We start from the raw sequence: 72,089 nt of genomic DNA on the forward strand, positions 1-72,089 counted from the left end.
CGAATGTCCCGCCCTAAACATCTTCACTTCCTCCCACTGCCTCTGCAAACTACCAGAAGCCACGCCTCTACTTTTCTGCATGCACATCAGGGAACATAACAAAGTCACATCGGGTCGCATTGATATGGGTTTATGGGTCAGGTTACCTGTTTTCTGTTGTGACGCGCGGCCTTGTTTCCGTGCACAGTTCCGCATTTACTTTGATTGACAGTCTCAAAAACAGGAAGTTGAAGCCTATTGGCTGGGCGCACTCGGCGATCATTTCCATTTGTATAGAGGTCTGTAGGACGAAGGAGGGACTTATATACATTAACGTATATGAATGACCACCGGAAGTAGACCATAGGAAAAGGCTAGTTCCTCAGAAACTCCGGATTTCTGCTTTAACTGAAGCAACAGTGTTTATGAGTATTATGTATAAATGTAAGTTAAACAAAGTAACTGCTCCTAAGGAAAGAATGCTTGGCGTCATCTTACCTGCAAAAACTTTGTTTGGGGTTGCACACGTTGGCATTTAACATTTTAACAATAAAAACAAACCCAACCTGGCAAATACTTACAGTCTACCTACAACACACATCCTTGGTTTGTTGTTCTTTTTTTTGCAATCAATAATACATAATAATAAAACAAAAACATATTAATAATAACACAAATGTGGTGAAAAGCACTACAGAAACGAGCTCCTAACAGACTGTACTATATCACATTTGGCTGAAAATAGCTCGATTTGGCATTGCTCAGGTTAGAAATTTGAAGGTGTTCTTTGAATGTGCACATCTTTTCTTTAGTGGAACAAACATGCTTGATGTCATCAGAACAACTCGTACAACTACCCTTTTTTTTTTTTTTTTTACTTAGCTCAAAGCACGGCTGATAGAGAGAGACAGACAAAGACAAAAACAACAACTGTGAACAGCCTAAAATAATGAGTGGGACACCTGTGTGCTAAAAGAAGGGTGAGCTGATCATTTAATCACATAATCATGTGCACAGACACAGCAGAGAGTTGGGTGTTAGAGGTAACACAGGGGAACCTTGAACCGTCGACAGAGACGAGATAGAATCTAAAATGAACTACGACCCAACAGAAACCAACACTAACTTAAAACTCTACTGTCATACCATGTCGAGACCAGAAAACCTCTAAGCAAAACCTGACTGAATTGAAAACGATAACCAAGAATCAAACCAAACCTTCCAACATCATTGTTATAGGGTTGTATATACTGTATATATGATTGATTAAAAACAAAGACTTTTTATGATTGTTGTTAATTATGTAAATATTTCCTTTTGTTTGATATAAAGGATTTCCAAAATTTCATATTTTGAACTTTAAAAAAAAAAAGAAAAATAATTATATTTTATGTGTAAAAAATAACCTAATATTAATCTTTGTTTATTAATCACTTTGATTCGCTTGAGGTTGGATTTGACTTCATTGTTTGGTTTTGGAGGGTTTTTGTGTATTCTGTTAAAAAACAGTTTTGACTTTTAAAGGAACAAATTAAATGGTCGAAGAAATCGCAAAGGAAACAAGAGCAAACAGTGTCAAATGTTATCCTATCCCTATTAATAATCATACAGTTGGTCCAAATGTATGGGTACCTGTTCGATTAAATTGTGCAATCTGGATAGAAACTGGGTTGGGTCATATTTCATAAAGATAGGTTAAAAACTAACGTATGAATTACTGAAATTTTGTCAATAATGAGAGATATGCAGATCCCCTCCAAATCATAATGGAATCTTCAATGGCCGAAAGTCACATTTGGTTAAATTAATACTATTTTAAAAGTAAAAGTAATTACTTTTGACATAATCCTATAACAGACAAACAAACAAATAAATGCTGGTGTAAATATTACCTCCTTGGGGGAAGTAATAAGAAAAACTACCTGCACAACGTGACAAAATCTTTCTGCTCTGTTGCTGTGTGAAGGAGACACATGCACACACACCCACACCCACAGTTTCTCTATATTGTACCAACAGACAAATGTACACAGGAGAAGAATTTGTACCTGTCTATGTGGTTTGTTACCACTCGGGAGATAAAACTTTACATGTTGCACCCAATTAGCAGACTGGTGACCGTACACTGCTCCCTGTGCTCATCCTCTCTTTTTTGAAGAGGGTCTATGTATGTGAAGACTCGTGAGAATGTGAGAATTGAGGCTAGAGAAGGAGAGGGAGGGAGAGGGAGCGATGGACTGTGTGAGATAGTGTGTGTTATAAAGGGAAAGTGGGTACAGAGAGAGCAAGGGAGTGAAAGAGAGAATTGAAATGGCTTAGGCATTCCTTTTGAGTGGAGAGACAGGTCCTATTAACATTTAACAGCATTTGCGCAACTTGGTGCCGAGGTTATGATGCAAATGAGGAGGAATTAAAAGTAGCCAGACTTTTGTCATTGATGGATTGCAGTCTGGCGCTGCTCACACGTCCCACTGTCCATCAGAAGCGATTACTGTGTAATTAAACCTTATTTCTGGACTCTCCACTGCATAATTACTTTGTGGATGTAACCATCCTCTAAAAACTACAAAATAAATGCTTAGACGTTTAGTCGAGCGTTCACATTCAGAGGCTGGTATCAGATATAGCCATCAGAATCAGCAAAAGGACTGTCACTTTTAATAAGTGGCGAAAAGAAATCAAATGAAACAGTATGCTTATTACGGAAAAATTAGGCTTTCAAGAGTCCTTTCTGCTATTTGCATAATTTATCCCCCACCTCACCCTCCTCGCCCACCCCACATGCACACACTGCAAGCTTTAGGCACTTTCCCCTACGTTTAAATAGATTGCACATTTAAGGCTACTTAAGGAAAATTATCACTTTGCATATTTTAATTGTTATGAAGGAAATGATTTGAGAGAGGTCTGTGGCTCATCCTCTTGAGCCAGGCGCTCACGAAGCTGTCTGATTCGGCTGCTCGGCGCTGCAGCTTCACAGATAACCTTCGAGTTCACACACATCCACTGCAGTTTCATCAGAATGCAAATGAAGCACAGAACACTGGGACAAGTTGATCTTTGATATTTACAAAATAGCCACTAATAACTTAAGAGTAATTTGTTTGACTCAACTTTATTTTGCTCTTATCAGACTAGATTTTTTCCCCTCCAGTCAAATGGATTTTTTTTTTTTTTAAATGCAGAGGAGAGAAACAAAGGGCCAGATTTCTTAAAGGATTTCAGAGCAAGCCGAATATGTACTGTATATACGTCTCTATACATGTTTATCTGTCCGTCTTTCCCTCACAGGAGACACGCTGCTGTTATACAAGCATGAGAAAGGCCATGAGGCGCTAAAAGAGAAGGATGAAAAACGTACATATAAAAAAATAAGAAAAAAAAAACTCATGAAACATTCAATACCTTAAAAAGAAATAAACATCTAGAACTGAATGGAAAAAAGCTAATGGTGAATCAGTAATTCTATTGCAACATTTTACAATATATTTCCATTAATCAAAACTAAAAAATAAAAGAGCAAAATCTGTGCTTTTAGTGTCAAGGTTTTATTTAGAATTAGATTAGATTGTTGGGCATTATTAGCCTTGATTTCTAAATTATTTTCTGTTCGGATTTCAGGTGTTTTAGTATAGTTTTGTTTGTAATTAATGCATTTTAAATGTAATTACTTGTTTCGGTGGGTTTATAGGTTTAGGTCCTTTTTACCTCCACAAAGAAGGTTATATTTTTACCAGTGTTTATTACTTTCGAAAACGGCTTTACAGGTATATTGGTCATCATGAATCCATGTATCATTCGTTCATTTGTTTTTCATTATGTAACAAAAACATGAAAAACGAAACAAACACTCATTTGATATTTGTTTCCAAAACCAAAATGAAAAAACGGAAAACGCCTTGTTTTTCAAATTCAAGCTCTTTTGCTTTGGTACAGAAAACGAAAAACGGAAAACGAACACCTCTGTTTGTTTTCTCCATTAAGTACGTGACCCGGAAGTGAAGCGTTCCACATTCTGAGATATCTTTAGCTCCACAATACTTAGGAGTCTCTAAATCCTCCGAAATGTCCGTGAGGAGGTTCTGTGCCCAACACCAGCTAAAGCGAAAAGGACACGTTTCGGATGCACAGTTGGTAGCAGCGATCTTGTCATGCCGAACTGCCGTTAGCATAGCCGTTAGCGTCGGATGAGAGTACACTTCTGGGTCACGTAATTAGGCAAATCGGTAAAGGAGAAAATTAATAAAGGTGCTCGTTTTCCGTTTTCTGTACCAAAGCTTGAATTTGAAAAACAAGGCATTTTCCGTTTTTTTATTTTGGTTTTGGAAACAAATATCAAATATTGAATGTTTTTTTCCTGTTAATTGTTTTTTTTTTCGGCACAGATGAATTTTGGTGAATGTCTGCCAGCAGGTGGCACTAAAACCAAGGTCAACGCGTTTTGGCTTTTAACTCCCACACCGTATGTCGCACATTCAAAAACCTCATATCCACAGATTCCCTGAATAGCACTGAATCACCTGGGCTGGGCCACGCCTATTTCTGCCTATAATTGTGTGGTGCAAAATCAGCGTGAATTGGCACTTAGAGTCTTCAGTTTGACTTGATCTAAAATTAAGTAAAGAATGTTGTTCCGTCAAAATATACGCAAATTATTAAAGAGTAAAGTTTTTTAGCTAGCTATAAAAACACAAACTGGTGCATATCTCTGTCAAAATAAATGTTAACGACACCAAATCTGAGATCCTTGGTTGGCATGTGGCTCTGAGGGTATGAGACAAATTTGAATAATGTTGGCCACTAGGGGGCACTCAATTATGGGAAATGTACTGTATATCTCTTGAATGGCAAGACCGATTTTTTTTTTTTATCAAATTTGTTGGGTATGAACCTGGGTTGCTCTTGAGGCCATATCTCGAAGTTAATCATGATTGGTCAAAGTGGGCGTGGCTTATTACAACATAAACAACAAACATTTATTTCAGCTCAAATATTATGTTGAGGGCTGTAAAATTTACAGGGTATATATAGCAGAGCACACAGACCACCCATACCAAAAAGTGCACCACTTGGTTGCGCTATAATAACACATTTCGGCCTGTAACTTTCACGTTTTAAATCGCATCTTCATAAACTTCATATCCACGTGTTCACTGCAAATGGCACCTTGGCCTGTGTCCTGACGCTCGCCCCAAGCCCGTCATCCTTTGTGTCTTTGTGACGTACTATCATGGGCTCCGCAAAACCTGGGGGCCTGAGTCGCGCATATACGCGATCGTTAACAATGACAAATTTTGTCAGTGATGGAAACCACTAAGAACAAAATTGGGCATTTTTGAAAGTCTGCGCTGCACGAGCGCTTCCATTTATTTGTTTGTTGGTCTGTTAGCAGGATCATTTTAAAAGCATTTTAAAATTTTAACCAATCCAATCCTTTCTACTTTATTTATATTGCACATTTAAACAACAAAACGTTTCCAAAGTGCTGCACATGAGATCATAAAACAGTAAAACCAAAGCAATACAAATGAGCTTCACCACTAAATGAGTATAAAACAATGAATAGAAATAAAAACACATTAAAAACCAATAAAATAAATAAAATGACACAGGGGACCACACAACTTACGTGGTGCTAAAAGCCAGAGAATGAAAGTGGTTCTTAAGACGAGATTTAAAACACTCCACGGTGGGGGTTGTTCGGATGTGGAGGGGCAGAGCTTTCTACAGCTTAGGGCCGGCAATGGAGAACGCTTGTTCCCCTTTTTGGACTCTGTTCGAGGTATCTTCAAAGGGGACAGCTTTTCTTACAAACTGTTTAAGATAGTTAGTAATTTCATATTCTGATGTGATAATATTTTCTCATGTATACATCTAAGTTCTTAGATTTTGGACATTTAGCGAAAGGTTGTGAGTTATAATGACAACCAATCTGGCAGGGGATGTTGATGACTGTTGCTTCTTGTTAGCCTTGATATGTGTTAGGATTTTTCTGCAGGGCTTTCATATGTTCGTATAGTTCCTCTTTCTACCAATAACTTCTTCAGTCCACCCTTCATTGGTTACTTACAAGGTGTTGGTCATTTTCTCATCATCTTTTTCGTACATTTTTAAATGTTTAGAACTTTAGTCACTAATATTGTGGCTGACACACTTATACCTGTCCAGGGTTGCAGAGGTCTGCCCATCTCTGGCTCTTAATGGGTGCTAGGTTGGGGTACACCAGTCAATGAATAAAAAAAAAAAGCAACAAGAGGTCAGGAAAAAACAAAAACAACTTTATTCAGTATTTTAATAACCATTTGTACCTTTAAATTAAACTACATTGAAACTGACAGTACTGTAATTATGGCAATACATACACATATATAAACATGTATGTGTGCATTTTTGTATGTATGCTGTATAACATTAGCAAATGTACAATACGTACAGCTATGTGCAAGTTTTTTTCCCCTCCTGTACATGAATATGAAAGTAAAAATTCAAGATTCTATCATGTCATTGTTGTTCCCTATACTTGCATTTTATTTTGCAAGTGCACATATTTACATGTTAACATGCGCACCACAACAATGCACAAAAGATTAAAGCAATTTTTTTTTTTTTTTTAGGAAAAGAATCGGCATTAGAGACCATACAAATAACATTCACAAGTTTGATAAAAACATGGTATAGTAAATAAATTGGTTTTCAATATGTGCAGGTTTACATGATACTTGTCCTCAAGGTGCTATATTTCTTTAGTGACATGTACTTGACAGTGTAACAACAGTCTTTTTGAGGTAGACTGCTCAGATCCAACTCAGGGCAAGCTCATGGGTTCAATAGTTCTTTTGTTTTTGTTTCTTTTTTTTTTGTTTTATTCCACAAATGTGTGACATTCAAAAGGACAGGACATGAGTACTACATGTACAATATGCAGCAATGAGGTAGCAATGGTTATAAAGAAACAACAGTTATTAAACAAGGATGGTCTCAATATTTCAAGCAGTTCAACAACGTTTCAGTTACATAAATACTTAAAAGATTCAGAAAAAATCGGATTCTGCACAGGTGTCTGTAGGCCCTTTATTCACATTACCCTTTATCAATGACCATATTAAAGAACAATAACAGCAATAACAATAGCGTGAGAAATAACTGCATCAAATATATGTACAAGCTGGCAAAAAGGTTGTTAAAATGAAGAAAGATGTAAGTTTTTATGTGCCCACTGGGACATTGTGCTTGATTGTGCTGTATGGGAAAGTCTTTTGCTTTGTTGACGTATCAGAATACAGCCTGCAGTCAATTTAAATTTAAGACATTTCAAAAAAACCATCTCCGCTCTTTGTGAACAGTTAATTTTCTGGCTCTATATTAAAACATGTGCATGTCAGTTCAAGACCCACAGTGGCATGATTTGTTTGTAAGAAACGTGTTGGAAATGTGAAACTGACTGTGTCTGGGTGTAGTTTTGGACATGCTTGGTGTTGTTTTACCACTTGTATAAATGGAAAAAGAAAAAAAAAGAATCTTATCTTCATTTAAAATGGACAGCTTTTACTGTCTGCCTTTCAAAATCCTCCAGGTATTTGTTTAAAAGGATCTTTTCACTACAAGGACAAACTAACAGCATTCTGGTTTTATTCCAAGTAAAAAAAAAAGACACTTCATTGATTCCACAGAATTAAAACAAGAAAACCTTTTTCAACCAAATCGCACCTCTTTCATATTGAACATGAAATCCATATTTAAAGTTGCACATAAATACAGCTTCCATGGTGAATCGAAGGGCAAGAAAAACAAAGCAAGTTCACACTGCTTAAAAATAAAAACATACAAAAACAAAAACCTCAATGTGCAAGAAAACCAAGCCCGGATAACGCATGCTGTGTATTTTTTTTTATGAGCTTCAATAAAGTAACTGTCAATGTCAGGGATTTTCTTCATAATCCAAAGGCCTTTGTTGTTTTATATATGATAATTAAACCAATAGGTATATCAGAACAATAATTATGAATACTACACATTAGTTGAAATGTCCCTTTGCAAATACAATGCAATCTTAACTAATCTTTAGTAACAATCAAAGTGGTTTTAAGAATAATTTCTACACAGCATTCATGTGCAATTTGGCTAAATTTGATTTAGTGTTTTTTTCTCTTCTTCTTAATTCATGTAATATGTAGAAATGTATGGTCCTAGTTAAATTATGAATAAGGAATAGTGAAGTAGTATGAATAGTGACTCCAGATTTCATTTTATTCATTTTCTGGGCTAATTTAAGTGCCTTTTACTGTTTTGTGAAACTGAATTTGTCACACAACTTCCAAACTGTGAAACTACCGGTATCAAATATATTACTGTTGCCAAAAGTAGCTACTTTTTGTTCAGATACTTTACTAACATTCTCAAAAAGAGATACATTAATAAACATATTTCAGATGCTCTGCAGCTACTAATCTTTAGAGTAAAACACATTTTGTCATTTTTGCCTTTCTACTGTGACAAAAAAGTACTCAGGTTTAGTCCTATACAGTCATCATTGTTAATGGCTAATGTGTAGAAGACTTGGGGCTTGAGTTTTGAATTCCATAGTTATGATGCCAAATAAAGATTTAGACGGCACACACACCTGTTGCCTGAGCAGATGACAACAGGTGCAAAAGTGGTGTAGACAGTCTCATTTAAGTCTGGGTTTTGCAATAATGTGAGAGTGCAAGCTCTCATGTGGGAGAGCCGAGTAGCTGCAAGCGCAAAATGAAATGTTGGAGGTGTTAGTGGAATGCGAATAAACATAATCTTGAATTACAGCAAACAAATCTGACGATAACCATGAGAAACACAATGAGGGAGGCGGACTGTGAGAAAGTCAATGCTGTGGGGAAAACTAAAGGGAACAGTTGATGTCAAGAAGGAACAAAAGAAAAAATGTTTAATTATTTTGAATTCATTCATTCCAAAAATGTTGACTCAAGCAGTAAAGATTATGATCTCTCTCGCCTTTCATTTTCCCTTCATGTCTGTCCTTGCAGCTAATGCCTGCAGCCATCTGTAGGTAAAGCTGTGACAGTTGTGACCTGCCTGTCAAATGTGCTAATTGCAATATTCATTACCCAGGGTTAGAAGATGTAACGGTATTTTATTGTTTTTGCATTCAAACCTTTAGTATATCATGCCCTTATTCAACTAAAATGACTTCTATTCACATTAATGAACTTTTATTAGCCTCCATCAACCAGGGGGGATTGAATAATAGCTAGTAGATCAAATATATTGCAATATATTTTTGAACAATTACTGACAGCAACTTAGGGTCATTCTAAACTTAGACCTTCTGCTACTTGTTCTATGGATATGACAACCACTGCCTGCAGGGAATCAACTTTTGGAAGCTGAACAGAGCGTTTTTAAAAACAGAATGTGCATCGGCTTCAGAAATTCTAATATTACAGATTTGGAGTGATAATGTGTGGCTGAAAGACCCACCAATGACTGCTGATAAAACAAACCTGTCCAAAGGCAAAAGAATAGTGGATCCTAAACATGATATGCTGTTGGAATCTACATGACATGCATTATGTGATGGGATTGTCTTGGGAATTACAAAACTGTAAAGCTGTTTTTTTTTTTTGTGTGTGTTTTTTTTTTCGAGTAACCAAATGCCATGTTGTATCGCTTTTGTCCATAAGCAGCTGCTGTCTTTGCGAATTGTCTTTGAAAGATAAGAAACAAACTGAGGTAGAAAAGAACTTAGGCTATACATAATCCTTAGGTTTCATTAATGATAAAACAGCAGCTGGATGTTACAAAATAGCCTGGGGGTAGCAGTTTCCCAACCTCAAGATGTTTGTCTGCAGCTTTTGAATTTTACTCACACCTGCACCACTACAAGCTGAATAATGAATAATGTACTGGGTGTAAATGAAGGGAAAAAAAAAAACACGACATAAAAATGGCTCCAATTTCCCCAAAAAATGATCTCTGATTAAAATTAGTTTTCATTGTTAACAATTGCAAAAGAAAATAGTGTAAAACAAACTACCACTTTGCATTGTAACATTATGCAACACTGCCCCCATATATTCATTTTAGGAATAATTTTACATTTTGCTGTTAAGGTATCCCACAGCCTTGATTTTTGTTTGTTTTTTAAAGATGAAAATTTGATTGCAAACAATAATAAAAAACAATAAGAAATGATTGAATACAGAATTACCAATTTAGCAATATTTGAATAGCAACTACAAAGCAAGTGGTTTTTCAAATTGAGTCACATTAGTGATTTAAGGTTGAAAACTCAAGCAAACAATTACATTTACAAGATTTCAATGCCTTGAAAAAAAACTTCAGTTGAAATGGAGCTCGAGTGAAGTAATGTAAACAAATCGAATTTAAGTTTGAATTACTCACAACTGTTCACAAAGAGCACAAAACACACAGCGCTGAGGAACACTGTTATCAAAGACAAAAAAAAGCAAGTAGATTTTTTTTTCACCTCATAAAGCTTTTTTTTTTTTTAAAGCACATGTCACTAAAAAGTAGAGATTAAACCTTAACAGCCCCACCTGAGGCACTTGATAGCAACTAAATCTCAAGATCAGCAGAACCTTATAATATCCATATGTATATATTTTTATATAATTTTTAATGTATATTTACATTTCAATGATGAGTGAGCACATGGCTTTAACTACATAAAGCACAACATGTGTTTTTACAAATGTATGAAACCCAGACTGTCTTCTATCTATGCCACCACTGTCCGACTGAAGGCCATTGAACCCATTGAACATTTAATTGAGAAAAGAAAGTGGACATGTCTTCTTTACGGACTACAACCAAACATTTTATTCCACTCAGTATACATATCGAGTTCTTTTTGTGATATGCTTGGCTGGAATTTACAAAACACATTGTCAAAGTCTTGGTAGGAGACTGGTCTCATTTGACTTGGGTGGATGCTTGAAAGATCAGGACCAGGCATGCCATGAAGAGGACCTACCACAGCTTCTTGACATAGTTGGACCACATCCAGCCCTGAAAACCCCTCTGTCCTCTGAACCAGTAGTGACATTTCTTTGTCACTAAGACAGTAGTTGTGCTGTGAGAGCCGTTGGCTGATTATCTGATGCCGCGCTGTCCCGTCAGGCAAGGGGATGAGCAGTCTTTTGGTAAAGTACCTACGCAGGGACTCTGGAATCTCTTCAGGCTTACTGGTGGAGCAGACCACGAGAACGTGGTCCTCAGCAGAGGTAAGAATACTGTCAAGTTGTATGAGGAGTTCGGATTTAAGGTGATTCACTGGGCTCTTATCACTGAGCTGAACTGACAGAAGGAGATCTACCTCACCGATAAAGACTACAGATGGCTGGCGACAGCGGGCCACGAGGAATGAAGCCTGGATAATTTTTTCTCCCTCTCCCAACCACTTGGTTACCAGTGCTGAACCACTTAATCGTAAAAATGCAGCTCCTAGTTGGCTTGCCATACAGCGAGCCAGCAGAGTTCTGCCGGTACCCTGAGGTCCAAATAAAAGTAGGCTTCGAGGTAATGTGGCAAGTCCGCTAAACATGTCAGGTCTTAAAATGGGCCAAAGTACCTCCTCTTTAATGGCTGCTTTGGCCATATCCAGACCTGCAATGTCACTCCAGTCCAGTGTAGAACCCTGTTGAAGGATTTCTGTCGTCACCATCTCCACCAGGTTTGAGTCACTGTTTTTCAGTTGTTCTTCAGCAGCATGAATAGACGAGGCTGTCGCACCTATGTCGGGGCCGGTTAGGGAGTGAGAGAGATGCTGTCTGTGCTCTTCAGTCTGTTCACCAATAAGGGGAGATCCAAACTTGTTGAACGGTTCATCAGTTCTGAGATCGCCAGCCGAGCTTTTGGAGGATCCATAGGATGGAGGGGTTAGCGCTCTGCCAGAGTGCAAGTTAAATTTCCTCTGCTGATCAGAAGATAGTGACGGTTTGGTTGGCTTGAAAGCTAAAGATGATGCCTCTGGATTTCTTTCAAAGCCATTGCCCCTATTTGAGTCAGAAACACTGTCTGTTGTTCTGTACATGGGACTCTGTGAAGAGTGCTGATGGTTGTAGTTGAAATTAGCATAAGTTGAGTCCATTTCTCCATGACTGCTCAAGTAGAAAGCTTTCCGTTTTAATGAGTTGGACGTGCTGCCATTCAAAGGTGTTGGTGCAATTGGTGTATGATTGTGGGACTGGTAGGTGTAGCCAGGCAGTGTGGACGGAGGGATGGGTGTGGGAGCTGCAATACCGGATGGTAGATAAGCAGAGGGAGGAGGTGCTCCCCCAGTGCTATAACCAGGACCAACAGCAGTCTGTGTTGCATACCCTGTTGAAGGATAATTGTAGTTGGGAAGGTTTGGGGACCCAGGATTGTAGCTCGGCACTAAAGTTGGGGGTGGGGGTGGCTGTAATAGCCCAGCACTGTGCAAAGGAGACGGATGTGGGGAGGGGAGAGCTGGGGTGCTCTGGCCACTGTAGCTGGAATGCAAATATGAACCGTTGTAACTGGCACTATATTCCTGAGAGGGGAGGCCCGAGAGGACAGTCGTAGCTGTGTGACTCCCACAGTTACTGCTGGAAAAGTTAGGTTCAGACAAGCTGCTGCCTACCTCTGGGGAGCTGCCTATGCTCGCAGACACATCTGTAGGGGGTAGAGCAGCTGCCATTCCAGCTTTGCTCACAGATATAACATCTGGAGCACAGTTCATTGGGTAAATCCCCTCCTGCCAGGACTCATTCTCTGACTTGCGTCCATTCATGAGTCCAGTTGTGCTATCGGTGTAGGAGCACAGGAGGGCTCTTTCATTTGGGCATTCAAGGATCCCAGAATATTTCTCTGCATATTTCTTAAGCAGATTGGAGGCTGTAAGTGCTGAGATGTCATCGTTGGCCCACGCATACTGGTATGTTCGCTGTAAATGCCCCCGGTAGACCTCGACTTTGTGTGCTGGGGAACGGGTAGTGGATGAGATGTCAAAGTGCTGTTCAGCCCATTGTGTGTGCTCTGGGGTCCACTGCATCTTTAGACCTACATTTTTACATAGAGAAGAAATATGTCTAGATTAGTAACAAATCATGAGTCCTACTCATTCACAACAGATTTTCAAACATATTTTATCAATAAAAAAACATTGACGGCAAGTTTGTATTTGTTTTTCCAAACGTTTAGATGTTTTTTCTTTTTTATTAAAACCCAACAATTTAGGTTATTATTGACATTTGGAAGAAAATTATATGATATTAGTTCAGTATTTCCTTATTAATGTTTGCAATCCTTTTATTTTTCATAGTCCTACAATACTGACAGCAGAAACTAAAAAATAAAAAAACACATAAGGGCTAATGTGATGAGGTGGGCGTAAAAACCTGGTTAGCATGGTATAAACACAGACTTGAGTGACACAGACATTGCAGGTCAGTCCATAATCCAACTCTCATCTGAAGCATTCTGTGACAGTTTCAAATCTGCTTGAAGGAGAGCGGCAAAGCAATCTTTCTTGGCAGCGCTCTGTCGCTTTCATCACACAAACCCCTCAGCCCAGCGTGAATTACATCCACATCAAGTCTGCCTACTGCTTCCTTGTCTTCAGAGTGAAGAAGAGAGAAAAAAAAGATGTTTAACTTGTCTTTTTTTCTTCTCTACAGCTTCTCTCTGTATACGGATGTAGCTCCAAGGGTTTGAATGACAGAAATAATCCAGATAAACCCTGCAGTCAATCTGCAAATAAAAGTTTATACTGATGATCCATCTTTCAGCCCTGGATTATCAGCAAATGTACTACTGTATACCCCCAAAGAAGGTAGACAATTTAAGATTACAGTTTCTAAAAATCCTAGATAATATACCGAGTCCTACACATCTTTAATCAAAGCTAATCTGACTGAAATGACCAACGGCTACAAGACGATATGAAAAGAAAAATCATACAAACTGTTCCCATCTGTTCGAATGTTTGTATTTTTCCATACACAGCTTTATTTTACACTTCAATAGGTTAAGTCCATATCACAGGATTTAAGAAATATCTACTGTCGAGAGGCGGATTACAAAATGCTGTGTTTGTCTGCCCACTCCCTTCTGACGCCCTCCTAGTCATTTGCCCACCCGCCACACCAGACAGCTAATTAGCAAGCTGATGCTCCTCTAATTGTGTTAATTTACAAGGTTTCAGTCAAAGATATTCATGCTTTGGCTCACATGGCTGTCAGGCATCCAAGATAATGATTATAAAAGGAGAAAAAAAAAACGTCCAAAAAAAAAAAGAAGCCTATGAGGATCATAATGTGGCTAAACCTAAATGCTCAAGCCCACAATGAACACTGTAGATAAATGAATAAAAAAATTAACTGAGATTTGTTACAAAAACTTACATTTGGACATTTTTTTTTTCTGCATTGTTACAGTTACGCAAAAATATAGAATTATATGATATTTGTCTGTCTTTGCGAATCTCCTATGATTAAAATAACGGTCTTTAATGTCATAAGTGCGGGCTTTCAAAGGGATGAACTACATTTTAATTTCACAACATACATACAGAGGAAGCAAAAAAAAAAAAAAGACCACCACTACACTTTCCAAATTACTGCTAAAAACAACCCATCTTTGGGAAATAGCAAAACAAGTTCAGGGCTGTTTGCTTGTTATCTCTGCAATAACTGACATACTTTGTGAGGTTTGGTACAAGCCTTTTGTAAACATTTTGCCCACCAAGAATTTGCACATAATAAACTACGTATTTCATTTTCTAAGAAATTCTAAACTTGTTCTGTAGAAAAGGAACAAATATTTTAAACTGAATCGTTAAATATGCATTGACTTCTCTACTTTTATAAACCTGCTTTAGATTAAGTTAAAAAATAAAAAAACGTGATTGAATCAAGAGATGCGTAAGGGATGGAGACGCACTTGACAGGTCAACAGTTAACCTCAGAAATAACAGTGTGAGATATCGGACGTTGAGTATATCTTTAAAAGACTGTGATTATTTACAAACCATACAATAATCTGACTTTAAATAGTCTTATAAGACAATAGTTACTCACAACAGAAGACTTTAATTCTTGTGTACACACCAGTAGATTGAGACGCACAGTTTAATATAAACAGACTGGCTCTCTGTCTGACAGGAATGCATTTGTACACTTAAACACACATGCATTCTTGCACAGGGAGTGGATTATCACCTACTCTTTATACAAAAGAAAATCAATATAACAAGAATAGGTTTTGTCCTCTTCTGAAAAAGAGCTCCCTTGTAGTGGATTTTCTTAAAGAGCCTGAGGCTCCAGCACAAATTCCAGTGACAAACAAATGAGGCCTTTGTGTTACTTAAAACCTAATGTTTGTCACTTTGGTGCCACTGTTTTACCATCGAGGCTGATCGTCTAAAGGGCTAACCCCGTAAATTTTTTAATTAGATAAAAATCATAGTGTATGCCTCATAGATCAATGAATCAAAAATAATTTACTTGAAAAGGAAGGAAAAAGGTCAAAATTGCCGCTTGAAAGTTTCTTTTCATCTTCACTATGTTTGTTGAAATTTTTGCGCATTGCATTGTGGGATATGGAGATGGCTGCATAGAAGTGTTTTTACTTCATTCTGATATCACGGGGAATACTGGAAACACACTAGAACAAAGATGAGGAAAAAACAATCACAGTAAGAATTACGTAAAAACACTTATGTATCTGTGTACGGGACTCCACAACCCACAATGCAAAGCGCTAAAATGTCAACAAATGGAGTTTTTATGATGGAGATGAAAACAAACTTTCAAGCGGCAATTTTTACTTTTTATTCCTTTCTTTTAGAGTAAATGATTGATTTTTTAATGATAATCTTTTGTTAAATTGTTGTATTTGCGGTGTATGTGTCAGATGTCTACAACATGTGTAGAAAAACACATTGATTTACAAAAAGACAAAGAAGCCTGAATGGATTTGACATTGGCTTGACTTGATACTGTTGTATGGCGGTGTTTAATTTCTGGTCCAGCGATGATCATCGATGGTACACAGATGCTGACCTTTTGAGGAACTATTAATCCGGTAGCCTAGGCCATTTTTAAGCAAACAAGAGTAAGCTTCCACTATGTCCATCCAATTTCCTAGCTCGTAAATTGGACCACTGCTTGCACAATTCTCTATTCATTACTGTGCTGCTGAAAGGAAGCACAGAGGTGGCAAAGTGGTTTTGCTTTCCTTTTTCTGTGCATGTGCACACATCCATGTGTGCGCGGGAGAGCGAGAGGAAGAAAGAGATAGAGATGGAGAGCAAGAGGGTGAGTGACTGAGAAAGAAAGCAGAAATGCCTTCCAGGAGGGTTTTGCAGTATAAAGAGTTGGACTGTACAGCCTCTTTTTGGTTTCGTGGCGGGGAGGGAAAGGGGTGGACTTCGTTGGAGGGGGATGTGAAAGCTGTTGTAATTGAAACGCACCCTATTAAGACTCATTACCATTTTTACCAATTTGCGCCACCAAAGATGCTTATTAGGTAACTGTGTTTAATAAGCTGCTCTTTAGAAAACTAACTGTAATGAGCTCTTTAAAGTCTGACTTGAGCATGATTACGCACTGGAAGTGTTTTGCAGGCTCAAGCCGACTGATACGTTTAGACATGCACAATGTCATAATTAAGCAGCACCAACTCTGCACTTCCCACCACACAATAGTCCCAGCTGAGGCAGGAGACACACTGAAAAGTATTTATAATTACTGATCATTACAACCCTGGGATTTTACATCGCCGGACGTAAACATAATTACAAGACCTTTAGCTTTTATTCTGCGCGCACAAAGCCCTTCACTTGACAAGCGTGCAAATATTGCAGACGTACAGTAATTAGGCTTATAAATAAAAACAAGCTCATATTCATATTGTAATTCGCTGGTGATATTCTAAGTAGGGGTGGGCCAAAACATTGAAGTACGTTGTAAAATGGTAATTGGTCTGGTTACAGACACTCATTCATCTCACATATCAAGTTAAGACTATTCAGACTCCATTCAGAGCTCCATGTGGTACTAAATCCAATCTTTGGATGGCAGGGTGCCATTTAACCCCACATTAAGATAAGATATGTCCGCTTCAGTCACCGTCTTTTCCAGCGCTACTGCTGCCCATACATTTCGCTGTCTTACCACACAGGGCTACAAATTACTACAAGTCTCAACACTGTCAGAGAACATTGATCCCACAGGATAGTGTTAAATAGCAGTAGTAACAGGTGGAAAAAGACAGTACGAGCACATGCCTATTGTATATTGACCTGCCAGGAGAGCAAACTACGCTCATGTCCACAGACTTCTTTTGTGATCACAATAGTTATATAAGAGTAAGGTAGAATTTAATTCTTGTAAAGTAAGTCCAAAATAATTTCAAGAATTAATCCCTAAACCTGTAAATGTATTTATTTTTTATTTTATTTTATTTTTTTAATGAAAAACCCATTTAATTGCGCTAACATATGCATAGCACGTAAACGCTGAGTTGTCAGGTGTCAGTGAACCACATAAGACATTGTTAAACTACCTCACTCCTCAATACACCATAGCTTGGAAGTTTTTTTCATGAAACATACTGATTGATTTTTTAAAGAACATAAGAACTTAACAGAATCAAAATCTGTTGTAGAAGCAAAATTTTAGCTTTTTTGAAAAATGTAATTTGACCCTTTGTTAAAAATACCACTTGTGTTTAATATTGGTGCTTGAATTACACTTAGTAAACATTTACTTGTTCTTGCAAGTTTAAAAAAAATAAAAACAATTGTATTTCATACCATTTTGTTCTTGTAAAGGTGAAATTTGTAATTGATATTGCGATATATCGTGATGTATATCGTGTTGTTTAGGGAATATATTGTATTGTGACGTCAGATTCACGGCAATGCACACCCCGAGTCGAGGCTGGAAATTTAAAAAAAAAATACTTTGATTATGGGCGGGGCTCCGGGATCGGTTAAGACACGCCCTGTTTATACAATAAAGTCCAACAACCTACTCAATACAAAATATGATATTAATAACTGGGTTTAAACCCATAGAGGACAGTCACTCTTAGATTTTTAATACACCAATTTAAACACTTTGACTAAAATGTTAAGACTTGGACAAGAGTCAATCAACAACAATACTTCATAAAAATGTAGTTTTGGGGTTTAATTATTCTTGAGGAAAATTGATAATATGTAATCAAAATGTGATCAAAAAGGAAAACTAAAGACTTAAGAGAAGAACAATCAACCTTCCATATCTACAACATATCATATTTATATTTTACTCATCTCACCATGTTAAACTGCCTTTTTGTTTAAAGCAAAAAATGCAGGAGTGTGATTTTGTGATTTCTACTTGTAGTTTTGATTGAAGCAAGCCAAACACATGAACCTGTCTGTCAGCACAAGTGCGAAACATCCCACAATTTGAATCCAGTTTCAAGTGTACAGCTAAATGACAATGAGAATATATGATTGACAGAAACATTTCTGAGGAAAACGGATGGATTTTATGATACGACACAACCATTGAGAATTGGATGTTTTATAATCAATATCAAATATTAAATATGATGATGTATTTATGAATTTCAAACATAATCTCTGAACTTTCCAAATACAATACTATTTTTTTAAGAGTCTAGACAAGCTGTAGTTACAGAACAGATAAAAATCTAGTGGGTTTATCACAAACGCACGAATGAAAAAATTGTCTTTTGCAAATTGCATCAACAACCAAAACAGATGTGATCAACAGTTGTGTATCCCAGTACGACCCTTCTAGTTAATAATGAGAATAAATGAAGTCATTATTGCTGGGCTTATAACACTAAAGGCATCCAAACATGTAAAGGGCTGTTCAGAATCTGCCTTTCCCTCAGTTAACTGGGTTAGACTTCAGAAACCAACTGGATTGAACCAGATTCGCGATTGTAGACGATGGATGGGTTGATGAATTACATTTATTTTCTTAAAAATTCTAAGTTCATGAACGGTATTTCACCCCTACCCCAAAAGAGCTTTAGTGTCAAGAACAACTGATGGTTATAAAATCAAATCAAGCTCTGTTTTAACTTATTTAGTTTTAAAAATGAATTAAAGTTACTATTGCAACAACACATCATCAGTCGGGTAAAACTAACCTGTCTCATGATGGTCTAAACCCAGCTCACGTTCCCTATCTTACTATTACACAGTAAGATGAGGTTTTGGCTAAACTAAACATTCAATACAAACTAAAGGAAGAACAAAAACCAGTGCTTTAGTTTACAGTGATTCATTCCTATTTTATATTCGCATTAAAATTCAAATTAATTTAAATAATGTGCTTTCTGCTGCCTTGAGTATTCACAAGCCTCGTGGGGCTTTTGTGGCGAGATATCGACATTGTACGCTTTCGAGGATTATGTACTCAGTTTTCACAATAACAATAAATACTGAGATTGGAATATTTTCTTGTTGTCTTTTCTCTCTCTCTCTCTCTCTCTCGCTCTCTATGATGCTCATTAAATCATGACTCTTCAAGCCAAATAGCCCCTGAGGCTACATCCTCCATTCCCCATTGCTAAGTGTTGCTAAATCTACACGGATGCTAAACTATCAGCCCCCTTTAACACACAAGTAGAAGTTGTCCACGGAATGAAGCGAACACAATTATGTGAGACAGCGTCCGTAGTGTTCTGTAGTGCATAATACTGATGAATACTCAAAAGGCTTGTTAGTTAAAAGAACACGGCCATTGAACTCGAGCACTGGCTGAAACTTGTTTAAGCATCAAGCACAAACACACGCGCACGCACACACACACACACACACACACACACACACAGAAGGAAGGAGCAGTGATTTTTGTAAGACTCTGTGAACTTGGCTACTTTGCCTCTCCAGAGATCACTTACACACTTCAAAAGAGAAGAGAGGCCGATTGTGACCTTGCTACATGAAGGCTCATTGACCAAAAGCTACTTGCTAACATCTTCATTCCCTGAAGTCCTGTTGCCCAAAGGAGGACTCCAATAAAAGTGCTACACGAAGGGAGGAGAAACAATTACACCTACATTCATAGTATTATTAATTTATTTATAGAAACATTTTTGATAAGGGACACATGTGCAATATGAGCACAATTTCTTTTCAGTTGATGCTTGTTTTACGTGCTCTTTTTCTTTTTTCTTTTTTACTTATTATGCTTTTATTACAACCTAAAGATAAAAGTGTATTCTGAAGTTAATTTACAAATCATGACATCCAAATTAAAAAAAAAAAAAAAATATATATATATATATATATATATATATATATATATATATATATATATATATATATATATGTTTTGTTAATTTGTGTTTTTTTTAAAGAGGACATATTATAACCATTTTCACCTTTTTAAACAGTTCCCTGTAGTCTGAGTCACATCTGTTCTGGGGTTTGATGAATCAAGCAAAAGGGGAGGTTTAAGACCTGGTATAAAACAGCTCATTCAAAGCGCTCCGTTTTCCCCCTCCCCCCTCCCCCTCTCTTCCGCCGGGTGTCCCGAAACGAGTTATGAGGTTATGGAAACAGTCGGGGCTGAAGTGATTGGCACACACTAACAAGTATTTCCTAACTACGGAGGAGACATTGCCATTGAAAATGAAATCCATCCACTTCCTTCTTGTGTCTTCCGCAGTTGGAATTCAAAGCAAAGCCTGATTCAACTTGTGACATCACAAACTCAGAAAATTTGAAACGGAGCACTTTTCTCTGTGTTGTAAGACTTACACAGACAACAAACAAAGGAATGGATGGATTTATTTCACATTTTGTGTGCCGGTGGACACTCAAGTTACCCCATATGTGTTCAAAAACACTGCAAAAGTGGATTTTTCAGAACATTTTTCCTTTAAAGGATAAAGACAGTTGGACAATGACTGTTGTTTGTGCGGGTTTTTTTTTTCCAGAAGACTGTCGAAATAAATTCACAATTCAAATTATAAGACAAGAATAAATGCAGTTTGAAAAATAACCATGCTTACTTGACTAAATATACATACTTACTTACTCTGGGTATAACCTTTTCAACCTTTCAAATAGGAATAGATATATATTTAAAAAAAAAAAAAAATGTAATTAAATGAATAACTAATAATAATAATAACTAACACCACGTGCCGCTCTGCAAACAGAATGCAAAAGAGAGACTGATATTTCATGCCAATTTAAAATTAAAACCAAATCATGTCATCATGACAACAAATGTATTTGTATATTCATACACAAGGCCAATCAATGTGCTTTACATGATTAAAAAGTGCAACAGAAAACAGTAGAGCAGTAAAAACATAAAATCAATAATAATATGATTTAAAATCTCCCTCTCAGTCATATGCGGTAGAGAAAAAGAGTGCCTTAAACTTTCACTTAAAAATGTTCACATTGGATGCTGTGATACATTGTAGGAGGAGTAGGCCTACAGTATGTTGTTTAGCTAAAATAAAAATTGTATTGATGGAATAAGATTAAGTTCACAATTTTTTATCTAATAAGAAATGTACTATTGACTTATTTAGGAAAATGGAAGATGAACTCATGGCTTTACCAAAATGATAGACAAAGCTTTACTAAAGATTTTTAGATCTACAGAAGTAAAGTGACCTTATTTATTTTTGGCCTAGATCATAATTTGACTGTTTTTCATAATGAAGACAACATAAAAAAAAGATATTAAAAGTTAATTTTGTTCATCGACACATAAAAGGCCACGGACATGTTTACTGCACAATAAACTGATTAAAAGTTGGGATTGAACTCTGATTGAAAGTAGCCAAGTGTAGAGAGAAAGGATGTTTGCCTGTAACCGCTGTCAGCTTTCCACCCAAACACATTGAAGCATTTTGTGGTATCGACAGAAAGCCTCAAAGAAGGTCACTTCTCCAACACAGGCCAGACAAAAGGTGAAATGAGACAACTGAAGCAATCTTAGGTCAATATGAAATAGAAATCTCTCAGCTATACTGTAATAAAGTTACTGAAGTGAAGTAGTGAAGCCATAAAAGGGAACTTTTACAAGGAGAGCTGTCTTGGAGATTGGTTCGCCCACTGGCAAACAGTGGTTCCTAAGTGCTGAGGTGACATGCAGAGCACAGCATGGAACTGGACTACAGCTTTTGCTTTTAGGTGGAGGTTTGGTTTGGATGGAATTTTATGCTTTATTTTAAAATAGACATCATTGTTTTGACTTTTGTCAATCACTCTTACAATTTCCACCTAGAAAGCCGTGTCACTTGACCCTTTAAACAATTGTACTCGACCCATGAAAAACTTGCCCTTAAATGTTTAAAGGTTTTGTCACTGGTAACATAAATAAATTCCACAATCAACGTTTAAAGACAAATAATTAAGTTATAATCAAATCTTCTATTTCAAAATGCATGTAGAGGTTTTATAAAAGTGATCATTTATAGTACAAGATCAAAAGTAAGAAGAATTAAGAACAAAGGCTAAACTAACAAAAAAAAAAATGCTTTATTTTAAACACAAAAATAATTGAATTAAGTTCTTTTTTGGTTGGACATTTGAGGAAAAAAATAAACAAATAGCGTATCAGCATTTTATTCTACAACAGTGGTGGTCAGTTAAATACATATATAATATACAGTATATATATATTACAACATATATAATATAGATATAGATGATAGACACCTGAGAACTTTAGGTTATTTACGTAACCCTGGTTCTATGAGTAATATGACTGAGATGTCTCACTGTGGGATGCACCCTCTATCTGCAGCCCCTCAGAAGCATTTTTTCTGTCCGCCAGGGACACTTCCACCTCCTATAAAAGGAGGAAGCGGGCAGACATGCTCCATTTAAAATAAGCACCTCTTCTCACTCGTTCGAGCAAGAACGGTTGTCTGGTGACACATCTCGCTCATATTACTCATAGAACCGGGGTTATGTAAACAACCTAAAGTTCTATTTTGTAATATTTGTTACGCACAGGGCGGGAGAGATCCAACTCGCCACCGCACAGATGTCCTGGAGAGACACTTCCCTGAACAAAGCCCAGGAGGGGGTGAGACCCCGAGTTGAGAGTGTGCGTAGACCTTAAGGCGGCCGCAGACCCTGACTCGTACAAGCCAAAGCAATAACCTTCACAATCCAGTGTGATAAGCTCCCCTTACGGGGATTAGGCCAGGAGACAAACAGCTGATTGCTCCTCCTGAGGCTCCTTGTCATGTCCATATAAGTGCGCACTGCACAAACTGGACACAACACATGAGGCCACTGCTCATCTGCTGAGGCAGAAAAGGCCAAAAGGTCAATGGGAGAACATGAGCTCACCACCTTCGGCACAAAGGCCGGGTTGGGCTTCAAAATGATCCTTGCATAGCCTGGGAAGAGCTGAGCGCATGACGGGTGCACCGAGAGCGCATGGATGTCGCTGACCCGTTTAGCTGACGCCAGAGCCAGTAACAAAACAGCCTTGAGATAAAATCATAAAGAGATTTGGTGGAGGAGGCTTGAGCACTCTGTATGGTGGAAATCACACTCTTGCACACACTTGGGACAGCAGGTCCCTGCGCAGCGGGAGCTACCAGGGACGAGCACACAGTGACTGGTAAATATCTGCCAGCCAGTGCATGGCAGGCCAATGTGGTGCCACCAGGATCAGTGCATGGCCGTACATGAAGACATAATGTGAATTAAACAGATTTGCCCGGTTGAAACAGCACGAGGCACGCCCTGAACGTCTTCACCCGCTTCGCCAAAAGGCGTGTGGTGAAAGGCACTGAGCGCAAGGACAGCCCCAGGAAGATAATCTCCTGTGTAGGGGACAACCTGCTCTTTTCTGCGTTTATCATGAACCCTAGATTGCATAAGTGATGTAGCAGAACACGCATGTGCGCTCAGGTCCTCGACTCCGATTGTGCCAAAAGCAGCCAATCGTCCAGATACGTGGCCAGGCGAATGCCCCGCCTCCTCAGCGGGGCTACCGCATCCTCCGTACATCGCACAAACACCCTCGGACTCAGAGATAGGCCAAAAGGGGAACACACGGTATTTGTAACATACCCCCCGGAAAGCAAATCTGAGGTACTTCCAGTGGGGAGGATATAGTGCAACGTAGAAATACGCGTCCTTTAGGTCGACAGATGTGAACCTGTCACGCCAGAGACAGTAGGGATGCGTGCGTGAGCATCCTGAACATGTATTTCCTGAGACACCTGTTTAGAGCCCGTAGATCCAGGATAAGACAAATACCGTACCCCCCTCATTTGGGGACCAGAAAATACCTGGAGAAGAACCCGCTCTGAGACTGTGCGGGAGGGGAGACCGAGACCACGACCGCTCCTCTGTAACAGAAGCCGAACTTCCCGTTGAATATGTCCATCTCTCCTGACTATCAGAGGACCGCGCCGTGGTAGTGGAGAGGATGGGGCAGCTGCAGCTGATGCTGGGTGTTTACTGGGCCAGCCGGGCGGGCCGAGCTGCTTTTGGGGAAGACAGAGGTGGAGAGCCTCATCATTCCTCTTTTTCGCCTCACATCACCGCTGCATGGAAGACAGTGCAAAGCCAAAGATCCCCTCCGGGACAAAGGGCGCATCCAGGATGTCGCTTTTCTTTGTGTCCGACAGCTTAGCGAGGTCAAGCCAACGTGCTCGCTTCTGAATAACCATGTTGCACATCACTTTTTCCATGGCTTGCACTGAGCAGTGCTGTGTATGGAGACACACGTCAGCAACGGTCTATCTCCTCCATCGTCATTGGGTCCTGAGACTGAGTGAAATCCTCACACAGCTCCGCTTGGTAAGCTGTGAGGAGGTAGAAGACATTCAGCGCTCTGATCGAGAGTGCAGCCGCAGCGTAGGTTCTGCCAGACAGGTTCGATTGGAGACGTTCCGCTCTGGTTGGCAACATGGGTCGCAACGAATAGCTCTACTGGCGGCAGTCGGAGTGTCAGCGGGGATTTTACGCTGAAAGGATGGTCCTGCAAAGGACGCGCTACTTCCACCAACAGTTCAGGGAAGATGGGGAGAATTTGTCTTGGCGCGCCCTTGGAAGTGGGGAGCTTCTTTCCTTCGTAGCAGGACCTGGTGGCTTCCGTCACAAAGGTGGGCCACAGGATGGCCAGCCGTGCCACAGTGCATTTGCATACATCAATCGTATCCAGGCTTTGGCTCGAGACGGAAGCTGGCCTCTGGAAGCTCGGATACCGGGGTATGGAGCTTGGAAGTTCACTGGCATGAGCGCCCGGGAGGAGGACCAACGTGCCGAGGAGCCTGGAGGCGTCGAGGGTAGGGCAGGGCCTGAGACTACAACTGGTGTGCTGATGTCTGGGAGCTCCGGACCTTGGTGTGGTGCAGACCGTGGAGCGGAGCAGTCACCGGAGTGAGAGAGCCGCAGGAAGGCCAACGTGCGCCGGAGCGTCAACATTGCGAGAGAGCCGTCAGCCGGAGCTGGGGCTCTGAGGTTCAATACCTTGGCACAGTGATGAACATGGCAGCACTTAACCGAGCAGAGCTCGCTTCTTTCTCAACCTGGTATGGTCCAAAGCAAGGCGTTAGTCCTATCAGCGTCCCTCGACTGGAAACCTAAGATCCGCCTGTGGACAGTTAAGCTGATAAAGCTAAAAACGCGACACATGCTGAGAGAGAGAAGAGGTGTTTGAAAGGAGCGTGCCTTTCCCGTTCCTCCTTTTATAGGAGGTGGGAGTGTCCCTGGCGGACGGACACATTTCACCAGCCAATCAAGATTGGCAGACTGAGAAAAATGCTTCTGAGGGGTTGCAGATAGAGGGTGCATCCCATAGTGAGACATCTCACGAAATATTATGAAATAGAACAAACTGGTGCCATGAGATAATTTTCTTATTATGACTGAGTGGACGTGTAATATGTATAATTTGTTTTTCCCATATTCAGATACTGTACAAGAAAGTGTTTGAAAAATTGCTAAGAAACAGTGAATTAATCAGTCCTTTGGATGTATTTAATGCAAAGGCATCTACTGTGATACATTTTAAAGCCTACTAATGATCACAGTAATTTAATGCAAACCACAGAGGCCCAGAATTTTGTGCTTTAAATGACTTGATAAATTTAGCAACAACAAGGTGGGACAGCAAAAATACACAAATGTCTGCAATATTATTAGAAAAACCTGAAGAAAAATTTAAATAATAATATAACTTCTTCTAAATGTAAAGGATGTTGATGAAGTAGGTTACAGTCACTCTGCTCTTTATTGTGCAGTGTTGCTCATATATTTATATATTTTATGGTATTACAATGTAATCCATTGATCAAATTAAATTTTTGCAGATATTTAGATATGCAAAAAATAAAGTTATTTGATAACATTGAGAAATCGAAAAACATTGAAAAAATATTACACTTTTAGTTTTTAGATTTTCTTCAAGCAATACATTTTTGCAAAACATATAATTAACACCAATTTTTTAAACTACTACAAATACATATAGAGTGCATCCACTTATATAACACCGAAGCAGGGCTTCGTCTCAAGTCACACGAGATTAGAGGAAAGGACGTACAATGAATTCCACAGTTTTCCTTAATAGATTATGAAATGAGGGGAACAATAAAGGTCAATGGATGTCACAAAAGCAATTGTGAAAAATAAACGAGATAATTAATAGAAACTGCGCGGTAGACATTTGAAGTGTCTCTGCGTCCCTTTTGTTCATCTTCCAAAATCCATTCACAGATGTTTTTTAATTTTTAATTTTAAAAGATAGAATATGAAAATGTTAAATATTTACCTTTTTTTTGTCGCATTTCTCTAGGTTGTTTCGAGCAACGCCTATTCTATATGGCGATGCATCTGTGCGTTCAGAGTGCAACCAATTAAAGCTAATTAATTAGACACAATTCTATTAAGAAAGAAATCCCATTCATCAATATACACAGCCTGGGGTCACCTATTGCTTGAATGTGAATTGGCTCTGTGCTCCACATGGGCTGGAGAATAGCACAATAGCACTAGTGGGGCTTGCATTAAAGAGTTTGGCAAGGAGATATTCGATAGACCATGAACTCATCAGAGCTGATAGATTTTAGTTCCCAGGATGGAGGAAAGCCCGAGCCCTGTTTAAACACACTTTTTATTCAAATGGTCTCCATCTTAAATGCTTTAAAATGTTTGAACTCAAACCACAGAAATGTTCCTGTTACCATGAATACAACTTTGTACCTGATTATGAAATAAAAAAAAGCACATTCTGTTAATACTTAAGGCACTAAAAAGGAGTTATTCCTTAGATGTTTTGAGTTTTCTCAAAGCAAGAAATGAAGGAAATCTTGTTGCATAAAAGAAAATTAACCTTGTCCTTTATCTTTGCTGAAAAAGTAAAAAAAAAAAGAAGAAAAAAAAGAAGAGAAACAACTTCTCAAGCACACATAAAAAAATGATCTGCCAAAGTTTGATTTATTTTACAGTACAGGGAGTTGCTTCAATTGTATTTGTGGCGACAAAAAAAACTTTGTGTTAATATTAACAAAAATTCTTGTGAACAAACATCCGGACAAAATCACATATTAAATCATACGCCTCCTAAAGTCATAATGTTAAAACAATACGCAAACATTCTCATGGCAGAGCAGAGGTGACAGTAACGGATTACATGTGCTCACGTCACGTGACGGAATTGCTTTTATAGGTACTTTTCTGCGTATATTTCTAAATCAGTAATTTAACTTGTACTTAAGTATGTTTTAAAAGAAGTAAAGTAATTAGTTACATTTCTACACCCTACCGTCACTGAGTAAATTATTCTTTTTTGTTTTAAAATGATCAACGGACTTTGTTAAACTACAAAAAATTAAACGACCAGACAACAATCAAAACAGCAATGAATGGAGTTTATTTTCTCAGTTTTAGAGTTCATAAATGTATCTATACTTAGAGCCTGGGAATTAAAAAATAAAATAAATAAATAAATTGAATTCATTGGTGTTATTTATTTATTTGGTTTACATTTTGACAAACCTTTTATTTTATACAGATGCCTTTGTGGAAAACAAATTAAGTTCCAGTGCAAGATTTGGTCTCTTCTTTTTGAAGTTTATACATGAGATGTTTACTGTATGCAAGGGAACCATGGCAAGATTTATTACCAAAAATAAACGTGGGGTGAAAGTAACTAGTAACTTTTACTTTGAGCTACTTTTTACTTGTACTTGAGTATTTTATGACTTACTTGTACTCCTACTTGAGTCAAATTTCAATTAAGTACCAGTACTTTTACTTGAGTATGATATATCAGTACTTTTTACACCTGTGGCAAAGCTATATTTCACTGCTGTTTATTTATGCTTAGCTCTTCTACATGTAGTTTCTGTGGATAGTGTTTAATGAATGTGCCTCAGGGTAAAGTCCCTTGATAAATTTTGAACCAGCAGTTAACCAAAAAAAAAAAAAAAAAGTATACTGGTCCTCTTTGTAGCAGGCGATTTTCAAGCAGCCTTGCTCATTTGGGTATGCATGAAATAACAACGTCCTACTGGGAGCGATCTGATTTTCAAACACTTGGGGTCAACTACAGCAGCAGATTCCACATGTGTAGCCCGAGGCCAACGAGGTCTGGAATCTACCTCCCTCCTGGCCCAATGACGTTGCATGTTCTATTTCCAGACCGAGGGTTGAAGTGAGGCTGCAGGGAGTGTAACACTGACCCACATGACCTGTGGCCTAGAAACGCTGCTTGAAGCTCTGTACACTTAAAAAAAAAAAAAAAAAAGAAACATGCTCTTTTGCTCCTTCAAAAGCAAACAAAACCTTTGCGTGTTGCATGTGTCTTTTCATGCCAAATGATTTGCATCCTTTTTTTATTCATATCTTTGACTTGTTGTCACTGTATTCCTCACTGCGGAGGAGGCTGATGTTCGCTCTCTAAAGTCTCAAGCGGGAAGAAAGAAAGGAAGCCAAGGAGGCAAATCTGCTTTACTTTCAGGCTCTGTGTCTACAGGCCACATGTCTCCAGTCATCTGTCACTAGTTTACATACATACTATGACACATTCTCTCTCTGTGGGAGCCCGTTGTCACCACTTGGCCGCCAGCAGAGGCTGACTGGGTGCTAGATGGGTCTCCCCCAGGTGCCTCTAGGGAGCCACATTAGGCCTAACTGACAGACTGACAGAAAGACCCACAGATGCACACATGCAGTCCATCCCTTTGCCAAAGCGCTCTGTCCTACGGTGCACCAGCTCACATGCTCCCAAGGCATGGCACATTTTGCATAAAACTGGGACTTTAAAAACTATATATATATTTTTTTTCAAGACACAAATTTATTTTTCACCCCTCTAGCCTCTCCATGCAACATGGAAGTTTTGAAATGAATAATGGAAACAACAGTGCTGAGGACTCGTGGGATCCATTTAAAGATGTGGGATAGGCGATGCAGTCAGGGTTTGGACTGCAGAAACAACACGCTCTAAATAAATGAATCTATTGTTCTGAAATGCGTAAAAAGGCTGATGTGTGAGCCCCGAGGCTTCATAACGCCAACAATGATGCAATACTAACAAAAATCACACACTGTGTATAAAACTTTAGTAAAAAAACAACATTGTACTTTTATTTACTTAATTCATTCATCTTATTATTGTAGCAAGGTCTGCTGGTGCCTAAACCAGCTTAAACAGAGTATGCCATGGAAAGAACACGATAGTTTAGGGGTCACCAACCTTTCTGAAACTGTGAGGTACTTCAAAACTACAGAATAATCCAAAGGGCTACCAGTTTGATATACACATCCTAAATTGTTTGGTTTCACTTTAATTAGAGAGAAAGATAATGAAGGATGACGAGCATGAAAAGTACAAATGCCAGTACTTAAGTTTCAACATGCAACACTTTATCTTAATTTATGAAAATGTTTCATTTTTTAAATGTCACTTCTGAAACACGTCATTGGAAATCATCATGTTCCTATTTTACAAACTACTAACTCAGTGGTTCTCAAACTTCTTTGGTTCAAGTAGCCCTCTCTCTTATTTCTGAATCCAAGTACCCCCTTTATTAAAAAAAACAACAACTATAGAACATAATTATGGAAGGAATGAGTGACAATACACACACTTTAAAGAAACGTATTTAGTAAATAAGGTGAATAAAACAGTATCTATTGCCTACTGAATAGATTTATTTCTATTGTTTATTTTAATCATTTCCAGTCATCTTCCGCTTTGATTGGGACCAAAATTGACCTTTGCATTTTCAGTTCATGTTCTAATAAAGATCATTTTTACCATCATTATTATGAATATCATTTTAAATAAAACAAACATTATTAAAACTCATATTTTTAATGCTTTCATTTGTTAATTTTCCTCTCTCTCTCTTTCTCTCTCTCTCTCAAGTACCACCTGTAGTGTCATTGCGTACCCGTAGGAATACAAGTACCCTCATTTGAGAAACATTGACTAATCATAAAAAAATTAACATGTCTGCACAACAATTAGATTTTACAAAAACCTATTTTTTGTTTTTTTCTTTTAAAACATATCACTGTCCAAACACCAAATCTTCAGCATCTTTAAAAAAACACAATGATGGGTAATTTAATACAGGAACTTATAACGTGCAGTATTACCTCTACTAAAGCACTGACTTCCATCTGCCATCTGTATTTTTGAATGTTTGAAGCAAGTAAATCAGATTTTAGACTGAGCTCATTGCTGACTATATTACTCTTACTAGAACAAGCCTGAAGGCCCTTTAAGAGGTCTATGCGGGATACCTGCTGCCCGCCGGCACCGCGTTGGTGACCCATGCTATATAATCACTCACTTTCACTTTCTCTTAGCCTTTTAGCTAAATTTGAGACAATGCAACAGCTGAAAAAAAAATCCACACACTTCTAAATACCACACATGACAAAATGCACTAAAATCCAACAGAACATAAGGTTTTGTTTGGTGCATGTCACATCAAGCACAGCAAAGCGCTCAGTTTTCCTCTTCGAATGTGGGAGTTTAAACTGTGTTTATCTTTTCTCTGCAAAAGCCTTCATTCGATATTTCCACCTTCCCCTCCCCAGATACTGACAGTTGAAGCAGGCAAGCAAGCGTGGAGCAGTCCACTGTTACAGCTATTTTAGATGGTGCAACGTCAACACGACTCCCTGAGGTGATTTCCTGATAATGAACACAAAAGAAGTGTCAACCCTCATAAAGCTCATCGCCCATCGTTCGCAGTCATTTTTCTCCCTGTTATAAATTAATCTAATACCAGGGTGGACTGAGCGTGACTGTCAAAGAGGCCACATGCTAGGCAACAAGACCTCTAGTGACTATTCATTTACACTCTTAAAAGTGTTTTATAAAATCCACTTATACACATGTCGATAGAGTAAAAATCTGTGTCGCCTTCGTTTTTTGGTTATTCCGTTTTACAACCCAATCAAAATAAGAAATGAACGGTGTGGCTATTTTGTTTAAAACAGAAATACAGAAACAAAATATTTGGATATTTATGGGGAAATTAGAGCAAGAACAAAAGCCCGCTGCACCATGGTTCCCTCCACAGGTCCTATAGACGCACAATAGGACTGTTTAGGATTTATTTCATCAGTTTTCTGGTCCTGCTCATGTTTTCATACAGTCTGTGGATGTTTCAGCTCGTAAAATGCTGCTCGTGTTTGTTTTGTTATGCGGTGTTACGATTCAAATAGTATTCAAATAAACAGGTGACTGACTATCGACTGTGAGGCTGGTGTGAGGAACAATAGATATTAGAACTTATACTACATTTTGACACTTTTGCAGAAACAATTACACAGCTTTCTTTAAGGTAGTAAAATTATTTATTTTGCACGTTATAATATCGCTAGCCACTGACGGCAGCCGTCAACACAGACGGAAGTTGACCACAAGAAACGAGGAGCACCAGTAGATTCATTACACCTCCTCTGGTTTCTTTAATCACATATCATGTGTGTGCTTTTCGTAACGTCAATTTGTTGTTTTGATTCATTTGTGTATTAATAAAGTTTCAATTCACCAGTTCATCAGTAATGTGACGAGAGTCCGAGAGTAAAAGTCCGCCCCCGTCTGTGGGTCCCCTCTGTGTGGTGAGATTAAAACATGAAGCTCTGGTCCTAGTTTTAAAACAGAAAACCACTGCAGCTGGTCCAGTTTTTGATTTTTCTGTATTTCTGTTTTGGTTTTAAGTCAGTAAAACAAAATAACAACACTGTTTATTTGTTATTTTGATTCGGTTTGAAAACGGAATAACCAAAGAAGGAAGGGTACACAGATTAATAAATAAACTGATTGTTTATTTGTTTTTCCTGCGTGTGCATTCGTCCTACTTTATCTGACACCCGATCCTTTCCTGTAGCCCCTAGAACCTCCATGGCAGCGTGAAGTCACCCCTCTCTCCAACCCCTCATCTTCATCTTCCCTCCTCTCCCTTTCATCATTCCGACCCCCGGCCCATCCCTTCTCCTCCTGAAACCCCGGGCACTGAAGGATCCCTCTGCTAGCAGCTGGCACAGTGCCAAGCTGCCAGCCCTGGCGTCTCCATAAAGGATGAATGAAATCGCTGAGAACTTTTTTCACCAGCTCGTCTCGTATCGCGTCAGATCGTCGCTTTAGCTAATTGTCTGAAAATATCAATTTGAGGCAATTACCGCGCCGTCTGATGAATGGGATGATGGAAAACATTTAAAAGATCAAGTTTTAGATTAAAATGAAACCAATGTATGCCTGTGAATATAAATTTCACAGTTAATTTGAGCATGTATTGCAAGACATGAATCATAACGGCATCATCTTTGCTGCAACAGTAGCGTGAAATGCCTTTTTTTTTTACTTGCAGTCGTTTAGAACACGTTTTCCCAAATGGGGGTACGTATACCCCTAGGGGTATGCGATGGCACTACAGGGGGTAGAAAATTAACAAATATAAAAAATAAAGTGTCAATTTGGTCCCACAACAGGCGTGATATGACTGGAAATGATAAAAAAAACTATAGAAATACATCTATTCAGGAGCCACTAAATCTATGTTTTTCAACCTTGGGGTCGGGACCTAATGTGGGGTCGTCTGAAATTTCTGATTTATTTTTTTTTAATTTTATTTTTTTATTAAAACAATACACAATCTTAAACAACTGTATTCATATACTTTCACTTTGTGAAATATAAATGTAGTTGAACTAAAATGCAGTTAAAAAAAAATTGTTATAATTTGAGCTCAAACATGTTCAAAAACTCATTTTTTTTCCGAGTCATTATTGATATCAAAATGGGTTCACAATTCAAAAAAAGGTTGGGAACCATTGCACAAAACACTCTTTCCACTTATTTACAAAATGGGATTCTTTAAAATGTGTGTTATCACTCGTTCATTCCATCATTATGCTCTATAGTTGTAGTGGGACCACTGGTGAACCACTGGTGTAGAATAAATACCATCATCTGTTGCAGGATAACTAACTTCTTTCAATCAAAAAGTCCAATGAATCAACTGAAACTTATCTTAATATAAAGAAGAGATGTCCAACATGTGCCATGTAAGGTAAGCTACAATAAAGCAGATAGATGAGGTGAAATGCATAAGTCCTTAAAGACTGTCAGGTTGCATGGAGCATTCAGAAAAGTCTGAAGTGTGGCCTCGATCACCAGATTCACAAGGCTCTGGTTTATTAGAACATAGGAGGAATTTTAAATACAGCAAAAAACATTCAATTGCTTTTATCATCTTGTGAAAGGCTCGCTGCTCTCTCACGATAGAAATACAAAACAAAAAAAAGAAAAAAAAAAAAAGAAGAAGAAAAAACCTTCTCAACAGCGCGCCAAAGAAAACGCAGAAAAAGAAAACGCCTTGAAAAAAAGACGGGAACAAACACTATGTCTTCACCAAGGTTGTTCAATGATAAGCAACACAACTCAGATGCACGACAGCTCCGAGTGCCAGCTGTTAAAAAAAAAAAAAAAAAAAAAAAAAGTAAGATTTTGTCATCATGAATACTAAAGAAGGGTATTCACTGGCTGAGCAATTGATTTGGCCAAAGACGTAAATAAAGACGTGGAAGCCATAAAAACACTATGTGGATATTTAGATGTAAAGCTGTCATTCAGACCTTTAAATTAAATATACAAAAAATACTAGGGACATGTTAACGAGAAGAAAGAATTTAGATTATCTGTTTTTCAGCATATTCCAAGAAAAACGTAAAGCCTATGCGTCCATGCTGAAGTGCGAACGTAAATCCCTTTCCTAGTGTGTGTCTGGTCAGATGGTCAATAATTTTGAATATCTAATTAAGATGTAAACAGTGTAATGAGGACATCGGTGATTTAGGAAAACGTCTCTGTGGCTGCCGCTGGGGGAATGATAATTACAGACGTAGATCTATGAATGCACACAAATCTCCTACAAAGTCCAGATTAAAACGCAACGCTTACTGAACCTAGTTTAGTACACCTGGGAATTGTCTATTCTAGCCAATCCCCCACAGGCTTTGAGCTGCCCCCGTCTATACTTACGGAGTGCAGAAGCACCTCGTGTGAAGGAGAAGAAAACAAAAGCCCCAATTTCAACGTGTTGGAGAAGGAGTAAAAGACAACAACTACAGCACTTTGTGAAAATAAAATGCGTACCTATAATGACCTTAATACACCAGAGATGCAACATACCTTATGAAAGCATCGCTGCTATAATCAGTCATGGAGGTTTTGACTGTGTTTTATGGTACAGGTCTAGTTAATATTCTATAGAAGAAGAAAAAACAACAACAGCAACCACCTATGGACCAAAACTCACAGTGACGTAGGGCTGCACAATCGGATTTTAATCGTGATCACGATTTTGGTTGTGACGGTTACACAGATCTGATCGTCTGCAATATTTACATTTAAAATATGGGCTCTGCACGCTGTAATAATAATAATAATGTATTTATTTAATAATGTAAATTTTAAATTATTTAAATTATTTTTAGTAGAATTCTTATTTAAAGCTTTATTTTGCACTGTAAACTGTACAAGTTGTTTGTTTAAACATGATAAATAATAGTGATTATAATCGTGAATACAATATTGATCAAAATAATCGGAATTATAATTTTGGCCATAATCGTGCAGCCCCACAGTGACGCAAAATCTTAACATATTTATTACTTCATAAAAATGATACATAAAATATTAAATTCTCAACTGCAACTTTAAATCTATATGTAATTTGTTGTTTTAAAAGAAGATCCTCAACTATAGGACACGCATTGAAGGCCCATACATTTTATAAAACGTCTATGCTATACGCCAAAAAAAAACCCACAAGCCTGAGCAGACAGTCACTGTGTCTAAATGAGATGGTAGTAGTAGGAGGAAGAGGAAGAGGAGGAGGGAAGAGGAAGGGAGGATGTCAAGGATTCATGGTCCTTCATCTTTGCAGTAGAGCAAACACGTCCCTCAGTATAGCAACAGACAGCTGCCTCCACCCTCTAATGCAGTCCAACTTAAATCACTGCTCGAATTGTCAGTGCAGAGTGAAACAGAGATAACATAGCAAGCTGCCATGAGGGAAACGACAGAGGTGTGGATACAAGAGAGAGAGAGAGAGAGAGAGAGAGAGAGAGAGAGACGAGCAGAAAAGAGACAAAGAGAGAAAAGGGAGGAGGGTGGTGGGGGTACGCTGAAAGATTGGAGGGTCTTTTTTTTTTTTTTTTGTCCCCTTTCCTTGAGACTGGCTCCATCGGGGACTCCCCCCATGCTTTTTATATGAAAGGCTTTACTTAGCGTATTTGCGTAAGGAAGACAATCCTGCACTGATCTTGTGCAATAAAGTCAAGGTGGTTTGGATGTAGTTACTGACAAATAGATCTATCTGTAACAATCAACGTCTCATTTATTTACAATGGCCCTGCAGAAATCCCAAGGGCTGTTGTTTGCACAGTCAGGAGCTGCTTTTAATGGTCATCATTAGTGAGTGTGTGTAAAGTGACACTACTGTCCAATAGCACTTCCATGTAGGTGATGATTTCAATCATTCTGTCATGTTGTGTGATTGATTGTATTGCTACGCCCTTTGCCTTACGAGGAGAATATTCATAGGATTAAATTGATAACTACAAACACAAAGCTTAACAAATATCCTTGTTTGGCTTTTTTCAAGCATCCAATAGTCTAAAGCAGGGGTGTCAAACTCATTTTAATTCAGGGGCCAAATACAGAGCTGCTTGATTTTAAATGGGCCACAGATTTTATGCAGGAAAACAAGTAATTTCAACAGTTTTGTGCCCTAGTTTGCACTTCTACGTGTACATAAAATACTAAATATGTACGAAACTGACAATAACCAAGCAACAAGTGATAAATATCAGCCCTAAATTTCATAGATTTTGAGATCAATTTATATTTAAGGGAAATATGTGATAATTTGAGGAAAATTGAAGGATTTTGTTTCTTCTGCAGTTTAACATTAAAAATGACTGCAATCATGCAATATAAGCACTGGAAAAACTGTGAACCCCTGCAAATATTGGTGAGTTTCATTTACACAATGAATCAGGTTTTCTCTGTCATTTTTTACTTTCTCCAATGGGCCAAATTGGATTCTCCAAAGGGCCCCCGGGCCCCGAGTTTGACACATGCAGTCTGAAGTTTAAAAACGACCTTATCAAAGAATTACACTTAGATTTGTGTTCTTCTAAAACTGCAAAGAAAGATTAAAATATGTCAACAAAAAAAAAAAAATGCTACTGGGACATTGCATTGCCATAAAAGGATAAATCGCTATGTTTGCGAGAAGAAGAAAAAATCTTGCATTGCACCCTATCACACATAATCTGATTATTTACAGTCACTCTGAAGTGTGAACATGTGTGACATGCAGCAAAGAGGGTGATGAAACCAAGAGGGTCAGCATCTGTTGTCAAATACGGGGCTACAATTCATGTCAAGCAGGAGCTTAGAATGTTATCATTTTGGAGGGGGGGGGGGGAGACTATCAGAAGAAAAAAAAGAGCTGTCAACGTGGTTACACACACACACACACACACACACACACACACACACACACACACACACACACACACACACACACACACACACACACACACACACACCAAGGTGTTCCGAGGTTAAGTAAGGATCTGCAAGAATCGCCAAACACACTGCAGGAGCTAAGACATGGAATCCTGCTAAACCTTATACACGGGTTGAATTTAAAAGTCTGTTTGAGATGATTTCTATTTATTTATCCACACACACACACACACACACGCACACACACACATGCACGCACAAAACGAATGAACTTATAAACAACGTTGGAGAATTGAGTAATACATGTATTATATTGATTTTCCTTTAGCAGTTATTTGACCATGAATAGGGATCAACGCAACAACAAGAAATAGCAGAAAATATAAATGTAAAAGGTATTTTGCTACCTTGAAATATGTGGTATAAAAGATTTAAAAAAATAACACTTGTTTAATCAAAAGCTTAAAGTTATTCATCCACAGTTCTGCCATCAGGTTCTTAACTTATCAAAACAACACACTTGCATGGACAAGCATGAATATGAAAAGCACAAGTGCATAAAACAAAAAAAAACAAGTTTAATATCCACTTTGCAAAACACATTACAACCAAACACTCAGACCTAATGTGAGAGATTAGTAATGTACATTTTTTTTTCTCTCCCAGTGAGTGAAGGATGGTGTAATGCTGTTATTTTTCAAGAGGAATAAAAACATACTTCAGCTCTCTGCTGGTGATGTTAATTTCCTCTCAAAGCAAAACATGCAAATGAAATGTACGAACACAATTAAGTAAATTGTTTTATGGAGGCGGAAATTGTTCATTCAGGACAAAATGTTTGCTAAAGAGTAACACAGAGAGAGAGTGCTAGTCCAAAACTTGTTTGTATTTTGTGTCAAATAATTGACAAAGCTTTTATTTCTCTGGGAGATTAAAAAAAACCAAAAAAAAACAGCTTTTTCTGACACTACATTTAAACTGATGTGTGAATGAGCCCTACATAAAAATGTGCTTTCCTAAAACCAATTATATATTTATAAAAAGCACTTTGAAAGCAGTCAATAAAAGAATAGAAGAATGCATACATTTTTTTTTTTTTTTTTTACCATCAGTTATATCAAAATAATTAAACTTGTTGCATTTTATTTCTGATTATTTATTTACTTTAGGTGTGATTCAACTCGATATACAATATATTCACCTATATCCACCCAATTTAACATGACAATTTTAACACATTTGATTTTTATCTAAACTATATTTAGTTAAAAATTAATTTCAGCTTTATTTTCATTACATTTTTTTCCTTTTTCTTTTTTTTTTTTTTAAAGTTCTATAAATGTTTAAAAGGCTCAAATTGTGTCATTTTCAAACCTCTTCTTCATCCTTTTATTTAGTTTTGCAGGAAAAACTATGAAAGCAGTCGAATGTGTGGGAAAAAAGCTCAATTATTAATACTTAAATAAAAATAAAAAAAGCACACTATAGTTCTTTAATAATCTAATAGACTGAGCTCTGGGTGTTCATTTGATTATCAACAATAATTTAACAATAAATAAGGTAAACTTCTGACGATGAACAAAGCATGCACACACATAATGACTATACAATCTTATTTCAAGGATATATAATGATGTTAAAAAAAAAATAAAATAAAATAAAAACAATGTGATAGATTCACAAATTGAACGTACCATACATACTGGTGCTAGTGATCATGTCTTCGAGCCTAAAACAAGAGGAAAGGGAAAAACAGCAGAATCGGAATTTTCACGAGGAGGACTTCCAAAGGTTGCTTCTCATTACAGCCACTTTTTCCCTCAGCTATCGGATTTCACAACTTTAAAAAAAAAAAAGAAAAGAAAAAGAAAAAGAAAAGAAGAAGAAGCTAAACGTCTCCTTAGTCTGTCGTCGGGTTCTCATTTAAAGCGTGTAATTATAGGAAATAAAGCAGATGCGCATCAGGTCCTGACAAACAAACGGACGGGGACACATGGGCGCGCACGGACGCGGTTGGATCCTGTCACTCCATGCGCACACTTGGAAACCAAAGGATGAGAAGCATGTGAGAGGCTGAGGATGACATAAAACACACATTCCTCTTGCCGCCCATTAGAGGAAGAGACTAAGCTCCCCTCCTCCTCCTCCTCCTCCTCCTCCCTTTACTTTGGATAAAGATGACTTGTCCCACTAAGAGCGCAGTGACAACCCTTCTATTAACCCCTCCGACTTCCTAATGTTATCCCTCTAAGTTTGATTCTAAATGACATGCAGAAACTTCCCGTTACAGGAAAGTTATTCCAGTCTGGATCCAGTCGTGCGTTACGTGCAGCTTTGCAGCATTCTGCTTTAAACTAAAGAGTTAAACATTGAAAGCAACTCGGATCTCACTGTGCGCCGTGCACGCAGTCCGTCCTCTATAAATCACATTTAGCTGGAATGAAAGCGGGCTCAGTCTGCGCTGCAGCGCTGCGATGCGCATAAACCGTCACCGAGCAAGCGTTTCTCTCCCTATAACAGTTCCATCAGAGCCGGGTACAGGGCTTACCTGTGCGGGGGACGGGGGGTGTTCAGAGGAGCATGGAGCCCGGGGAGGGAGCAGGACGTTAAGCGTGGCTGCTGCACACGATCTGAAAGCAGTCCAAGTTAGAGAGGGAAAGACTGACCACAGCCTCTGCCATGTTGGAATTCCAAACCCTGGACAGCTGCTCCACTGGCTGAAGGCAGCAGGCTGCGCACTGCGCATGCTCATGCGCCCGGAGCCAAATTCAAAGGGAGCCACCTTAACAAGGGCAGAGGCAGCCTATCAGGAGGAGAGATTAATGGACTTTAGAAAAAACTAACGCCTAAACTGTTGGAAGCCAAGATCCTCATCTACAGTAGGGTTACCATATTTTCATTACCAAAAAACAGAGGGCTCTCAACCTTTTATTGAATCTACCATGTAATGGCAAAATACAATATAAATAAGTTGTTATTGTCCATAAGGTTTAAAAATAATAATAATAATAATGTTTTCTTTTTATAACAAAGAATTTTAAAAATGATGTAACCCAGAGAAATATGTTAATGCATTGATAAAGTTCATAAGGTATGTTAAAGTTTAAAAAATTGTGTTTCATATATGTTTTAAAAATATTTTTTAACTATTAAAAGTACCCAAGTATAAGTATAAGTATAACATGTAAAGTATAAGATGCTTTTGGTGTATTTCTCTGGGTTACAATGACTCAAGTCAATCACCTTTATTATGCGTTATAACAATATGTCATATATATATAATTAAAATCTCTCAATCAATGAAACAAAGAAAAGAAAAGAAAAGAAAAGCCCAGGCTTACAGAACAGCAAATAATCATATTACAGTACCTTACTAGATTTCACAGGTTCGTCCTTCAACACTTCAATAATGTTGCTTTAAAATGTCAAAATAACAATTCATATTTATTTTGTAATTTGCACAGATCACTAGCTACCCAGGTAGATTACCTACCGTCCTACTGGATACTGAATCTCAAATGAATACTGTATCTTATTATTAGGGTTGGGAATCGAGTATCGATTGGTCCCAGGACTAACTTTACGATTCTCCCGGAATCATTTAAATTTAAAAATTCCAAACCCTACTTTAAATTCAAAGTCTGCCAAACACCAACGAAGAAGAATCTGTTGGAAGTGTTTGCATTACTGCACCACCATGACAGTGTGCATGACAAACATGATCATTGTATATTGTTTACATGTTTATATACAATTATATATCCTTATTTTGAACAGTCTTTTACTTAATTATACACTTATTTAACGTTTATTCTGTCTTTCATCTTTGTTCATCTACGTTTTATTCTTTTATTTGTGATTTTTTTTTGTAAGTGGCTGTAACTAAAGCAATTTCCCCCTGGGATTACTAAAGGAATTCTGATTCTGATTTATATGCATGTATATGAATAGAATATACATTGTATACAATACATACTTTGTACAGTTGCCTCTTAAAAGAACTGGAATTGTTCAAATTCAAATGATGCCCAACCCTACTTATAATAAGAAATATGTTGACTACATATTTGTTTTTTTTTGTTATACTGTGTGAAATTGTGCTTCCATCCTGAGAGCAGTATTTACATTATGTATTCAGAAAAAAAGAATTAGAATTATAAGAATCAGTCGTCTGTAGCATCTACAATTCTGTAAAAACTTTGACCAATCCCTGCCATTCAGTCCGAATGAAAAGAACCAATCAGATGGCTTTGTGTCAAATGAGCATGATTACAAAAATCAAATAAAAAAACAACAACAATATGTCTTCTTGCGGCATCTGTAAACCTTTTCCAACTCATTCTTCTTCTGTGCCTTTTCTCCTTGTGTAGATCTGTTTGGAGCTTCTGGAAAATCAAAGAAAAGATGAAGAAGGAAACTCAAGGTACAAAGAAAACACCCTAAGATCCTTTAGTCCTTTTTAGACATATATGAAATGTTACAACATATAATTATTGGTGTTCTATTGAAATGCAGCCTAAATGCATTGATAATTAGAATAGTTTTATTATTCACCTTTAGACCAATAATTTAAAGTGCATTCACCTGTTCAGCTTGCTCCCACATCTACATCCTAAGGATTCTGCTCAGTTGACGATTTATGTGGTTATTTTGTTAAATCTAACAACATGAGTCCTTACGTTTTTTGCAAATGTAAATAAAAATGCTTACGTGTCCCAGCTCATAGGCCTACCAGTAATTAATTATCATTGTAGTGTAGAAAGTTCATTTAATTTATAGGTGAGATTAAGAAGTGCAACGAAGCATATTGAATGTCTGAACTGACTTTTGCCTCCATTAACATGAAACACTACTTCGGAGTGGTAGAAGTTCTCCATCTATTGTCTATAATCTGTGCACTGCTTGATAGAGTGAGCTGATCTCTTTTCCTTTGGGGAATTGCTGCAGTGCTGCAGTGAGGCCCTGGTGTAACACATGCCATGAGGGTTTGCTACCAAATTTTGCCCTCTCATCTCCATGTCCAAGGCCCTAGTAGTGATGCATTGATTCAGCCTTCAGTAGTCCCTTGACTGCATCATCAACTGCTTAAACTCCAGAGAAATCCTCCACATACAGCAGGATATGCAGACTTAAAGTGATTATCCAGAGTATGAAAAGAGAGAGAGAAAATTCGAAAGCAAACGTCTCGATGTCCCGCCCTAAACAGCTCCACTTCCTCCCCCTGCCTCTGCCAATCTACCTAAAGCCACGCCTCTACTTTTGTGCATGCACATAGCCTAACATTAATGTAGGTCTAGAAGTCATCATTATTCTTTTGCGTTTCAGAGCGCTCCTCCATGATGCTACAGTATGCTGCTCAGAGTGCACAGTTTACGCACACTCATTCACTTTGATTAACAGTGTCCGTTACAGGAAGTTGAATCTTATTGGCTGGGCGATCACGGTGCAGTTTTCTATTTGTATAGGGGTCAATTGGACGAAGACGGGATTTATATACATTGACGTATATGAATGACCACTGGCAGTAGACCATAGTAAAAGACTAGTTAGGTCTTTTTTGCATTTCAAAAGAATGATATATAAACATAGATTTCTCAGAAACTTCATATATGAGCTTTAAAGGGCCCATGTTAAGCTAAATCGAATTTTCTGTGCTTTAAAACATGATAAAAGTGTTATTTGGGCTTCATACACATGCCCAAAGTGTTTTTTTTCATTGATTCAATCAATCGTTAGTCAGATGGTGATTTGTTCCTTTCTTACTGCAGGGTGAGCCCTAACACCTCGCTCCAATTTGATGACGCGTTCCCACTTTGATGACGAATTTGACACAGCACTGAGCTGGGGAAGCCACGCCTCCAGGAAGCTCTATGCTGTGATTGACATGTCAACAGACACGCCTACGAAGGTGAGCATTTCAGCGTCATTCGCATAGTGTTATGTATGTATTTTCTACAGTCTATGTATGTACCAGTGAATGCCCCGCCCCCACGTCTGTCTTGTGTTCATAAAACAGCATGAGCTCAGCTACGGAGTGGGTGGGAGGAGGGCGGGCTGTCCTCTGGCTCTTCGTCACCGTGTGGGGAGGAGGAAGTCAGTGTGCCGTCTATAGACACGCCCACTCATGAATATGCATAAGTAGGCCGCAAATCAGCCTGTTTGTGTAGAGTTGCTCAGAAAGTGACTTTTCAGAGGCTGAAACTCTGGAAAACAGGCGAGTTTGGGGAAATAAACCTCTAATACTATGTTTTTGTGTTTCTTAGAACAAATGGAGATGGGTGAAAAATAGCATGATATGGGACCTTTAAGAAAAAAAAAATGTAGTTTAATAGTTTCAGTATCATTCTCTAATTTGATATAATATACGTATATAGTGTATGTTTTTTAGCAAACAATAACTATGTATTTATCAAATTAGTTTACATTATTCATCTTCTAGTTACACATTGATGTCATCAGATCATCTTCTATAACCACAGAGGTAACAATAGTTTACTAATGCACAGATATAGCTCCTTCACAAGTGAGCCCCAATGTTTTATAGGAACAGCTTGAGGATTCTCTGTGTGCTTTGGAGGTCATGGTGAAAACAACAGCAGTGCATTTCCAGGTGTAGCTGCATCCATTGTCTCCTTCCTCTTATGGGCTTGTTCAGTCTGTGGCTTTGTCCTTGTGTCAGCAGGCAGGACATTCTAAATTATTTTGCTCAGCTGCCTCCATGAACTCTTGCTACAGCACGTCAATACACACACACACACACACGCAGACACCCGCACACACGGCTACAGGGAGCACAGTTCACGTCCATCACACACTTGAATCCTTGACATATATCAAAGCTGGAGGGAAATATAACAACCAGTTGTTAGGATTTGGCTTTATTTTTGTAGTTTCAGATCTATAAAAACAATGGGAAAGATGTTCTTTAAATACCGCCCTCAGTAAAGGAGCGTGAAGTTCAAAGCTATTTCCTGGAATGAGTAAAAGTAAAGTGTTAATTGTAAAGCAAATTGTAATACACACACAAAGACACACGCGCATGCAGCACAGACACTGAAATTATAGGTGGCGTTTGAGATTCTTGCCAGGGGGACAAAGAAAAAATAGAATTAAATATATAGACCGGCTTGAGATTCGCGCCAACCACAATGTGTATGACATATACCATAATGCAAAAATAATTAGTAATATAATTGAAAATGTCGACAACAAAATTTGTGTCGTAACATTGTAACATCGGAACGTCAAAATGCATGTTCTCACTCATTCACGCTCGATTCTGAATTACAGCAGCATATATACCGTTTGAAAGCTTAGAATCTTCTGTTTTTAACCATATAAACCATTGTAAGACACAACTATCACAGCAAACAGTCCATTATTTTGTCAAACTTGGGAAAAAAAATGGCGTCATAAACAAGCCAGCACTACTTCCCTTTAAAGTGATGCCATGTCTTACTGAATCCATATATTCCATCAAAAGTGGTTTTAAAATCTTTGCTTTCGGCTTCATTTTTGCTGCAGTACCATAGAGGAACTGCTGGGGGCAGTGTCGCTCGTGAAGAAGAATTGCGTAACAAGTCACATGACTCGAGCGCCAAAGAATAACTTGTTTTTTAAAAGAACAACAAATTAATTAATATACATTTTTTACAGTCCCTGTGTTTTATAGCACTTAAAATATTTGTATATTTTGTACATTGTATTAAGAATTGTATTTTCTTGAAATTAATTTGGGAAAACTGTAATGTCCTCAGCAATAGGTTTTGCACGACATGTGACTCTTTCTTTAACTCCCGTGCCTCTTATGTCATGTGTGATTACTTCAACGTTGTGTTTTTTTCCTGCCTTGAAATGCTGAATCTAGTGTCTATCTTTTTATTTTATTAAAAAATACAAATTTTACCTTTCTGACCAGCAATTCAAAGATTTTTGATTAGTCATTTTGAGTCCTGCCAGCTAAAGCGGCATCACATTTTACAAAAAACGAATAGACATTGACTATTTATTACAGCATTCCCTGAAGCACGTTAAGCATCATCAATTTGTATTTGTCCTCTGCAGAGGTGTAAAGAGTACTGATGTATTCTACTCACGTAGAAGTACTGTTACTTGCATTGAAAGAGTACTCAAGTACAAGTACAAGTAGGTCAAACATAAAATACTCAAGTACAAGTGAAAAATAGCTTAATGAAACAGTACTCAAAGTGAAAGTTACCAGTTACTTTCACCCCCCACTTTGCTTTTGGTAATAAATCTTGCCACAGTTCCCTTGCATACAGTAAACATCTCATGTACAAACTTAAAAAGGAAAAGATAAAATCTTGCACAATTGGAACTTAATTTATTTTCCACAGAATCTTTGTATAAGATAAAAGGTTTGTCAAAATGTACAATTATTGTTTTCAATAAAATAACACCAATGAATTAAATTCAAAATAAAAATTTCTCAGGCTCTCAGTATAGATACATTTATGAAAATTTCTGGCATTCAATGCCGTTTTGACACCGTGCATAACTTTTAATCTGGTTGGTCGGCGATGAGGTGATGCATTTGATTGTTGTCTGGTCATTTAATTTTTTTGTAGTTTCAAAATGTCCGTTGATCATTTTAAAACTTTTTTTTTTTTTTTAATTTAGGTGCAGAAATGTAATAAACTACATTACTTCTTTTAAAACGTACTTAAGTACAGGTGAAATTACTGATTCAGTAATATACTCAAAAAAGTACAAGTACCCATAAAAGCAACTAAATTACAGTAATGTGAGGACCTGTATCCGTTACTTTCACCTCTGCTCCTCTGTTAGTATTTATTCACATTTCATTTGTGTTTTTTCATTACCGTAACAGTGTAATCAGAGTAAATAATAATAATAAGGAAAGAGGGATCATTGATGTTTAAGCTACTTGGATTAAAAAACACATTTTCTTACAAAAGATTCCTGCTAGAAAAATGTGCAATAAAAAGTAAGATATCCCAATCTCGATTTCACCCATTATTTAAAGATCTATATCTGAGTCTCTGCATTGACTAATGCAAAAAATGCTAATGGAGACTAGCAGGAATTGAAGTGAACCCACAGGGAGGATAAGCTTCTAAATCTTGCAATAAAAGCAATGTGATTTACAGTAAATTCCAGCAGGCTGACAGTGCCACAGCTGAGGGCATAAACACTCCTTTCAATGTTGCGCCTCGCCTCGGTTGCTGTGAACTACAATCACACGGGCGTGCTGCTCAGCACCGCTGACTTTGATAAATCACCGGGAAGTCCCACTGTTGGCTTTAAAAACTAGAACTTGTTCACTTGCAATTCTGCATTTGTCCTTCTTTAATGTGTGTGGAAGTGGCTTTAGCCGTAATCTGTCAGTGATTGATTAGGTGTGGCTGAATCTCCTCTGCTGAGTTCTACTGTGTAGTTGCAGAAAGGTTGGCCGTATACTGGGAGAGAAGCTGCTTTAGCTTTATTCACCTGCAACGTAAACATGGTTATTTCCACTTGGACAGCTACACACTGAGAATGACCACCAGCACAACAGGAAACCAGGAGTGACATACAGTATGTGCTCGAGATTGAATTCATGCACCAAAGGATAAAGAAATGACAGAGCTGCTTTAGGGAATGAGTCACAGTTTGAGCTGTCATGCATAACACTAATGACAGGCAGATAGAGCCGTACAACTAGATCAGCAGCTACACATGTGACGAATAAGTACATGTTGCCATTTAAACATTTATTTTGTACGTGTGTGTATGTGACTCGAGAGGTTGCAAAAGCAATTTAGACAGGGTGCTGGATATTGATCACACTTAACAGCAGATCCATTTTAATTAAATATGAAGAGATTGTGCTGCATTTATGCGAATTCACCAACATCCATTTTTTTTTTTTTTTTTGTTGGCATCTTTTAATTGTATCGAGTCCACTGTAAATAAGACATGCTTTAGTGATATTTGTATGTATTTATTCTTCTAAAGTGTGCAAAGGGCTCGTGTTATATCTGACACAAGTTGTGTTCGATGAATAGTTTAGTTATTTAAAAAAAAAAAAAAAGAAGGTCTGAGTATGAACATCCATGCATGAATTTTAATGGAGATACTTAAATGGTAATTATTCCACTCAGGCTCAAACGTAGGTAACAAATGGAATTCAATCAGTGTCCGTGCATAATGATGGTCATTAGGCAAAAGAAAATAATAATGACATCCTATCTGCATTAAACCTGCAGACACTTTACACAATGATCCCGCTGCCATTATTGATCTCCATGGAGATAAGCAATTGTCACTTTTCAACATTGTGCCTGAATGTTAAATACAGCTCATTTTGTTTCCCCCCCCTAAACCATTTTCAGGCAGCACTGGATTTTCATTTAATTTACTTCACTACTTGTAATCCTCCGTCTCTATCACATGATTGTAATTTGGGTTTATTGTCATGGCTGATGAACCAAGTTTTGGACAATATTTCACAATGAGGGATTGAATATTTATGGGAGAAACACACTCGTGTACAGTTAAAATGCTGCTTTATGGGTTGCTTTTGTATATGTGAGTAGTTAGTGAGTATCCCTTACGGCACTAATGTGTCAGAAAATCAATATAGGTTATTATTACTTTATTTTTCTCTTTTTAATCACCAAAATATGCATCACGGGTTCAAACATAAAAACAAATCACAAAGAGAATATTCTGTCATTCAGTGAATTGCACAAACAATACACACAACTAGGCCAAATTATGGATTTACTTCTTATTAGGATAAAACTGTAACAGTTGCTTACACATATTGTACAGTAGGCAGCACTGAGTCCAATCCAAGACAGCCACTTGGTTGGATAATTAAATAAGATTTCCAATTAAATGATCCATGATTTGCCTGCCTTCTGTTGCCAACTAGCTCCATCTGTTTGCTTTTTTCAGCGCTCTGACACTGTCTTGCGTGAGTGAAACAGCAATAATGTAATTGTGGATGTGACAGATACAGCAGATGATGCAGGAACTGTTTGAAAATCTGGTCCCAGGCATACTGTACTACGTGGTGTCATATGGTTCGCATGCAAGCATGACAAAAACAGTTTCTTCCAAGCTCTCTGCTGTTTCCAAACCTTTGTTCACTTTAAATATAGCCTCGACACATTTATTCAGAGGTATGATTTTTATTCTCTGGCTTTGTTTGAAGCCATTTTAAAAGCATGCATCATGCATTTAGTGAATGTTAAGTGAATAGCTGAATGTTGTGGATGGTTGAAGGACAATAGCAGGGCCAGTTTGGCTCTGTGCCAGTGGACAGAGCAGGATCGTCCTCGGTCCTCAGCAGCAGGCAGAGCTCACACCCATCTCCACATCAGGAGAGACAGCCTCTGCTGTGTTGATGGATCTGACATAGCAGGCAGACTCTGCCATTAAGCTATACAGCTCACTATACACCAGCTATAGCCATGCTATACTGTCCGTTACATTCTTTTTCTGGTTTCTGAGCTTTGTGCTTTTTTCACTTTACATGAGCTCGACGGGATTTATGCAATCGGTTGAGCAAACGAACAACATTTTTCAAAAATAAGGTTTCTCAGCTCACAGTTTAACTCATTCTCAACAAGAGCACACAGTGTGCCTTTTTTAAAACTGAAAATCCAATAGTTTTTATTATTCCTTTGATTGAGCTATGGTTTAAGTATTTAGTATTTTTAAAATATCCATTAATGTTGTTATTAGGGATGTCCCGATACAACTTTTGCACTTTCGATACGATTCCAATATTGCAGCTTTGGGTTTTGACCAATACCGATATCGATCTCATACATACTTTAAATACCAATTTTGTAGTGTGGAATGTTAGAAAACAGAGAGCAATAGTCAGCAACAGTAGGTATGAGAAAAACTGACCCATTTATTATTAACCAATTGGTTACATACATTGTAGCCTTCAACATAATATCTACATAAATTGTAAGACCCTGAAAAATAACCTAAATAAACCCAATAAAAACCCAATTATACTTTTAAAGTGCGAACAATTCAAGTATATGGTGGGAACAACTGAGGGCGGGGACAAAAACAACAAAAATTTATCGGAGTGCTTATATCGGAGATTTTAGATGCAGTCCGATGAAATCCGATATTCGTTTTCTGGCTGATGTTGGACCGATATCCGATATCAATATTAGATCAGGACATCTCTAACTGTTATGATGTATTTTTAGTATTGTGTTGTGTTGTAAATAACTTGTAATCCTACTTTGAAAAGGATGGACCTATTTCTCTGAATACTGAAATTACCGCAACCCCCAAATATCCTCTTTGCCAGATATTTGCATTAATAACAATACAGTAGGTCCAGATTTATGGGAACCCCCAATTTTTTTGAAAAATCTCGATGAAATGCTGCTTCCGATTCGGATTAAACTCAGTGGAATAATTGAGGAACTAACCTGACGTAGTGCAAATTCATTAAGATCGGTCAGTTACAAACCGAGATGTGAATTCTTCAAATTTCTGCAATAAGTAGATTTTTCGATTTTTGTTCCATGTCATAAAGTCTATCTTTGGTTAAAATTTTATAAAAATCTGTAGAACACTTTTGAGGTAATCCTGCTAACAGACGAACAAACAAATAAATAAACACTGGTGAAAATGTTAAAACCTTGGTGGAGGAAGTTGACAACTGAAACGCTAATATCTGCCTTTTATTTTGGAGAACATCTGCATGCTAAACAAGTCTTTCATCAGTGCCTCCCTTTGTTTTATTGACCTCTGTAGCTTCACTGTAGTCCCACTTACTTTATTATTTCCTACAATATACTTGTTAAAATGTAATATTTTTAAACAAACTAACATAGTGAAACTACTGCCTATAGTATCTACAGTATATACTCAATAGAGGGGAGTCAGTTTGCATCTAGTAAATCAACGTCTCTTTAAAATAAAGTCCGTCCTTGATTTAAAGTGAATCTCTTTTCCTTGTAAAAATGTAAATACATTTATTTGAAGCCTTAACTAGCTGCAGGTCCAGGACCCGTCTTTCTCCTTGATTAAGGGGGAATAGCCTCCATTGACCCTTTGACCAGGGAAGGTGAGCGGAATGCAAATGACATATATGATATGCATACATAAAGAAAGTCATTCTTGTATCTGTATTTTTAATCGTTAATCCTTGAATATAATTTACACCTGCGTGATTATGCGCCGCAAAGCAGCTAACCACAAACTTGCTTAAGTTAAGTAGTTTACTGAAGTTGTCCCTTTTAAAAAGCAAAGGGTATTATACATAGTCTCATTCATTCTGTCTCATTGTATTTATTCTATTTATTTTGTTCTTATTGTGTGCTATTCTATTGTCGCTGTAATGTGTGAATTTCTCCTCTGGGGGATCAATAAAGGTCTACTATTCTATTCTATTCTATTCTATTCTATTTAGTCAAAAACAGCAAATTCAAAATCAATACACATGTTTACTGCATTTCTAGCTAAATTGATCAATAAAAATAACTTTAAAGGTACTATTTGTAAATTAGAAATATTATGTTAATATAGTTGTTTTATTAAATAGTTTTTTGACCTCAAAGGATTACCTTATATATTTCTGTTTAGTTTTTTTCTGATAGGATATCAAGGATTTTCATAAATAGTTGAAGCAAAGGATAATTTTATACACAAAAGAGAATAAATAAACCCTGAAAGTAAATCATTTATACACCTAGTATGTGATGTATATTCAAATGTTGGGTAAAAAAGTTAGCCATCCTGCTGTGAAAGGTGCAATTCTGCCTCAAACTTTATTCTAACAAATGTTGTTACACTATAAATTAATGGATTCTGGCGGTAATATGAACCCTTCAGGATCAAATGGAAAACAAAATGACCAAATAGAAGTAAGTCCAGCCCAAACAAATGAGAAAAAGATGGAAGCCTTAGAAACACAGTGCTTGGAGTTTGTTTCATTTTGCAAGGCAATGCCTTTCCAAACTGCTCCAAGACTTCCTGATCGTCTGTAATCCCCAGCTTTCACACATAAGTCATTGAGAGCAATGGAGTCCCCTCTGTTTACTCACTCCAAACCAAATGATCTTTCACAAGTAGACCACTTCAGATGTGAAATGGAATTTGCCATGGTGTTCTATCCCAAGTCTATTTCTCTGTTCGCTTTACCAATTCCCAAATAGGGTTCAGTTGCTCACAGATAATGTCTGTGAGGATTGAGCCTGCTGGCTGCTCTACTGTTTTAACAGCCCATGGGAAAAAAAGGATATTTGACAGGAGGGATGAAGCACTCTTAAGCACATACGCTGCACTGGATGTCATTTGGTTTGAGCTTTTGTAATGCATTTGTTCCTTTGACAGGTGGGAAAATATAAATGGTTTTACATCATTGCAGTTGATCGGATTTACATCAGAGGTTTTAACTTGTGGTTCGGGATACATAATTGGGTCGCAAACTCATTTGTCAGTGGATCATTGGCATTTACCATCTCTCCGTTTTATTTTGAAGGGTCATTATGTATGCAGGTGTTTGCTAAATCAGGGGTGTCAAACTCATTTTTCTTCAGGGGCCAAATAGGGAGCAGTTTGATCTCAAGTGGGCCACATATTTCATGCGGTGAAATTAGTAATTTCAGCATTATTGTGCCCTAGTTTGGACTTCTAAGCTTACAGAAAATATAAAATATGTAAGAAACCAACAATATCCAATAAGTAATAGATATCAGTCCCAACAGGATCTTCACTTCAAATTTCCTGGATTTTGTGACCAATTTCTATTTAATTAAAGCAAACATTATGTCATAATTTGAGGAAAATTGAAGGATTTTGATAGAATTTTGAGTTTTTTCAACTGTTTATCATTAAAATGGCCTCCGGAAAAACCGTGAGCCCCTGCAAATATTGTTGAGTTTCATTTGCTCAACTATTCATGTTTTCTCTCTCATTTTTACTTTCTCCTGCAGGCTGAATTGGATGCTTCAAGGGCCAGTTTTGGCCCCTGGGCCATGAGTGTGACATGTGTGCTACATGATAACTATTTTACCAGTTGGCCATTTTTTGTTTAATTCTAGTTTTCAGTACCAAAGTACTGATGTATGTTGTATGCTTATATGATTTAATATGTAAAATGAAACAAAAATAAATTAGTTTTATTGTGCCATCCTTTATAAATTGGCCTCATATGGCATGTTTTTTTTTTTTTTTTAAATGTTCTTTATTATCACAGTTTCTTTTCAATAAATGTAGCTTGTTTTGGGTAGTGTCTTGTTCAAATCAACATTTCCCCAACATTTGATGACCAATCAATAGAGCGTCATCAACCCAGAACTCACCTTTTTGACGATAAGCAGCAGCAAAACAAACCACACGCACACAAGCAAATCCCGAATTTCGAGAGGAAATGGTGAATTATTGCGATGGATAAACCACAGAAAAGCTCCTCAAAATGCATTATAGGTGCAAAGGCATACAGGGAAGGACTTGGTCCACAGGAAAGGGCACGATATTTAGAAAAGTTAGGTTTTATTGGTGGTGCAGATCCATATGAGTCTTCTCCCTCGTCTTAGAACAATGCCGACCCGGAGAGTCTTCCGTCTATTATGTATCCAGATATCGTCAACTACCTGGTTTTCTCGCTAAGCCCATACACAGCTGAAGATCATAATCCTACAAAAGTTTGGAGGCCTATAACCAAATGGTGTGTGGATCAAGTCATCAACGACAGATGTGTCATGAAGGCCAAAGTATGTAATGCAATAATGGTGAAAGTTCAGACCTTTTACCTGGAATACAATGACAAATACAGCACATTTTAGCTCCACATTTTAACAACTGTGTTGCTACTGTAGCAGTTTATTAAATGTGATTATATGAAGTCAGTAATGCCACATGCAGTAGCTTGATATGAATTAATTATATCATCATAATAACACTAGAAAATGAATTAAGAGCCACTGCTATCAGCAATTCACTTACCTGACAAGAAATGCGCCGAATGAATTCGGATGTCCACATTTTTTCCTCGTAGAAAACTTTTGACATTGTTCTCCCTGATTTGTTATAACTTTTGGCAATATATAAAACTCCAAATGTTATTCACGGTCTGACTGATTGGTACAGCCAAAAACATGGCAATAATTCATCATTTCCTCTCAAATTTTGTGATTTTCTTCTGTGCATGCGGTTTGTTTTGCTGCTGCAATATTGCCAAAATGGCGACTTCCGGGTTGGTGACGCGGTTGATGACGCGCTGTGAAAACCCTCTTTTCTTAAAGTCATTGGAATATGTGCAACGTAGAGACAAAGAAATACTATGTAGTGCATTCATATGCATTTCTGCGTATTTAATCCTTTTCTAAGTCAGCAGGTGTTTACGATGTTGCACACTTACATGTGTGAGTGTGAAGAGCGTAACTGATGGCTTTATCTTTGTGGCGGTTGACAGTGTTATTGCTGTGCTACATAGTTATGATAAATGGTTGTTTTAGGAGGGCTGCATTTACTTTGTAGAGTCATTATGAGAATATTATGTATGAGAAAACAGTCATTAATATTCATTATAATTGCAAACCACTGAGCTGAATGCTGATGGAGTGTGTTCAGTTGCCAACATGGGCTTTGTCTAATGCATCTCCTTTTTGCATCTGTAGAGCAATCAATGTAGGTGTTTATAAAGATGTTTGCAACATTATGCGACTTTGGAAGCTGATGACACCCATATGGGAAATAGAAATCACCACTCACACATGGCTCTACAGCACATAGTTATAGTTATTGAATGACAGTAGGACATATTGACACATAACATAAAATTCCAACTCGGAATGACTTTTTTTTTTGTTTTTTTTATGCATTAGTGCTTTTACTGTCTGAAATGGAAACGGAGCTCCTATTTCAGTTGATAAAAGCTCCAATTTTGTTTGTGTCCGATAATTGGAGCGATGTTGAAGGAAGAAGCACTGATACATTTCCCAGTCTATGTGTGAATGAGGCTGGCTATGGAAGGGAAAGGTCAGGCCCTGGACTTGCCTTTTTCCCTCAGGGCCCGAAGCGGTGGGGGCCAGCAGAACACCACAAACAATTAAACATGTTGCTTCACGGGGTAGAGCAGCCAGACTCCTGTTGGTTAGAGAAGTTTTTTTTTTTTTTTCCTCTCCCTAACCTCAGTGGGTTGTTGTCGGTCACTCTTCACAGCAATAATCTGCAGGTCTGAGCAATCAATACCGTCACGACAGCTTCAGCTTCCATTAGCGCAGGCATCTCCTGAGTGCCTGTGCATGAGCAGAGGAGCACACACACACGCACGCGCACGCACACACACGCGCACACATTTATTCACACACAGAAACAGCATGTGAAAACCAACGCATCTGGCTTACATGGGGCCAACACACCTGATACGGAGCTATTTAAAAGTAAGCTACACATTTTTAGACATGTTTTTTTTTACGACAGATTTAATTTACAGTGTTTATGATGTGTCATGCTTTAATCATCATAATTATGACCGAATAAAAAAACTCATTAGCAGGAGTTCAGCAGAGGTTATAAATGTACTCAAGTACAAGTAAGTCATACATAAAATACTGAAGTATAAGTAAATATTAATCAACGTGAAAGTTACTAGTTACTTTCCCCACATTTATTTTTGGTAATAAATCTTCCCACATTTCCATTGCATACAGTAAACAATCTCATGTATAAACTAAAGAAGAAGAAACAAAATCTTGCACATTTGGGACTTAATTTATTTTCCACAAAGGCATCTGTATAAAATAAAATGTTTTTTAAAAAATAAAACGAATTCAAAATTCTCAGGCTCTATGTAAAACTACATTTATGAACTCTATAACAGTGACATGCCAATGCCCCATGTAGTTAACAACATAATAGGTAGAAATGACCTAGACTTAGACTTTCTTTATTGTCATTCAAACCTAAACTTTACAGTACAGATAAGAACAAAATTTCATTGCATTGGCTCGTATTACAGGATAAAAAAACACAGGATAAAAAAAACAGCACTGAGTATTTACAAGATAAGTAGTATTTAAAAAGCTAAGATTCCTGTACAGATAACTATATTTTGCATGTTTTTAAGTATATCCTAACCTGCTCCCAAGAAAGTGACTGCCGTGGGTATTGATCAGAAATAACACTAATAAGAAACATTTGGATTATGTTCAATGAGACCATGTAACAGAAATAAAAAAATAAAAAAATCACAAAAAATAATAAACTACTCAAGCAGATAAATATTTAATGAGAATTATTTTAATATCAGCTAAAAAAACCTTGACAAAATGGATACAAGCAGACATACTAGAAATTCAACAATTGTACAATATCGTTTACCAAATTTTTGTGATGGAGAGACTTACTATGTCTCTGAGGCTTCAAAGTTTAAATTTAACATGTATTGGTTCAAATGAACCCAGTATATTAAAGAGCTCAGAAATGATTTTGTCTAAATAATTAGCTCACCTTAAGGAATATTAGGAGAGGGAAAAAATTGCATCAAGATTATACCTGTTATAAACATAGGTTTGCATTATTATTATTATTATTATTATTATTATTATTATTATTATTATTATTATTATTATTATTATTATTATTATTATTATTAATAATATTGTGGCTATATATTTCTAATTATATCCTTTATTGTTTCTATATATAAAAAAGGGAGAATACAATCAGGAGCAATCACTTACACGTTGGTACAATTTTAAGTGTTTGAAATGATTTACCATCAATGGTAACCTCCACTGTTTCACTATTAATACGTACAACAGTACTATGCATACAAATGTTTGTTAATTTTGGAATATTGTACTGCTCCTAATGTAAATATTCTGTGCAAAATCAATAAAAATACAGAATGTAGAATAATAATAATGATAATAATAATGATAATTTACTCAGTAATGTTTTGTGTAGAAATGTAATGAATCACTTTCCTTCTTTTAAAATGTACTTAAGAACAAGTAAGTTACAGTTACTCATTTGGAAATATCATCAAAATATCAAAAAAGTACCTATAAAAGCAACTCAATTACAGTAGTGTGATCCATTACTTTGTGGATTGTGAACATCATCAAACCAAAACATGGCTTTTAGGCAGAGTTGAATAATAGTCAAGAAAGGTGTGTGTATCTGGGTGTTAGAACTACTTTGACAGCTTATAAAAAGCCTGGTTTATTATGATCCTTCCACAAAAAAAAAAGTGAAACTCTTAAACCTAAATTTCCCAAAACTATGCAAAGTTAATAGTGTTGCATCAAATTTGATCCGCAGCTATTTCCTTTTTTCTTTCAGCTAGACTTATAGTCAAGTTCAGTTTCTCCTAATTGTTCAATGACCTTTATATATACCCTCAACAATTAGCTGATGAGTTTGTGTGCTCCGCGGGTCAGCATCATCGAGTTGTAATCAACACAAACACAAGGAGCTACAAACTTAGCATTTAAGGACCCTCAGCTCACTACGTTTCATTAATTACAAAACAATAATCAAAATGCGTTTGATGAAAACAGGCATGAACCAAGTGTTAATCTTGATGAAGTATACAAGAAGAACCGGCTTAATCATTGGAATTAACCCTGGACCAAAGATGGCCCTGTGATTACTGCCCAATATAAATGCATATGAAAAGACTCCAGATTACAAACACCCATAATAGTGTCTATTTCTATGCTTCTGATTTCACTATCAGTGTAGTTTGTTATAGTTGGAACATGACAATTTGACTCACTTCTAAATAAGACATGGTGTTTTTAAAGTGTGAACTAAAGCTAAAGGCACCTTTAATCTAGACGAAATATAAATAAATAAATAAATAAATAAATAAAACAGTATTGTGTCTAAAAGATAGGATTGTCAAAATACAAAAGTAAAACCAAAACTTAGCAATGAACAGAAACGTGATTATGATAGGTCTAGTAATTAAGTTTTGAACAAACCTATCATTTTAACATTTCTGTTGAAAATGATGAATTATATTTAGAATTAAAACACGTTTTTCTCAATGTTATGTGACAATGAGCTATACCGTGTTTTTCTATGCTCTGCATCCCACCTGTCGGATAAGGAAATAACATATTTTTAAGCACAAGTTGAACATTAGATTTATGGACCCAGAAGAATGGAAATAAATGCATGTCCTAACAGATACCAACAAATGACGCCCAACCGATTTATCTTTTAATCAGTTGTTACACAAAGTGACGCCAAACCAGTCCTACATTATTATGTGTATCATGCAGAGGATTCTCATTGATATTAACCAAAGATAGACCTTATGCCATAGAGGAATTCTTACATTTTGGAGGGGATCTGAAATAGAATTCTGATTCTGGATCAGTTTTAAATATGGAAAAAAACCCTCATCATTGGTGAAATTTAAAAAATTCACATTATGGTTTGTAACTGAGCGATCTTTATGAAATATGACTAAATTATGTCAGGTTGGTTCGTCAATTACCCCACCAAGTTTCATTCGGATCAGGAGTGGATTGAGCCTTTTATCGCAATTTTTTGAAAAATAAACTTGGGTGCCCATTCATTTGGGCTTTTAATGGGGATATGAATTTCTTCCAAGCCTTTAAAGTGTGAATGATCACAATTAGGATCACTGATCCAGATAACTGCTGGCAATAATAACAGGAAAAAGAAGAAACCTGGTGCTTGGGGGAGGTTTGCGCTCTTGTTTTAGGTGTTTTCTGTATTTAATGTCATTAGCTGAAAAATCATTTGAGACATAAGGGTGTGAACCTGGATGAAGAAATAACATTGTGTTCTTAGTTATAAAGACAGATGATAGAAACGATGTGTTTAAATGAAGCTGCGTTGCCCTGTAATTATTTAAGTGAAAGGCTGTGCTAAGCTGCAGTCCTGCATCCAACAATAAATTATCTGATTCACTCTTTAGCTACAAAGTACATAGAAAAAAAAATCCATGATGTTTGAACACAAAACTTCTTGGAAATATCAAACTACAGTTCATGACCATGATACGCAGTGATAAAGTACACCCAACGCTGGCCCACCACCTGACTTGTGATATTGCTTTAAAGCTGCAATTATCAGAAGATTAACAGGTTCATGCTGCTACAACAGGATGCTGTGAGAAGGAATTTTGGTTCCAAGAGCCCTTGGCTGTTTGCCATTGCTGAAGGTGACAGAAATCTTGTCGATCTTGCACGACATTGAATGGGGATGGACGGACTTGGCTGCGTGGAGCTTATGAATCTCAAAGTCATTGCTGTTTGGGCTTCCACGCTGCCCTCGCTGCCCCGGCCCTCCAGATCAGCTTTACTCAGCAGATTCCTCTCCAGTGGGAAACAGAGGAGAGGCAGCAGGCAGCTGAGCTAACCCACATGACCAAAAGCCCCCACTGTCCTAATGCCAATTATTGATCAGATGATTTAGGCAGATGAAGAGATCTTTTTTTGAAAGGGAGAGATGTGATTGTGCATCTTTGAGTTGTCAGGAGAGAGCCGACTAAAAAAATCAATACTTTCAATCAAGGCAGAGAGTGTGCCTGTCAGTCACGCTGAGTAAGGTGCTTCCAATTGAGTCTTAAGACAATGAACAACTTCATGGGTTTCCTCAGGCACATTCATGCTCCTTTCAGGGAGTCTAATGAACTCAAACCTGTTAAATTGGCCTTTGAAGCTTTCCAACGAAGATGTTGAGAGACTAACACAGCTGCTAGATTTATCTGTTTGTATGTGTAAACCCTCTATGTGTGCCTATACATAAACACTCACAGAACTGCAGCATTTCCACGGTTGGAAAGGAGAAGTAATGCTTGTTAGGGCTGGACGATATGGACCAAAACTCATATCTCAATATTTTCTTCTCAAAATAGTGATATATGATATAAATCTCTGTATTTTTAACTCAATAAAGTCTTGCTGAAAGACAATGTTTGTGGCATTTAGCATCAGGAAATTTAACCCATACACAATTACTAACAAAGAGCTGCACAAAATGTGCCACTTTTGGCTTCTTCTCCTATAGTGGACAGCACGTGTGAGTGAGTTTTGTAGTGTGCTTTGTTTAGGGTTTGGATGCACTCAGAAATCCATCTAATCGTGCGTTTCATGCTTTTCTGAGAAGTAGTGAAAGCAGTGACTCCGAAAACGAGTATTTTAACACAAAATAATCTATATAATGAAAACTATATCGATATATGCGATATTGTAATTTTCTATATTGCCAAAATAAAAATCTCGATTTTTTTTTTTTTTTTTTTTCTTGAATCTCGACATATTGCCCAGCTCTAATGTCTGTACATGCTTTGGTGATTAGAATAAAAATAATTAATCATGGTTCTTTTTTCCACACATTTCAGCAATTTGTTGAGAGGTAATGAAATGAAGAAGATGTGTTTAAGAGGTTTTTTTGTAATATCATTTTAATTATTTTTTGGATTGTTTTTTTTTAAATCATCAACTCATGGTCCAGCGTACGTGCATAATCCGTCTTATAATCATGTTAGGCCCTTTGATTTGGACTTGAAATGTCTTTATTGATATTTTATGTACTTGAAGAGGGAAAATATGTGCGTAAAGAATGCACAACTAAAGTAAACAGCATTAAAGGGCCATTTGGGTTTGATCGAAGGGTGTTTTTTTAGGTTATGCTGTGATGATACTCACTGCCCTAACAAGCGTGTTCAAAGATGTACTAAATGCAGAGCAGAATCACACAAAAAACAATAATTTTTCTCCTTTGGTACACAAATTAGATCAGCTATTTATTTACATTTTTTTTAAATTTTAATTATTTTATTGTCTTGTGTTGCTGTTATTTTCTTTTTTTATGTAACCAAGTGAATAACCTTTTTGCTAATCAAAAACACCTTTTTAAAAAAAGTCGTTCTTTTAACAAAACCCGAGTTTTATTTTGCCGGTCTTTGTCAATCTTTAACGGGCAGCGTGTAGCAACGTCTATCCCTCTGTGGCTGACACCAGCCTTTCAGGGAGCAGGTGACTTGTTAGTACTCTAAGCAACAACGGGAACAGATGTGTCCCTGACAGTGGATGGATGGTCAGGGTCCATCTGGTCAGTGCAGCCCTGGACAGGAATGATGAATACAGCTTCATCAGTGAATAGCTGTCATCAATCGCATGGTGTGGCGATGGCCAGTGACAGCCACACAGCAGCCCGGGGCCCCAGGTGTGGCGAGCAGAGAGCGGGCTGGCTGTGGAATGCAGGTCAATCAGACAAGTCTGAGCCAGTGGAACACACTGTGACCTAAAGCGCATGCATTACAAAGCAGATAAAGCGCATTGCTTGGTTGAAGCGCCAAAAATTGCCGAGTTCTCTTTGATAGATAAGCAGACGAGGTCTCATATTTATTTCACGGCAGGGTTGTTACTTCTCTGCTGTGCTAGGAGCGAGTAGTGTACCAGGCGTCTAGACAAGTCATGGCTCTGCATTGTCTTCCTCTGTGGTCTCAGATGAAATGTGCTGCATCCTTGCCTGCTTGAGTGCATAGATATGGAGAGGTGCTAAAACACTGACCTTGCTCTGGACCATTCAGAATATCTTATGACTTGTGGTTCCCTTGAACTGTCACAATTTTAAATCGAGCTGCTCTAATGGCTTCATATAGCCTACAATGTGCTGATCATTATGCAAGAATGTCCCATAATACAAATTACACTGTACATCCTAGTAATTGTTTTAAATGAATTTGATACAAGACAAGCTAATTGACTAGCAGCACCCGAGCAAATCCTACACCAATCATCAGAGAAGCCCAGACAGGGCTTTTCTGGTCAAAATGTAGGTAAACAAGACAAGTCATGTTACAATGGAGGATGCAGAGGTTTTATTAAAACACATCTGGAGGAAAAATAGTCAACAGAATAGAAAAACTTAAAGTATCAGTGGGATTTATTACACAAAAACAAGTATTCATTATTAAAGTTGCCCAATCCTGAAGTATATATACTTATTGTAGTTCAGAGATGAGCAACTGTTATTGCAGTGTGGGCCACAAACATGTGATTCTCTGATCCAAGAGCCAAAATATCAACATTCATGTTAGTTTTTAAAAAAATGATCAATCAGGCATTGTTGCAGGAACATTTTTCTGTGATTCTAAGTGCATCTTTTTTGTGGTTTTGTGTGTTTTTGTTGTCATTTTACATATTTTTCTATGATTCTGGTTATTTGGTATTAGTCTTGTGTGTTTTGAGTCATTTTGTGTAATTTTGTTCTCTTTTTTTTGTATTTTTCTGTATGTTTTGTATGTTTTTGGGCTCATTTTGTGCATTTACATTGGACTTAGACCAAGGGCCGCATGTGGTCCATGGGCGGCCAATTGCCCATGTCTGTTATAGTTATTTTTAAATGCATGTTTTGGCAAAAATAAATCCAATGTTGTGATTTCAGTGCAAGTGCTGTATATTATTTATTTTTGAGAATGCACAAGTTGCAGCTAATTGACAAACCTGCTGGAAATAAAGCCATCGAAATGTTCTCTGGAGCTTAATTGGAAAGAAATCCTTTATACATGTGTTACTGTTGCTAAATTTGTAACAAATTCAGTAATGAATCGTGTATCAAGAACAATTAGAAATATTCTTCCTGTTGAATAACCTTCTCAGTTAATTGGTTAAGAATCAAAAGAGGATATCTTAGAAGTTTACTTGAAATTTTGTTCCGATTGTGTTTTTATGGTGAAAAATCTTAATTTTATTCAGTTTAGCATATCCCATCTATAATACATTGTAAGATGACGATACATGGACACACACGGGTAGCTTTATTAAGTTTATTGTACCCAGGGCCGTCCCGAGCCTTTTTGGTGCCCTAGGCAAAATTACTTACATCAAAACTGTGTAATAAGAAGAATATTCAAAGTAAAAAATAAAATTTCAAGTTATAAATACTTATCTGGAACATCAAAACAGTATAATTAAAAAAAAAAAAAAAAACAAAAAAACAAAAATAAAAATTCAAGAAAGAAGGTTTTCAAGTAATAAATGCTTAACTGGAACATCTCAACAACAGGAGCGCCTTTAGGTCATGCACATTTACATACGTAGGTAAAATATGTTTTTTTAGTCGATACACAGTGTGTACACATTATTTATTTTAAATATCAAGACAAAACAATTCAAATCTGCGACACAACAAACCATTGAAAAAAATGCAACCTATTTTAAAATTTAGAATAATACACTATAACACAATATAACACCTACAGGTATAGTGCAAATGTCTCGAGGGAACAACAACAAAAATGATGCAAAATCCAAAAGCAGTGCAAAACAGTGCAATCAAAAGTTAAAATAAGCTATAAAAGTTTCAGTTTCTGTTTGGTTTTACTAGTGAGAAACACAAATCTTAAAACCAAAGATTACAATGTGCAAACAACACAATAGAATGATATAGAATAGAACATGAAATAAAATAAATATAAATATGGGCAGAAGATTAGCAGGTATAATAATAATATTCAATTAAGAGAAACATGTACAGTGATTGTAAAGGGTGTGTTTCATGTTTATTATACCTTTTTAAATTAATTTCTTTTTTTTTTAAATGAGGGGTGCAATTTGGCGCCCCTCCAGCAGATGGCACCCTAGGGGGCCGCCTGTGTTGCCTGTCGGGAAGGCCGGCCCTGATTATACCCAAAGCCATGTTGATCCTCTTAAAACTGCAACTCATTCATTCCTCTCTCGTCCTTTAAAAAATATTACAATGGTTAGTAGAAGACCACTGTACCTGCCTTCACCAAATTGCTTTTTGACATTTGTCCACATATTTACAGCAGACATGGACATTTCTTATTTGTTTTTGCATTTCTGTCTAGTTTTGTTCTATGATGTTCATTAAATGTTATTTATCAGCAATATTTCTCAGTGTGTGTGAAGTACAATAGTAGATCTGAAGAAAGGGTCCTACAGGACTGATGATTCCCAACTAATACAGAATATTCCCCGTCTTAGGAGCCATATCAGAAAGCACATACTTTTCTCGTTAGCAGTGTGTTATATTAAACTGTGTCAAATGCACTAAGGTTTAGTAAGATTAATGTTGTTCATAACCGTGATCAGTCCCGTCTCAGTGCTGTGTTGTGCTCGAGGTGAAACAAGGACAATTTTGTTTTTAACTGGCTCAGTAAATCAAAACTAAAGTTGACAGATGAAACAAAATATAGATAGGAAAAAAAAGTGCATACATTTTTACCTTCAACACAGACTCCACAAAGAACAAAATAAAGGAGACAAATCAAAACATTCTATGAAAGAATTGGAGGAATCTCTTCAATAGGTTTCTTTGTAGAGCCGTCCAAATGGAAGCGTTTTCAGTTTAATAGTCATTTTTACACAGCTGTCACTGATGTCATCCAGCTCTCAGTGAGGGGATATAAATAGCTTGGCCATGTGGCACTATCAAGGAGAGGGCCTAAACACAAGTGCACATATGAATGCTCTATTAGAGAGTGGGAAAATCTAATACATATTTATTGGCCTATTACACCTACACTCCTGAGTTTCAACTGCTTCCAACCTGTTCGTTTCTACTCATCCTAAAAGCTTAATCTGATATTTTATTGATGATTGAAGATAATAAACAAAAAAAGACAGATTTGGCAAAATCATTAGAATGTTTATATATATATATTCCTTTTAGGCCTATAGTCTGGTATTCTGATTGACTGAAAATAGATAAAGTAATTGTAACTGTAAAATCTTGTGCTTTTATCTGTGTATTGATTTACTTTTATGAAACTGTATGAATGTGTACGAGTGAAATGTGTAAACTTTAGCTTTTAAGGATTTTAAGGAGAGTAAAACTTTTTGATTGCTCTTTTTTTGTTTCTCAAGGTTGTAATGCATGTGTTCAAGTCAATTTGACTTTATTTATATAGTGTCAAATAAAATAAAGTTAAGGCCTTCATGGGAATTAATGCATGTAAAAGAAGTGCAAACCTCCACCAGATATTGGCAGTTTTCTGGATCGGTGATCCTGATCTTGGTACCATGATCATTCACATTTTAAAGGATTGGAATACATTGATAACAATAGAGTCAGTTCACATGAATGGGCACCTCCAAAATCGCAATGAAATGCACAAACCGGATGCGATCTGTATGAAAATTGGTGGAGTAATTGAAGAACCAATCTGACATTAGTGAGTCTAATTTAAGGAAGATCAGACAATTACAAATTGAGATATGACTTTTTATCTCATTCAGTACGTCAATTACGTTTTTTTCACGTGGATTACTGAAAGACACCCTGGCGGAGGTCCCTCATTAATATCTAGGCTGTAGTGTGATGTAGTAACTAACTGGTGCCCTGAAGGTAGCAGCAGTGCACCTTTGGATGATAGATTAGCCACTGATGCTACCATTAGCTAAGGAGGAAGAAGCAGGGACAATGGAGATTATGGCGCTATGAAGTGATAGCAGATAGCAAAATAATAGGTGACATGTAGGTGGTAGCAGCGCACCTTTGGATGAGAGGGGTGATGGGCAGAGCTCAGAGGGAGAGGAAAGGAGTTTACGAGACAGAAAGTGGCGCTACGAGATTGATGCTGAAGTTCCAGCAGTTCACAGCAGCGTACACTCGACCAGAGCATGTGTGGAATTAAGTAGACTATTGAGAGTGTCGCGGTGACACTCGGCATGTCCGGGATGAGGAGGAAGTTGCGTGTGTGGAGACTGATGGGGGAGAGACTTGGAGGACGGCCAAAATACAGTAAGAAATCCCTTCAACTCTGTCATAGATAGCAAAAATAACATCATTTTGCCATCATTTTGCCTGGTCTCAGTGTTGTTTTTGTAGTTTTATAGAAGGAAACCAATGTTGAGGTGTCACTAAAGCAAAAAAAAAATTGCTTCAAAGTCACTAATAGGTTTTTTCAGAAAAAGCCGTTTTTCTCAGCTTTTTGTCACAAACTGGCGATTTGTGTGAAACTTGCCTCTATTCATCTGCAGATTACAGAAGAACGAAACAAGCTAGAAACAAAATTATTTTTTCTGATGAATTTTAGATTGTCATAGTACAAAATATTCTGTGGGTCTTTAAAAGTCAGTCAAAATGCTCTAAAACGGCTGGCACTGAAAGAGTTCAAATGTTGCCAATGGTAACAGATAGTAATTTTCTTGATTTTTTTTTTTTTTTTTAAACCAATGAATTAGTATATTCATTGAATTGTCTCCAAATCATCCTTTTGACGTAATCCTGCTAACAGACAAACAAACAAATAAATAAATGAAACTATTACCTCCTTTGCGGAGGTAACAAATCATTGATGCGTTTGTACGATTATGAGGAATAAAGGATAAATAAACAGTTCACTGGCATATTTCTTGGTTTTCAGCCAAGTTTGCATGTATGATAGTGACATATTGACACATTCATCACATATGATCTTATTAAAAGTTTCAAATGTTGTTTGTAAGCAATGACAGGTGGTGTAAACCATCAGAGGACTGGTTGTGTATGTTTTATCTGCCCAGTCGTTTCCTCTGTGGTGTCCCTTGGGAGGGGAGGGAAAGGAAGGCAATGGGGGATGGTTTGGTAGAAAACATACATGGCATTACATTTCCAGAAACAAAAGCGTCGGTTGTCCAATGCTGCTTACATGTGATTAAGCCTTTGCTTCTTACCTGGTTAGTGTGATGACCCTGCAGCTGTGTACAGCTGAAGTTCTCGGGTACACGATGTCTTTCTTTCTCTCACACACACTTCTGACAGTAGCTGCAGATGACCATCTCAACAAGAATCCCTCTCATGTTTGAAGCTACACTTTGCTTTGTGCAGCTCACAGAAATGGACATTAATCCACTTTTTTTCTTCTCTGGACTGACAAGAGCGTAGAATGGAGGTGTCACACTCACAGACAGTGAAGGGGGCCGTTCAGCTTTGGCGGTCGTTGCTAAAGCACTGCAGCTGCCTGTAGCAGTCAAAGCGCACAAATTGGAAATCTAGAGGAGATCACCTGTAAAGAACACGTCTCCCAGCAGTGTAGGATGCAGCCAAGTCAGAGGGGAGATGGGGAAAAAAGCCAGGTATAAAGTGAATAAAAGCCGATCAGCCATTGTAGCAAAAAATACCTTTAAAGTTTATAGATAAATGCTCCACAAGTCACAGCCAAAGGAATGCGACGTAGCAGGTAATGCATGGTGTTAAGCTGAATCCGTGTAACCCTAACCCTAGCCACTAATGGCAGACGTCAACACACAAGGAAGTTAATCACAAGAAACAAGGAGCACCAGTGGATTCATTACACCACCTCTGGTTCCTTTAATCACATATCATGTGCATGCTTTTTGTAACATCCATTTTTAAAGCGTTTTGATGTATTCATTTTCAATTCACCAGTTCATCAGTAATGTGACTTATGCGTTGCTCTTTTTTTTCTCCAGGAGTAAAAGTCCGTCTGTGGGTCCCCTCTGTGTGGTGAGGGGACCCACAAGAACAAGATTTTATTTTAAAACAGAAAAAACGCTACACGTCTGGTTTTTTATTTTTCTGTATTTCTGTTTTGGTTTTAAGTCAGTAAAGCAAAATAATCACAATGTTAATTTGTTATTTTGATTTGGTTTTTAAAATGGAATAACCAATGAATGAAGGATACACGGATTAAGCTGTCACTCCTTTGTTGGAAAAATATGGTTCAAAATTTACTGATTATCTATATTTAAAAGAAAAAAGCTCCTTGTTTCGCTGACATCTGTGGGTGTGTTGAGTGTTTCCAGGATTCCTAAATGCGTTGTGCAAATTGCATTACCTAAAGGAATTCCACCAGGTCAGATGCAAAGATCAACTCGATGTATTAAAGTCATTTGTTCCCTTAGAAGGAACGTATTAGATTCTTAGCAGTAATGCTCGTTATGAGTTCACTCAATCACTGACAGATATCTTAGGATTACTCACGCATTACCATCTTCTATACAATGCATGTGAGACAACTCATTGGCTTGATAACTGTGGGGTTTTTTGGGGTTGGATTTCCACTGTTCTGTGTCACACCAGTTGCAGTGACAGCTATCCTCTGTAATCCAGCTCCAGATCTGTGCTGTTGGGCACAACCCGATGAGTCATTTGGACGTCTTGCTCGTCTCAGGGTTTGGTGATGGCAGAAGCCTTCAGTCTGCATTAAAGTGGACATCAGACCTTAAAGAGCGAGAAAACCATGGTACAAACTAACAATGGCAGCTCAGTTTTTTTTTTTCATATATATATATATTTATAGTGCCCAGCAGGTGTCAGCCACAGCCTCTCTGCCCCCCACTTTGACACCCCATGACTGCCGTGCTATACTGTTTGAAAGAAATGCCGTGGGGGAGGGTGGGGAGCTGCCGCCTGGGATTAGGTACCTGAATCCAATCTTGAGATGCAGTGGGCTCCAGTGGTGTTAAAGTGTTTTCTTGAGAATTTCTCATGTTCCCCACTAGCTGATTATTTCCAGATTTTACTTCTGCCTCAGAGGAGATGAGCCCAACACAGTTCTTGCCAGTCGTGGTTAAGATGCGGCTTGATATACACGGGCCCAACAAAATCGAGTTGTGTAATTCTATCAACAGGAACTTCTCTTCTCATGCAAACTTTATTACGCAGATCCATTCGTCAACATATATGAACATAAAATCGTCATTTATGTAGATCTGTCAAAAAAAAAGAAAAGGCATGTCCATTCACTTCATTTTGCCTCCAACTCTCAGTGTCAGCAATGCTCTGTCTACTCTAGCTCATTAACCTTGCTTGTTCTTCCACTTCACAGCCCTGCTAATATGACCCCCCACCACCCCACCTCTTTAAAGACTCTGAACCCCTTTGAAAAATCAGAGGTGGTTTTTGCAGAGTAACTGCAGAAAAAAAGGCTTCTAGCAAAAACCACTCAACAAAGGCAGGTCTTATTATATCAATTACCTTGTGAAAAACAAAGGCATAGAGAGAACTTTGTAAGACAAGGTTGTATGAGCTGATTTTTGTTTTGTTCTCTTATTATAGTTTTTCAGGTGTAAAATAAACCAGGATGATTTTCTTAGATCCATGCATAAGTTTTACTAAAAAAATATCCACTATTTTAAAAATGTCTATAACTATCTACGTACGTATCTAGGAGAAATGCTATAGTATTTTCTTTTCTTTGCCTTATTTATTTACTCACTGATTTATTCTGTCATTTATTTGAATTATTTCAGAAAATTGAGTCTTCTTGCTCAAATTAAGTTCGACAATAAGATCCTGCCCATTGAAAGGAATAAATATCATGTATCTAGGGGTGTCTCGATACAATTTTTTCACTTCGTTAGTATGGAATGTTTGGAAAAGCTTGATCATGGTATATTACTCAAACACAGAACAATAGCCAGCAACATAGGGAATAAGAAAAACTGACCCATTTATCAATGGGTTACATGCATTTTAACCTTAAACATAAAAATATTCTGCAGTTGAATAAAATAGATAAATAAATTAGAAGACTAGGAGTATAGGCTTTATTCAGGACTTGTAGTCAATATGATGAGACAGATAATATATACAAACCACAAATAAATCAATATATAATAAAACAAAAAATACAAAAACAATTTAGATTCAGGCTGATATAATTCAATACTTCTTTTTTTTCTGATATCAATATCATTATTGGAGTGGGAAACGCTTAACCAGTATGTGACAATAATGTGATTTTCTACATTACACATGTATATTTTCTACTAGTGAGTTTTATACTACATTCTGTCATATCTAGATTATAGATTATATGTTCAGGGTATAATTTCTTACAATCTTATCAAGCAGGTTAATAAAATGGTTGTATGTGTTTTATGAATAATTTCCTAATCACAAAATATAATTATCTGTAACAACATCTATAGTGTCCTGTTGGCCTATCCCCAAACCATAAAGTTTTCTTTTAATCCTTATACTCATTCAACAACTTCAAATTTGAATTGCCCATATTTCTGTAATACGCTAACATATCATTTTTAGATTACAGCTTTCAGACGTTTTCTCACTCGATTCATTATAGAGCACTAAACTCACAAACCTGATTGCTTTATTCATTCTTCACCTCTGATTGATATTCAGGTTAACTAAATAGTTGCTAGATTAAAAAGATAAAGATCTATTATGAGAGGTTGTGAACCAAGTCTTAGCCCTATTTGCACCTTGCAAGTAATACACCCATTGTATTGTTAAATTACCTCACCTTTGACAATTAATTCAACTGCAGCTCAGTAATCTAGCCAAACATAGAAGCAAAAGAAGTGTTAGCTAGGCTTTAATTAGAGTGTAAGAAATTAACGCTATTAGGACTCCACTCTCTGGAGAGAGCTAGTGTCAATGCATGGCCAAAAGCTAAAAATGTAGCTCTCTAACTGTGTTCGAATCCGTCATAATAAGCATAATTTCCAGGGTCAAAGCGCCATGTTTAGTCGTTTGCTGCATCTATTGTGTTTTGTTCATTCTCATCACACATTTAGTTTGGCCGTGGCAGACACACGCTGGCAACAACAACAAAAAAAAAGCCTAAAAAAAAAAAATCAAAATGATCTGCACCTGCTCATCAGAAACTGCCGACACAAACAGTTAGCAACAGAGTGGCGAGTGTAAGGCGACGCCTTTGGCAGCAGTAGATGATGGAAACGAGACAAACAGAGCTGACGCTGAAAATATTAGTCGCACGTTTACTCTTTTCTTCTCTTTTCGTTTAAAAATGGTGTTTCCAGCTGACGTTTTTTTAGAATCAGCTGTTTTAAATTGATGTACACAATAATACTAAGTGAAATCATTCCCAAAGGAAACACTCCGGATCTCAGAATGACTTCTACAATTATTTTCAAATAAAACTACCTTAAAATGTATAGTTATTTATGTATATTCGTTGAGTTATATGGTATGAAGTGAACTAAACAATGAATCAATAATGTATCCTATAGATTAAGATCAACTCAAATCCATCAATCTGGATTTATATACCTGTATATTGATTAGCTAAGTAACGATCAAATCAATGGAAACTCAATCTATTGATTAGCATCATCAGTGAAACAGGACAGCTCTTTTTTTCTTTTTTTTTTTAATAATTATTTACTATTGGCTGCTCGACTGAATTCGAGGGGCGTTCAGGTACCCTCTGTAGTAAAAGTGTAATAACTACGTCCCAACAAAAGTCTCCATAACAGCGTTAGACACAACAGTGACACAGCAAATCAAGAGGAAAAAGGCAGAGCGAGGTTGAGAAGCAACAGTTTAAAGCCACAAACATACTGAGGAGGAACGGATCACTTTATGTCCTCATGGATCCCCGTGACTGTGCAGGCTCCGCCCCACACATACAAACACGTGTCAGAGAGAGGGAGTGATAACAGACGTGTGTAAACCAAGATAAGCTTGTTCAAGGTGAATTAATTCTATAGTCTGGAAGTGGAGTGATGGTTGTCAGTCTGCTCAGAGCGGCAGTCAGCAGGGATCACATGCAGCTGCCTCTGTGAGCTCTCTGGTGGGGACGAGCTGACGGCAGTAGCCGCGTTGCTCCGGACAGTGACTAGAGTTATACGTGTGTTCATGTTAGAGTCTCTAAAATACCAGAAAAATCTCCAATAACACAAGATAAAGTCTATACATTTGTCTCTAGTCTATATGTAGAAAAAAGTTGCTAAGAGCGTTCAGAAATTATACCGGTATGAGAGTTTCAGTTTCGGTTTCGGCTGCAGTTTGTAGAGAGGATTCTACAAACTGCAGCTTTAAGTGTAGAAGGTGGCCAGAAAGAGAGTAGTAGGCGATTCCGCCCTCCGCCTACACTTCTGGACATCCCTGGGTAAATAATAATCAAACCAATTGTGATATCAGCAAATACTGTACCATTGTCCTAAGAATCCGTAACATATTATATCATCATGAAACAGTGATTTTCACTATAGTAAACTCATCTCATAGCTCAATTTGGTTTAACATAGAAAGATTTTTTTCTGGTGAATAATATATTTCATATTTCCAGAGATACACGTTTAGTGAAATGGGAGGATGACAAATGTACGATAATCAGCAGAAACAGATGTGAAAGAGAGAAAAAAAAACCGACTTTGCCACAAATGACCGAATAAAAACACAGCTTTAACTCTTAATTTGAAGAAACTAATGCTCTTTCATGTCACTGTATAGGGGCTGATAACGGCGTAGTCACTAAAGTAAAACTGTGTTCTCATTAAAGATGACAGCCAAGGCCGGGGTTGAAGCATAATCTAGGACAATCCAACAAAATCCTTATTAACAGGTCCAATAATTAAACTATTGATTAATTAGTCTTACATTGACTTACAATCACAGTGTATCAAACCGTGAGTGTCTAATTATGCCGCCATCATGTCACAGGCTGACCTTCCTTTTTTTTGTCACATGTAATGAAAAAAAAACGGTCTTTAACTGTCTTAAATTTTTGACCTGTAAAATTTTAATGGGGAGTACAGTTAGAGTTGAATATGGATTGGCAGAGAAACTCATGGGATGCTATAATGTGTGTGAGTGTGGTTAAGTGGCTGTACACACGGTACTAACACACCCCTCCACAGGGACTGGTCAGGGTTACTCAATTGCGTTTATCAGTCTTTCCATTTTGCAGAATGAATAACGACTCCAAACTTGAGTTGACTAGTGTTTTAGTGTTTTGACCTAACTACTTATTCTTTTTATATATCTCTAAAAATATGCGAAATACTCCTCAAAATATTTTTCAAGGATCATGGAACTGTAGTTACCAAAGTTCGTTGGTGAAAGCAAAGCAGTGTGTGTGTGCACGTGCGTGCGTGCGTGTGTGTGTGTGGTTAATGAAGAGTTGTTGAGCAGGAATCAGACCCTATTTTCCACTTAAAAGTGGTGCTCCAGACACTCAGAAGTAATATTTTATCTTTCTTAAAAAAGGAAATGTGTGGACATGAGAGCAGTGGTTCTCAAACTTTTTGGACTCAAGTGCCCCGTTTTGCCTAGAAAACGATTTATTATTTAAAAACAACAGCATAGAGCATAATGATGGAATGAACGAGTGATAACACATTTTAAATAATCTCATTTTGTAAATAAGTGGGAAAGAAACAGTATTTAGTGCAGTGGTTCCCAAGCTTTTTT

General features: G+C 37.4%; 1 protein-coding gene across 2 annotated transcripts; it reads right to left on the minus strand.

Moving 5' to 3' along the window:
* Positions 1 to 10,705: 10,705 nt before the first annotated feature.
* On the minus strand, positions 10,706 to 39,676 carry fign (fidgetin). Of its 2 annotated transcripts, XM_028437112.1 has the most exons (3): positions 39,541 to 39,676; positions 38,687 to 38,721; positions 10,706 to 13,017 (listed from the first exon to the last, which is right to left on the minus strand). In XM_028437112.1, exons 2-3 carry the CDS (start codon positions 38,709 to 38,711, stop codon positions 10,793 to 10,795), a joined length of 2,250 nt encoding a protein of 749 aa, XP_028292913.1. In that variant the 5' UTR covers positions 38,712 to 38,721; positions 39,541 to 39,676; the 3' UTR covers positions 10,706 to 10,792. The 2 variants fall into 2 exon arrangements, with proteins under 2 accessions (XP_028292913.1, XP_028292914.1); XM_028437113.1 differs by lacking the exon at positions 38,687 to 38,721 and having other exon boundaries at positions 39,541 to 39,671.
* Between the last annotated feature and the right edge of the window lie 32,413 nt (positions 39,677 to 72,089).

The sequence above is a fragment of the Gouania willdenowi genome, chromosome 21 (genome assembly GCF_900634775.1).
Source record: "Gouania willdenowi chromosome 21, fGouWil2.1, whole genome shotgun sequence".
In the NCBI taxonomy this organism is placed as follows: Eukaryota; Metazoa; Chordata; class Actinopteri; order Blenniiformes; family Gobiesocidae; genus Gouania; species Gouania willdenowi.

Bases quoted from the DNA above. Each gene is read 5' to 3' on its own strand.
- fign (XM_028437112.1), bottom strand. From the start codon at position 38,711: ATGATCACTAGCACCAGTATGTATG. The intron at 13,018-38,686 runs GTACGTTCAATT...GTAAAAATGTAG, and splicing joins CACTAGCACCAGTATGTATG to GTCTAAAGATGCAGTGGACC.